We start from the raw sequence: 72,089 nt of genomic DNA on the forward strand, positions 1-72,089 counted from the left end.
AGTTATGCAGTACAGAGCATGCGCATAAACCTGCGTCTCACAAGGTTAAGTTGAGGGAGGAGGCCCATCATAGTGCAGAAATGGAGCGATGCAGACTGCCAGATAAGTTGCAGAGAACACATCTCCAGTCATGCTCAATGTTTACAGCGCTATGCAGTGGAAACTTAGGGCACATGCACAATGTATGGGCTTAATCAATGCAAAAGTGGGTGACTCATGAAATATGTAATTTAGGCATAATCATTAGTGTAAATGTGTGTAAGTTGCAATGTATTGTGTCTTTTGGCAGCTTTGTGAATCCTGCCCTTCTTTTCGGGATCCTATTCTTAGTGTTGTGTAATCGCTGTGCTTTGATTCTATGTTGTCATGACACCTAGCACGAAAGAGAAAAGACAGACCACTGCAATGTCCAGTGTTCTGAGCACCAGTCTCACCCCTACCACGTTAGGCCGGCAGAATCCCATTAGCACTTGGATTTTTACACACAATCTGGAGAACCTACTCCTGATAGTGTCTAAATTCATTGGGCCCAATTCTCAAACATTTGCACTGGAGCATTTTTATTATTTTTATTTTTGGATTTGTAGTGCGCGCTACAACTCACGGGCATCGAGGAGCTATAAGGAGACGTAAGAAGGCTTGATTCAGGGTTACAGGAATGCGGCCCAACAGAGTAATACTTAGTACAGATTGTTTTGTTTTGTTTTTTTTTTCAGTGGTGCAGTGAGCATCTCTCATTTTCTCCTGCAAACCTATGGCTTATTCAAAAAGTCTAAAGCTGGAGCAAATCTGGACGCGCCAGCAGCATCTTTGGGAAGCTCATGTGCAAATGCGATCCACAAAGACCTGCTGCAGGCATCTCAGAGAAGCTCCAGTTATAGGCATTGTGAATAGGGTATGAGGTAACAGAAGCACGTCTGTGATGCTCAGGGCAACTCTTGAAATGTTCCAGTGCAAATCTTGGTGAATCAGGCCATTTATGCCTATCACCAACGAAAAGGGGATACGTTTGAAGGAAATTGCAGCGTGCATGTGCTCTAGCACCTTGAATCATCTCTTATGCTAGATGGAATTACCAATAAAGATCTGAGACCAAATAAGCATACAGACTCAAAGAACATGGCAAAGTACTACTTTATTCTCAATTTAATGAAGCATGGTCAACTGGTAGACATCGGACTGTTCCTCGCATTTTCACACACAAACTTGATTACACAGAGAGGTCTTGTACCCCAATATGTATCATCTATGATGTCATTCTACGTGGCAAACTGTAAATGTATTAATGGGAGGGACGGGTTAGAGGAACATATCTACTTATAGAATACATAGAGGTTAATACACCATTGGCCATCACTTATCTGTGAGGCACGCCTCAAACTACCTTTAAATACATATAATACTGATTATAGCAAAGAAAATGACAGCGGATTGGTCTATGCAACATTGTATGGCAGGTTACCCATAGACCTCATCATCAGCTCCACTAGCAGCTCATGAGCAAAACGAAATCCAGGTGCTTGAATCACGTCAGATTACTCCCCACTTTCCCAATTAGTCCATCAACTCTCATCAGTCCGGCCATGAGCCACGGTTTTTCATCTGTAGTTGACCTTGTAGCATGCTCTCAGCTGTGGTACATTCAAGGGAGTGTAAGCACGTCACTATCTTCCTCCGAGGCTTAATGAATAGCCCTTGTTTTTTACTTCTGAGTCACTTGTGAAGAGACCATGAATTTGTCCATTTCAATCGTTTCGATTATTTACTTCTATTTGATTTAATTATACTGAATGTCGTTGCTCTTCTTGCCCTCTAGAGACTTGCTCACTGTGCCTTGGATAGACTTTATACACTTTTAATTGTCCAATACTTGGATCCAGCAGATGTTTTCTTCTTCTCTAATCTAAGATAAATATGTCTCTTCTGCCTCCCTTTGTGCTTTGCAGCTATTCCTTCCAAATAGCATCCGTGATCTCAAGCCAGCATATAGTCCTCTTTATTTTGCACACAAAGCTGTTCATCCAGCGTCTCCTAACTCTTCCACCCTGATCTGTTTCTGAGGTAGCTGAACTGAATCTTGACATGAGCCGGTGTCCATTTTCCAATTATGGCCGTCCTAGCCACATTATGTATTCCTCTATAGCAAGCTTCTATATGTCTTTTGTACCGTGCGTTACTGCGTATTTACACTTATTGGTCAGAAAGTATTGCATTAATGATTACTTTATCATTTTGTACATGTTTCTCTTGTTACTCCAGTTACATCGTCTCTCTTAAGTATTTTCATATTGTTTCAGTATGGCTTTGTATATTTGCTTCATGACATAACTCTGCCCTTATCAGGTTTCACTCAGTGCTCCATGATGTCCAATGGTGCGTGCTGACATGCTTCCACACTGCATCCTTCCACACTTTCAGTGTGCGCAGGTACATTCTTTACGGCTGTCTGAGTGCATATCGTCTCACGTACACTCGATGCAGTATAGGAACAACACATGGGTTCCCATACAGAGCTCTTCTACTGTTCCAATAAGACGGCGGTGCAGGGGCGGGAGTTAGATATGATGTATCCAACTGCTCCTCTCCAGGCACTTACATTGAGATCATTATAATTTACCTTCACCAGGGCAGCATGCAGACTTGTTCCTGAGACCCTGCTTGCATACCCTCACGGCTTGTGTGATGCGTCAATGACATGTTTCCTCCTCCGCATGCCCATTGCGGCTCTGTATTTGTGTGTCATTATCCAGGACCCGATTAACACTGTTTTGCTTTTCCTCATTCCTCTCAGGCATCATGGCAATAGAGAAGGGCCTTGACTTGCGCGCCGGCCAGTAGAAGAATTACATCATTTTGATTTATTAATGAGTTATTATGGGCATCTGGCCGCTTTCTTAACATGTACATTTGTTGAAAGGTGGTATTCTGGGGGCAAATTCAGGTGTCAAATCATACATTATTAATGGGTTAAAAATAAAGCGCGACTGTTACATTATTCTTAGTTGTTAGAGTATTGCAAAAAGGTAAACCATCTACGTGGGCACACGGGGAGACAGCGTGAGGGAGGCACAGCTGCCAATTTGGCGCCTGTCATAAAGGAGTAAAAAAAAATGCGACGTCTAAAAATAATGCACATGATGTGCTTTTTTAGGAAACCTTCTCTTGAAATGTGCAGGCCACCTCATCCAAAAATGTCACCTGTGCATTTCAGGGGTGTGCACCTTAGTGCAAATAGTGTACTGGATGAGGCTAAAAGGGCCATTTTTGAAACATTCTTAACACAGAAAAAAACATTTCTATCGCTGGTTGAGGGGCAGAAAAGCAAGTCGGATAGCGGTGTTTCCTAAAATTCACAGAGGAAACATTTTGTTTTGTGCATTCTTTAAAGTGCACCCCATTTGTGAATTCAGGATGCGCCTTTAAAATGTGCAGAAATGCACCAGATTTGCACAATTCTGCAAAGGGGGTGCAAAATGGCAACCGAATGTGCACATCTATGATGCAAACATTCAGATGCCGTCTGTGAATTGCGTACACCATTTTTAGGTTCAAGTTAAGGCGTTGCGCTCACATGAAGATCCCATCACTAGCGCCAACAAACGTTTTGAGAATCTGCCAATTAGTAACACTATAAAGGGTCAGTGAGCAACATGGTACCTCACGTGACTTCACAATAGGCACCAGCTTGAGGTGAGACTGCCTGGTATAGACCAACCAGACACAAATGAATCAATGTTTGCCACAGGTGGGTTAGAGTAGTTACTACCCGGAGGTTTGGTGGTCCAATAGGCCCAGCAAAGGGTTTTGTAGGGTAGGTGTGCTCTCTGCTATGCCAAGGAGGACCTTCAGTTCTAAGTGTGTGTAGCTAAGAAGGTGTTCTGTGGTCTTAGAAAAATTAAAAGAAAGGGCACTTCTTACACATCTGCTTTCATAGGCGAAGTGCAGGAGCTTTCGAGAATTGCTCTGACATGTCCAAGATTGTGTCAACCCTAGACACTTCAAAAGGGTGCCATTATTTAGGTAAAGAACACATCTCAAAATGAAACCGATCACCAAAATAGTGAAACAGAGCAAGGCATTGTAATGCAAGGGCCAACGTTTCACAAACAGAATTGTGAAACCCCCCTCCTCTAAACACAGAAAACTTGACTTTATGTGGAAAATGAGAGAGTAAACTAACAGCAGAAAAAAGAGATAAAGTAATACTGAAGACTCTTGCTTGAATTTAGAAACCGTCAAATAATCAAACATTAACAATAGCATCAGAAGAAAAGGTGGAATTTACTTCACACTAGAACATAACCAATGCAGAGACAATAGCTCTGCCTTCTCCCCTCGTTCCTGCTGTTTATCCTCTGTTCATACCCTTCCTGACATCCCTCTTCAATCTGTCACTCTCCTCTGCCATCTTTCCCTCCCCCTTGAAGCACGCTCGAAATAATCCTATACTGAAAACGCCTTCTTTAAATCCCTCATTACTATCTATCGCCCAATCTCACTTCTCCCTTTACTCTCAAAAATTCTTCAATGAACTGTCTACTCATAAGTGTCCTCCTTTCTTAATGTCCATTCTCTTCTTCCCCAACCCAATCTGGTTCCCGCCCCGCCCACTCACCTGAAGCCGCTTTCCTTCACGTCACTAATTCTCTTCTCTTTGGACGCCACTCAAAATCCTCCTCTATTCTGATTCCTTCCCGACCTCTCAGTAGCTTTTGACATGGTCCACCACCCCACTTTGCTTTCTTCATTCTCCTCACTTGGTCCGTCTATCACTCCATAGTTTCAGTCTTGATTCTCCATCCATTTCTTCTCCTTATCCTGGGACACCCACCATCCCTGGCATCTCCAATACGGTGCCCCTCAAGGTTCGGTGCTGGGTCCTTTACTCTTCTCTGTCTATACAATTCCTCTATTTTATATCATTCAATCGTTCAATCTTTCATCTAATTTCTATGCTGACGATTCACAAATATTTTTCTCTTTCGTGACACTTTCTGACTCTCTTCATGCTACTGTCTCATCCTGTATTTCTGCTCTCCAATCCTGAATACATTCCCACTTTCTTCATCTTAATCCCTCAAAAACAGAGATCCTCTACGTTCCTCTTATTTCTCCCACTCCTCCTCAACCTCTTTCTGGTATCTGTTTCCCTCCTCTTTCCTACCTTTTTCAGATTTTGACTGCAATCTTGGGGTCACTTTTGACCCATCACTTTCTTTTTCTTTATATATATATTTGACTGCCCACACTTGCCCATTTCTTCTCTTTAATATGCAAACCATGCCCTTTCCTCTGTTTCCATGCTGCTAAACTCTTTATCACTTCCTCTATTTTTTCATGGCTTGAATACTGGTCTGATTTACTCTTTGGTCTTCAGTCCTTCCACCTTACTCCTCTTTGTTCTGTCTCACCATCTACCCCCTCATTGTTCCTTCACTCTCAACATCTTCATCTTCTCACTACCACTAAACCCCTTTGTGCATCTTCATGTTTTTGCTTTCTCTCTCCTTGCTCCCAAGTCTTAGAACACTCTACTGCCTGATATCCAAGCATCCCCCACACTTCACATATTTCGTTAGTGCTTAAAAACTGATCTTCTCTGTTCGATATCACCTCCTCAATCTTCTTCTTTGAAATTCTTCTCATCATTGCCTGATTTATTGTACCACATTTGGGGCCGGATTCATGGAAAAGTGAGCATTGATCCCACAAAGTCCCTGTGCCGAGAAGGGCTTTGCGAGTCCCTGCGCACATAAGAATTAGTGCATGCTTTGTACATTTATTGAATGTTCCCCGCAAAGTAACCCTATGGGCAAGTCATGGCTGGAAATCCCCCATCACGCCAGCATGCAAAGAAAATCCAGCCACATACACCTACCTTTGTGGGCTCCTCGGGTGCAAAAATATTGCACCGAGGAAATACTGCGAGGGGTCCCCCTCAACCAAGCCAGCATCCCAGCAACACAGCGTGGTGTTCCCCGTATCTGCTAACTGCACCCGGCACCATGTGTACAATTTTCCGTAACTTAGGTAAATCTCTGGTCAACCTGAGTGCAAACTCCACGTAAACCACGACTGCACCCTGCTACTCTGCATATGCACACTCCTAACTCCAAATGGCATCCCAACTGTGTGCACACACCCCTAAATTCCAAATCGGATCATAACTTTGCACTGTGATTCCTATGCGATTGGGGCCTTGTGTCTGCTTTCACTTGGTGGTGTGATCGGGAGCTTTGCATGCTAATTTCCCCGATGTGATTTTGTGCGGTCAGATCCATGAATACGCATTGTTTTGCGAGGTGCTGGGTGTGTGAATGGGGATCATGCATGTTCCACCCACTATTTAAATCTCTGCGCAGGCCCAACCCACACTCTGCGTGGAGTCTCATGCATGGAGCTTGACTGCTCGCAGAGGCTTGCTGGACATGCGCAAAGTCCCTGCAAGTTGTGGAAAAGTCTTGCAAAGTCGATTCCCGGAATCAACACAGGGGGTTTTGTGCACAGAATGGCACACAAAATCCCTACTTACCACGGAAAAAAATTCCATACGTAAGCCCTTTGTTCTCTATGCAGAGTGCCTTGGCAAAGGCGTTTCAGAAATAAAAATAAAATGCAAATGCAAATAGTCTATAAGAGTAAAATCAGATACTCCTCACAAAAACAGGGGATTTGAAAAATTGCTCCAGAAGGAGTAAATTATGTTTTATTGGTATTGCCAAAAGAAAGTAGAAAGGTAAATCAGTCAAGGAATGCATAATTTATGAGTCTGTCCATCCTAAAAGTGGAGGAAGACAATCTCAGCCTGCAATTTTCTGTTAAAGATGTCTGTACTTTTAATCAAACAGAGAGAAATGCAGAATGCAAGAGATAATATTTTCTGTTGTGCAGAACTGTAAAAACATACTTGGAGATAGGTTCTCATTTTTGATTAGCGTCAAACATATCTTAAGTACACAGGATAAGCTATGCAGCCTTGAGAAGGTAATGATCCTCTTTAGAGTTCTAGGAACTATTTTCTAAGCAAGACTAAAAGTAATGTGAAACATCAAAATGTACTGTGACGGGGTGCGTACCACAAATAACCACGCAGACTCTCAGATTATGTTCCAAAAGTGTTTATTGTTATTTTACAACAGACAATGTGGTGGTTAGGTCATGAAAAGGGATCTTCAGGGCCTGCTGGGGTCTTGGGATGTTTGACACTCGGGCCATCACTCACTCACTGCTTTTCCCAGTCCTTTTCCCACCTCCCTAACCCAGGCATCCCTAATGGGTGTTAGTTCAATTGAACAGTGCCACCTGTGGGTATGCTTTTGTCTGGGACTAATGGTGTGTTTCCTGAGCCAATGGCTACCTGTTTACCCAGGAGTCTTCTAGATGCCCCATAAAATACCTTGCTGAGTAGTCAATGGGTGTTCTGGGAGAGGTGCCTTCTTCCACACTGTACTGCTCATTCTCCTTCCACACCCAAAATTAACTGACCCTTCTCTGCACTGGGCCCCAAGATGTTCTCCTCCCACCATACTACTGTGTCTCAGATGTTCCACTCTGTCTTCCTGCCTTAACCCTGTGATATTACTTCTCCTCCTGCTCCTCAGTTCCTCCATATCTTACTGTCACTACTGCCTACTATCTCTGATGGTATCTTCTCACCCCTCCTCCCTTCTACACTACCTCCTTGCCTCTCATATTCCTCTGTTATAACTTCCCTCTATCCGCTCTTACCCCTACTCCTATTCCTCAACTCCCTTTCTACTACTACCGCCTCTCTACTCCCCTAGCTCTCACTACTACTACTCCCACTCTACTGCTACTGCCACTTTGCTACTACCACAACTACTCTACCACCTCTTTCTCTAGTACTCTTCATGGCCGTTGCTACTAATACTTATTACCACTCCATCTAACTGCTACTCTGCTACTCCCACTACCACTACCACTACTTTGACTCCCAACTACTACTGCCTCCTCTCTACTGCTTCTCTATCACTAGTTTACTCACTCCTTACTCTCACACACACACACTCCATAGACCCTTCTCTCCAATAACCTCTGCACTCCTTTCGCTTCTGCCTTCTCTAGTCTCTGTGACATCTTCCACCACTCCTGTCCTCACCCAACTAACCTACACCAAACCATTCATACACACTTTTTAAATACCCCGCCCCTCTCATTATTAGTCTACCTATCTTGTCCAATAGCTTATCTTACTTCAAGTGATTTCACTGGGAAAGGGCTTAGCAATTCTTTCAAACACTCATAAGGGCTTGTAAACCCCACCCCCTATTTATGGAGTCTGACTGCATTTCTAATCTGGAGCCTGTAGGGGCTCACAGGGACCAGTTGTCCTTTCAGGCTTCTCTGGAAGCCTTTGCCAATTAAAGGCCTAGTGGGCTAGTGGTGTTGCCAATGCCCTGGCCTTGCTAGATCCCTACCTTTATTATTAAAATCCCAGGTGGGTTAGTGGATTCGTCCCCAAGGAATCTATCGGGCCCTTCTTTAACGGACAAGCGTCTGGTGGTGTAGTTGGTTTATTTACTCAATGGCTTCCCTGGGGGACTAGTGGTGTTTCTTGGAGAGTCGGCTAAAACCAGATGTCCACATCGGGTCCCGCGAGGGAACCTCATAATGAGGCGGAATGGGTTTAACGGGTCCGCCACCATTAGTGGCACCCGTTAACCCATTCCGCCAGGGACGTAATGAGGCCCTTAATCTTCCTTGGACACAAAGTTAAGAGCTGGTTTGTTGTGCATCTCATATGATAACGATGCTCACAATTACAATTAAATGCGGTCTGACATGCTCACATGTTGGACAGCGTTTAATTTTCATTGTGAACAATGCTTACCATGCATGCTCACAATTACAAACTGTTGGGAGGTTTTACAAAAGTCCTATCTCTGAACTACCCAAATGTGTGTTAGGAATGGCTGAGCTGGCAGGCTTAGTCTAGTTGGCACGCAGTACTCAGAGCATACACTTAGTCCAAAGAAACACTTGCACACTAGAAGTTGTCTAAAAATAAGCACTAATTATATATACACTAAAGCTTGTAACTTTTAAGTAAGGTAAGTACTATCACACAGTAGCATTAAACACAATGGGCCTGATTCATGGAAAATTTGCCCAGTTCAAAGTGAATTTGCACTGCTGAAAAGTGACTTAAAACTGTCAACACAAACCCTGATTCATGGAACCGTGCAAAGTGTATTTTTTCAGGTCAGTGGAAAGTCCGGGCAAAGTCAGTGAATAGACATTTTTGCAGCACAAAATGATTTTGATCGGACTTTGCACAGCAAAATTCAAGGTTTGTGTTGGCAGTGCAAAGTCACTTTTCAGCATTGCAAATTCATGTTGAACTGGGCAAAAAATACATGAATCGGGCCATATATATTTAAGCAATAGCAAAAGGATAAAATATACTTTTGAACACTTTTAAAGTAACGCAAAAGTGGAAGAAACTTCTGAAACAGGTAGGTAAACTGTAGACCAACTTGTATACTTTAGTTAATCCGTGCCTAACCAAATGTTATGAAGTACAGCCCTATTGTAAGTGAGTCTCACAGAGTCAAGGGAGAGCGCACAGGGATCCAGTGACCAAGGGCCAAAGAAGAAAAGCAGGTAAGCAGTAAACAAGGCAGAGTCTATGAAAAGTTCTTCAGGTCTATAGCAGAAGATTTCTTTGGGAAAGAGCACAATGTTATGTTCACCCCAATGTAGCCCATTGTAGGCCTAGGAGGGGATGCAAGTAACTGCTTAACTGCAACCCTCCGAAGCACAGGAACAAAGAAGAAGGCCTCAGGTAACTATTTGGGACTGAACAGTACCTTATCAGTGAAGAAGCTTGTGCAGCAGGACGGTCCACAAGGACCACAAGGACTTGTGCAGCAGGACAGCAGACCCCGATTCGGGCGTCTTGGTGTTGGTGACTGAAGAAAATAACTTACAATGCATCTGATGGTTCCTCTCAAGTGGCTCGATGCCCAGCAGAAGATCTTCGCAGCACTGGCTCATTGGTGTCTTTTCAATGCTTGGGTGAAGGACTGTTGTCGTGTGGTAGACTTTGCTCCAGTTCTCGGTTCTTGTTTCGGCTTAGGAGACCTTCAGGAGTGGGATGACTGTAAGGTTTTGGACAAAATCGCACTTTGGTTGTAGTTGCACCGCAAAATGGCACAGGACCCAGGGTATTGGTGAATTTCAGGCCGTGGAGGTCGCAGCTCTTCCAGGCAGGGCACAAAATGCAGTTTGTCTTGGGACTGGTTAGAACCACCAGTCCAAGGGAGAAGGTCATCCACTTCAGAAGTTGATGTTGGGACAGCAGCGGTTACTCAGACGGCTCCGGCATTCGCTAGAGGTGGCTGTGGATGTTCTTCTTCTTCTTCTTTGGATCGTCAATTGAAGTGGTCGACTCAGCTTTTCTTTTCCAGGACCCTCATCTTTTAAGCATGAAAACTGGCTGGGCCCACCAATCACCAGACATGCATTCATTCAAACCTGGGAGGTGGCTGTACAATGGGGACAGCCAGCCTCCCAGCACAAACTGGTTCTAGGCAGGCAGACTGCAGGATAAAGACCAGTAGAGTTTTGGTCACCTCCCCCACTTCCTGTCCTATCTGCACTCAGAGTCCGGATTTCCTCTGTGGCAAGTGACTTTTTAAACTGTTTTAGTCTTTGCCCCGGACGAGGACTTGGTGATCTTTTCTGTTGTGGGGTGGCTCTAATGTTTCCGGGCAATACTCATTTTTTGCTGAGTTTACATTATATTCTGTGTTTTGGGATCATCGTGCCATTTTTTGTGCCGTTTGGGATTTCTTTCATTCTTGCTCTTTCTTACGCTTCTTTGTGATTTATTGTCATCATTACTTTGTATGTACCACTTCATTAATTATTGTAAAGCGGTTTGGTTAAAAGTGCTATAGAAAACAATAAAAACATATTAAAAAACTCAGTCACACCTCCCTCACGGTTTAGATCTTGCACAGGATTTTAATCCAGACAAGTACAAGCACTGAACTTTTGACATCCCCCAGAGACTAATTTAGTGATAATATAATTGTCTCAGCTTCAAAGAGATAATCAGAAGACCCACGCAAGGTTCTGAGCCCACACAAAGAGCATTTTGTGGTAAACTCAGGGGTTTGCACTGTCTTAAAAATGGCATGCATTGGGACGAAGGTCGTTTTTTCACAGTATAAAAATAAAGCATTTTTATTGGTAAAGAAAGGTCTCTGTTGTTTTGGCTCTTGTGATCAAGAGCTAGGACTCACTATGTTTTCTTTGGTAGCTGTAAAAACAGGCCATATTAACAATACTGCCTATTTTTGTCATCAGTGTGGCCAAGAACCAAGTATTATTTTAACACATGCAGTATATACCGCCTGATTCTGACATGTATTTTAGCCATGCCAAAGGTTGAGCGATATCTCAAGCCACGTGGTTGTTAGGCATGCTAGCATGTACATTTCAATATGGATTGAATTGTATTTAAGCAGTGAGCATATATTAACAGTTATGAACAGATTTCCCCATTCTGTCTAAATATCTAGGCTGGAAACCAGACTAATCTATTGCTTGGGAACAAATAGGTACACTACAATAACAATACTTCTGGGCTGTATTCCAATGGTCAGGGATGTGTTCTTGTTGTTGTGTTTGTTTAGGTAAATAGTTCTGAATGTTTCAGTTATTCATAACAAATTCCGAAAAGCCTACAATGGACTACAATGCTTCTGGGCTAGGCCAGATTCAAGGAGGATTGTTGACAAACTTAGCTTCAAACTACAGCCTTCAAGTGAAGATCTTAGCTTCTGGCTGCAGAGGGGAGGAGATGGTGTAGGAAAAGAACGCTCTGATGATATAAGAAGCAGTCCTCTGGTGGGGGCAGTCAGAGAGAGTGCTATTTGTGTAGCTGGATGAAGCGAGACTGGAGGCAGATGAGGCTGGGGTGCCCAGAGAACAGACTGGAAACACTCTTTCCATGCACACCTATGGAGAGGTGAGGGAGGTCATCCCTCCTTTTTCTGCTTGGATTATGAAGCACCTGAAATAGCATTTTGGGGTTTTTGAGGATCAAATGACTTTTCTTTTTGTTTTTTGCAAAGAACTTCTATTTTTGACTGAGCTGCTCAGAGAAGCGTCCCTACGTATGGCAATCAGCTCACCACCGATGGACATATGTTATTCATAATTGGCTGTTGTGCATCATGGTCCATTCAACTTGATACTAAATCTGTTACGCTCACCTGGTTCCCACGGGGGCGTCGACCGGAACTGGGCCGCTGTTGTTTCCACCAGCGTGACGTGTAGCGCCGAGAAGACAGGTGGAACTAAAGAAGCTGGGTTTGAACCTCTGCACCAGAGCTTTACTTTTGTCACTTAATTTCTCCAATGCCAAGAGACCACCTGTGAAATGAGGTCAAGACAGTGTAAATATGCAAGGTCCTTATGGAACACTCACTGTACTGATTTATTTGCTGTGGTAACAGCCTTTCCACTTGATGTATTGGTTAGTCCACACACCTTGACCCATGGCTAATAAATACAGAAATAATATAAAGAATAACAGAGTTACTGTGCAAGAGCATCATTTCTGTCACATACAGGGCAATATGCCTCTTATAGAAGTGCCTAACAGATTTGTTTATCCTATTGGTGCATAAATAAAAAGCAATACAGTCAAGAGTTTGGTTATGCAATTACACCTTATCAGGTGTGCTGGATTGGGTGTTATTGCTAGTAGCACCCTGGGTTTTAAATCGGTAAACTTGGGGTGCTAAGAGCAATGTATTTTGTTTCAATGAATGGGATGCCTTGTGGCTTCCCCTTCATAGAAACAAAATACTTACTTAAAATGGCTGGAATGGATCTGGAAGGCGGGGCTCCATATGTCCATGGCTGCCCAGAAGGATGGAGCCATGGAGGCAGCGTTTGCGCCGCCACCGCTGAAAGAAATCAGGTAAGGGGGATGGAAGGGAATCAGAGACTCACAGGGAAGGGAGGGGGGGAGATGGTGAGGGGGGCGAAGCAGCCATCAGGTTGCTTGGAACACAGGCTTGGATCATAGGATTCAGCCTGCGATCCAAACAACCTGATTGGTTAGCTCCCCCAGACCAGGTGCTAACGGGAGTTACTGTAGAGGAGCCAGTAGAAAAAACATTTTCCCATTCACAAAGAATTATCATTATTAATAATGGGAAGAGTGGCATGGATACAATTGAATTGGTAATCTAGGAGGAACTGAACTTTCAAAGTCTGAACTTGAGAGATGGCAGAATTATTGGCCCCAAGGGTGGGGTGTCACCATTATCTCAATATGCATTGGCTACCTAGGAGAGATCAAACTGGGTATGATATGATTTAGGCCAGCGGCCAATGCTGTGTCCAAGTCTGCTCCGGGAAAGCTTAAGTACCACCTATATTTACAGGGCCCCATAGTCACCACAATATTCGACTGCTGCATTTGTGAGTGTGTGTCAGACTTCCACTCCTCAAAATGTTCCCTCTGTAAAATGTTGACTGACTCAATAAATTCAAAAATGCATATATGATTAAGTAGCATTCGCCCGATACCTACAGACTCAGGGTCCTGTCACTACCACCTCATCAACACAACCACACCCTCATCCTAAAGTGACAATAACAATCAGGCAAGTACAACTGGTGATGAAAATGGTCAACACTGAATATCTCCACACACTCTACATACTTTTGATGGATCTACCATGTAAACTAATACATTATCTGTACAGAGGACATGATTTTCCTTGGCCGTTGTACACAAACGTGGAGATGTTTTGCATGGACCAAAGTCTTTGTGCACAAGTTCGATATATCAAGCAAACAAGGGTGGAGAAAGGGGGCAGCCCTGCCTAATTCCTCTTGTTATAACCCAACCTCCCTTAGACGTTGCACGTTAACTCAGTGCCTTGCTCTCATTTGTCATAGAAAGCTTTAACTTCGGCCTTAAATCTTTCCCTGATCCCTAGTCTGCACAAGTCTGCCCACAGGTACTACCAATTAACATGCTCAAAGTATGTCTCTGCATCTATTGCACAGATTGTTAAAGGTTCACTGGATAATTGGGGTTCACCAAGACACATATGGATAAGATCATTTAGATGCTTTTAAGGGATAAATCCTTTCTGGCTTCTTTGTATTAAGATACACAGGTGTTTATTCAATCTATTAGCAAGCACATTGCCATACCATTTTGAATCACTCTTTAACAGGGAGATTGGTCTATGATTCTCACAGTACTTCAGAAATTCCTCTGATTTGCGAATCTGAAATGTAAGCCTCATTCCTTGTTACATAGTCTTTGGATTTTACCAGAACCACTTTAAATAATATTTTTAAGACTGGGGTTTTGATATCTGCTACATAACATTAATCTGGCACATGATTGAGGCTTGTAGCTTTTCCACTGTTTGTTCTCTTTATGATCCATACTATTTCCTTGTTACAGGTTGATTTCTCCAATTCAAATTTCTGACAGGAGTGAAATGCAGGTAGCTCCAAATGAAATACAAATGTGTCTGTGCTTTTACCAGAGTAGATTTCATAGAAGAATATTTGAAATTATATCCCCAAGATCTGACCCTGATTTCAATATTCAACCGTTTCTTGAATAATACATATTCAAATTTGTATTAACATTTTGCCCTTCTTGTTTTTCTCTGTGTTGTCTTTACAGATCCTTTAGGGCTTAGTCCTGGCTGCTTTTTGTTTTGTTCCATGCTTGGGGACAAAGAGGAGATGTTTGCGTCTAGTAATCTCTTGTTCAGAATTTGAAATACGTTTTGCACTTTTCAGGTTTGAATTTTGCAGCAAGGCTGACTCATCCTTTCATCCTCTTGAGGTCATAAATTGAGTATCATTAAATAGGATAATAATAATGCCTGTTATTAAAGCATTTACAAGCAAGAGAAATCTGCATGAAGCGCTAGATTGTTATCTTTATATTCGCCCCTTGACCAATCCCTTGCAGGAGTTCAAACAACAGTGACATTCACTTTGCCTAATTTGTACTTAAGTTCTGTTTGCATTACCTTGCTTTTAAGAAGTTTACCTTTTTTCCGGAACAGGGTACATAGCTACATGGGGTGTAGAGTGCACATAGTCTGTTATACTCTACAATGTAAGGAAGGTCAGCCTTGACTTTGTTTGCATCAAAGTTGACTTTAAATAGTTTATGAGTGTACATAGACGCGACAACGCTGCATAACTCATACCTTCTTTAAAGACTGTGCTGCCAATGTCAACCAATGCCTGATCTAGGGTTAGACCGTGTGATTTGTGAATAGTGACTGCATATGCAAGAGACAGAGAGAATTGTTCTCTACGTACATACATGTCTTTGAAAATAAGGAATCATGCTGTTGCGCGTCCCCTTCTTTTAACTTCTGAAAGTTTGTCAAAGTCGATGTTGACAAACTGAATGTTGTCATGTGGATACATCTGGAAGCCAAAAACTGTACCAGTTGCTCCATCATAATCAGGGAAACCATTGGGGAATTGTCCTTTTGGCATCACTGCACTAATTCTGATAGTATGTGCCTGCTAATTGCCCTCTACAATATATGGCTAAATATCGAAGCCAGGTTGGGCCCAATGATTTGAGAAATTGCGACAATTTTTCCCTATGTTAAATGGACGATGGGCTTGGTTGGTGGGATTAACTAGCATTATAAATATAACCTTCATTCTCGTTTATACCCTAAGGCCTCCTGAGAAAAGATTGACTGTAACATTTTATGTCCACCCCGACTATTTTAATTACAGTGAGATTATTGATCTGTATGTTAAAGAGACATTGGGGAGAGTAGGATTGACAATGTTTAATTTGAATGTTTTGCATTGAGATTCTATGAAAAATGATGGTTAAATAGTTTTTTATGTTTATCATTATTATTTGAGTGTTAGGATGTGATGGATATTATGCCATTATTCTGTTTTATAATTTTACAAAATGTGTAAAGTTTATTTCGTAAACTAAATCACGTTAAATATTAAATTAGTTGCTCCATTGACTAAACCTTGCTCTACGTCAATGTTTGTTTCAGAATTAGTTTAAACACAATGATAACATTTTCTCCAAACCAGCTGCATTTGAGATACATTTTTATCAGCTATTTAGTCGTGCTGTTGCTTAGGAGTGTCATGCCGTGCACTTCCAGTTTGTCTGTGGAGCTAATGTGCACTATTGGTTGCATTTCTTTTTTTTAACATCATCTCATTGAATTGTGTCCAACTTGCCGGGGTTGGCATTAAGGACATACATTTTACATTTTTTGTGCTAATTGTGCCATGCCATCAGGAGCAGATGTGTCATGCCCTTATAGCTCATGGATGAGTCTACTATTTAAGATAAATTGTGCATCTTTAGAGAGAAGACCAGTCCTGATGCTTTCTAAAATGTCTGCAGACTGACACATGTTTTGAGTTAGTTCTCTGTATTAAAATGTTGCCAGAGATTTATATTTCCTATGCTGCCAAGCGTGAGAATTTTTGGTCCACTTGAATTTCATTAAGACAACTCCACGAGGAGGACCATGGAATCTTAGACCTCTAATTGGGCATTATCCATGTGGCTCGTGTGTGGCTTGCAAATATACAAAAAAGATGCAAAGTTTCACCTTTGGGAATAAAACCTGGGTTATTTCGACATTTCAGCAATTGCAAGTCCGCACAAGTAGTGTACTGTATCGAGTGCCACTGTGGCCTACGATATGTGGGACAGACCATGTGCAGCGCCAATACCTGCATCTCTGAGCATAGGTCGAGAATCCGTTGTAAGAATGAAACTTCACCTTTGGTCCAACATTATATGCAAATGAAACACGTGCCTGACAAACTCCTTTAGTGGATTCTTGAGAAAGTGCAAACCGGTCTAGGAGCACAACAACACCTATTGAGATTGGAAAGTCCATGGATCCACAGATTGGATAGCTGGGACAACGGGCTGAATGAACAGTACATACCACTCTAGACACTAGGAACAGTATGGCTCCCAAACCCCTATTTTTTAGACATCTTTCAATTGTGCTATTTCATAACTGCATCTATAGCGTAATTTCCATATAAAGGCAGTTTTTTGACCAACTTAACCGAATGTGCATGCATAATTCCAAAAGTCCTCTGCTTCCCCCGTGGCACCTTTATTGCGAGTAAGGCACTCACCTGCTGAACATACCACACACTTCACATTGCAGCCTGAGAAGCACAATCAGGGTGACGGGGTGAATAGTCCACTCATTTCAAAAGGTTTTTGTGTCACACCGCTAGGCTGGAGAAAGCACACTGAGCCCGGTTGTAACGCATTTACATATGCAACCTGACAGCGCGCATTCACATGAGTTGGTTTTTTTGGTTTTTGTATTTTTGTAGTTTGCGATTTCATGCAACCTTCCCCGATCTTGCAGGGGGGCGGACTCAGTACGGACCCACACACATACCCTCTGGGGTCTGACCTATTGGCAGCACGCAACGGAGCTACCACCCTATTCCCTCACTCTTTCTTCCGGGTCACGTGGACTCCACAGACCAAGCCCCCAGTTGCCTAGTAATAAGCAACAGACACTGGGCGTCATTAACAATGCCATTTTGGAATGTGGAAAGAGTGATTTAGAGCCGCCACCGGTTTGGAAACACTAACCTATTATGGATGATCGCCGCTACTGATGCATTTTCAGGTAAGCGTGACCGCTGACCCACACAGATGAGGCTACAGCTCTTAGAAGAGCTGCCACACGAGCAGAAACTCCATGCCCTTTTATGTCTGTCTGTAGGCATGCTGTTCTTTATCACATGAAGACACTGGCGCGTACCAAACGCACCTATTTAGGCACTCAGCAGGACTTCACAGGACACTACAGAGGATCGCTGCTACTGATGCATTTTCAGGTAAGCACGACAGCCGACCCACACAGATGTGGCTGCAGCTCTTAGAAGAGCTGTCATACGAACAGAGAATCCATCCCCGTTTATGTCTCTCTGCAGGCATACTGTTCTAAATCACATGAAGACGCTGGCACGTACCCAAACGCACCTATTTAGGTATTCAGCAGGACTTTTTAAGTCGCCCATTTTCCGAACGGGAAGACCACCTTACGGACAGAACAAGGCAGCAACTTCAAGGCATTTATAATTAGGAAATCATGGTAGGTTTACTATTTTACTTATTCCTACCAGGTTCTGCTCTGACAACAGGAGATTTTGGGAGCTGGGAGACCAATAAGAGAGGTTGTATAACTAGTCAACACATTTTATTTACCTCAATACAGGACAAGAAATGCCATTGTTTTACTACATAGGCACCATATTAGAACCTGTGATCCATTTACGCCGAGTGTCCCGGCCATTCCGCTGTGAGCTTAAGTCAGAGCCGCGGAGATTGGAATGCAGCCTCAATCTCACGTTTCCAGAGATTGCCTAAACCCCTCTAGGTAAGAAATTTCTCTGCCAATGTTAGGTGCTTTTCTAGCAAAACGTATCCGTACAACTTGTAGCAAGCATGTTTTCAAACATGTTTTTAAGCATGCTTCTCGGCACTATACCCCACTTTGAAACTTAAGCTCAATCCTTTTCCCTTTTCCCCATAGGGTACTTTGACTCCATCCTGATAAAGGTGGCAGCATAAGACCACCGAAACGCAGACAGCAGTAAGGGGGTTTGCTTCCGGATCTGAGGCTGGACAGATGAACAACAGTCCACTTGGATCTATGGACTATCTGGAAGCACAATGATATGTGTTTACATAGATTTTTACCCCTACATGTGTAGGCAGACCCAATGAGGGCTTTTCATGCAATCCATTGAATTGGACCACAAAGAACCAAGATCTAGCTCACTAGCAGTCTAGCAGATGGGATAAAGATCTCTGTCATAAATTATACTGTCCAGCTTCCCTTAACATGAGAACTATGGATTCCTTAATAAAACACCTTAGCAGAAGCTACAAAAACTAATGTCTGACTAATTGAAAGAAAGCCTTGATCCCATATCACACTGGCACAAGGAGGTCTAGCCCTGAATTAAGATTAAAGGCTGTATGTATATATGTTGAATTCTGAGTATACATAACAACTCTCCAGTGTATGGGATCGAGATCCAAACTGCTTTTTTTGAAATTGTCAAATCATTTTCATGCTGTTTAGAATTTCTCTTTAGTTCTATCTAAAAAGATTATTAATGAATTATTTTCTTATTCTCTGTACCTAGAGACACTCATTATTTTCCCCTTAGCACTGGGTCTCTGTCCACTCTTTACTATCACTTATTTTGTTTTTTTCCCTCCCGTTTTTTCAAAATGAGATTGGAGGGTCATTTATTTATTCATTGTCTATTATTGTTTTTTATGTAATTTGATGTGTACAACAATTACAACAACTGTATATTCAAAATATAACGGCATATGTGTTGTTTCTCCATATAAATCATGCACTGAATGAGATTTCTGGGATTACATTCAATGTAACCACGGTGTGAGGTACTCTACTCATTTAGCACATTTCTAACATTTACAGTACCACATTTTTTGCAGCGATTTGTCTTTCGTTAGCCAAGTGTGCGGTGGCATTGCTTGAGTCCTAAAGTTTTAAAAATAGGTTCACCTTTCACTGGTGTTAATTGTAGGAGATCTCCAAAAACAATAGCATGTTTTCCTCCAAAGAGTTCTTTCTTAGTCTGTTTTAAGGACTTCTTGTAATCTGAGGTGAATTAAAGCCAACATTAGGTTGAAGACCATACTCACCTCATATATTAGGAACATTTTTATTTCTTTCAGAATACAGCATAGTTCAGTAGCAGTTTCTGTTGATAGTTTTTAGTACTCTAATTTGTTTTGGTGTTCTACTCGAAGGAGCAATATTCAGTGTAAACTTTCAACTCCTATGTTGTAGGCAGCTAAGTTTGTGGAGGCTGTTAAAACAGCTGAAAGTTGTTTGTTAACTTTTGTAGCAATTTGCTGATGATTTTTATTAAGAAGGTTTTGCCTGAACCAGCTTCACCACTTACATAGAGGCATACAGGGTTATAATTTTAACAGCTACAAGTTTTACTTTCATGCTGCAAACCATGTTCAATTTGTTTAGTCACTTCTAGGAATATGCTAAGTTGCTCATCATTTAGTTGCAATTTCAGCAGTGCCAAGTTTTCTTATGATTGCCCATGTTGATACATGGTGTTTTCTACTTCAGTCATAGCTATTCCTGTTTTATTTACTGTGAGTGACTCTCCAAGTGGTTCTTGGCTTCCTGTAACAGAAGGTTGAGTGCCCAAAGGAGTGTCTTCATTTAGTTGTGTTTGAACTTCTTCCTCTTGGATTGGATCAGGACCTCATCTCCGCCTTGCATCTGAGTGATTGCATCAAAGCCGGATGATGTCACATTTATAGTTTAGCTTACAGTCCTTAGGAACCTCCCCTCAGCCACTAGTGTCAAAATCGGATTTTATCCTAAATACATATTTCTACATTGGTCACCTCTACACAAACCACACACAAAGATTCCATATTTTATGTAGCATCTGTTCATCAAAATCCCGCAGTTGTGGGTTCTTGGTTCACCTTTCTACAGAATTTTGTCCTTTTCGCTATTAACACATTTTCCAAATTGTCTGCAAATTTCCACAAATGTGTGCGTTTAACATAGGGAGGTGTGTGTAAATGTTCACAATTCTAGCATTAACACAGTTCATATAAAACCACATATATTGCCATTCCTGTCCAGAATATGTCACACAGTTCTACCGCCTCTTAAAATGTGCAGCCAAAAAGTTAGACTAACAACTCTGTCCTTTTTATATTTTTCACCGCTTTGAATAACAAGTTATGAGTCTCTAAAAATTGTTCATTGTTCATTCTTAACAGCAAATGGTCTGCTGCTTTGTCTCTCCCTGGAGTTCCGGAGTAGCCCCCTCCTTTGGGGAATTCCTTCCAGGAGCAGTTTACAACCCTTTCACACATCCGTTTCCTGGGCTGGAGGATCTGCCATTGTTCATTCTCTTTTTGTAGACAAAAGTCTGGCCTAACCCACAATTATCATCCATCAGTGAGTTTCTGCTGAGAGGATTTCCCTCCCCTTGGGAGAAACCTGTTTTTCCACTTCTTGCAGCTCAGCCAGGCTAATTTATTCTTAATTTCTTAAAATCCAGCAAAAACCAAACTTGTTGCATCAAACATAAATACATTACTTTCTTAGCTTTAACTCTGTGGGATCAAAAACACAACTGAGATCTGTATTCTTTTTAGCAACAATCCTTTTATGTTTGCTAATCCGGCAGACTTTTAGTTTAGATTCTTGAAAGTTTCATCAGGAGCTCATCTGACAGCTGTCATTCACATGTAGCCCAGTGTACTGCACACAGATTTTGACAGGAGCTGTCAGTTTACAGACAATCCAGTTTGTCTGAGGAATTGTTTTGCTCTTTACACTTTAGGGCTTTCAATATTCGCCATGCTTCATTAGATTACATTAATTTTTACGCCAAGCAAGATTTTGAATGTTGGGAACTGTTGTGTATAGGCATTTTGGAGTTTTTAGCAACAAAGCAAATGTCATTTATAGGCACATTTTGGAGTTTAATTTGCCAAGTGCTGCTTCTCTCTCTGCACTCTGTTTGCTGGTCATGGAGCCCACTGGCACACTTTCTGCAGTGTGTGCTCTATCCCACCACATATGCACCATGGGTGGCAGGTTCTGCATCCATATTTTTGTGCATTTGAACACACAGTTTTGGAGGTGTTTTCGGCACACACAAGAGTTTTGCTGCCATTGTTGCTGTTCCTTGCCCCATAACTATCAGAGTGATGCCGCATAAGATAGCGGAGTGGGTCAATACATCCCACATCTATGTTTGCATTCCACAAGAGGGCAATGATTGCATTGTAGTGATTGCATTGTCATCATTGATGTATTTTGAAGCTTCATTTCTTTTAATGCAGTATGTGTTTTAAGGCAATTTGCCTTTCACACTGTCTCTAACAGAAGACATGAAGCTGTTTACTGGTCCTTTTGCTGAAACTGGTCTAGGGAAAACAAATCAGCATTTGGTACAGTATTTACCTTTGTTTTTATATCTCAGTCGGCAGTATTTGCCACACTTATGTTTTTGGAAGCCTAAGATTTGTGTATATGGTATGTGTGGTTTCTGAATGGATGTCACAGGTTATATATTTGTGAATAAACATAAAAACAGTGACCAAATTTAGGAGCATCTTTTATCCACAAACGCATGAGGATGTGTGGTGCTCCTCTGGATTGATATTTTTTTCTCCAAAAGAAGTATTCCACTTCTCTAAGGGGAGGAATATTTCTATTACAGATGAAGTGCAGCATGGCAATAAAGACGTGGTGAAAGTATGTTGATACATTTACAGGGTCAAGAGAGCAGAGTTCTCCTGGTGTTTTTATGCCTATCCCTTCTTTGCTTTGGTTTGCTATGCATAGGAAGTCATGCAAGTCCTCCCATGCATATTCTGCACAACTTAAAGTGACAAACCATATGGTTGGGTGGGCCAAGGTTCCTTAGCATACACCGTACATAAGCGTGACATCAGAACCTGTATTCTTTTATATCATGCATGTTTGCGAATAGATTTGTGATACTTGACTCCAAAACTTCATCTTTGTCTGTTATCTTTTGAAATAGTTGGGTAGCAGACATGTTTAAAAAATTGGAACCTGTTTTCAATGTGTGTGCAAATCCGTAACATAGAGTTGCTAGTTCACTTTTCGAACAACAGGTGGAATATGGCTTATTATGAAATGCATGATGTCTAATATTTGTAACTGTAAAGACTGGAGGGGGTTCTGTACTTCCGCTCTCTATATGGTATCGGAGAGGCACAGAGGACCCCAGCCAAGATTCTCTATTGTGGTAGCAATGGACGAGCAATGAAGGCCTAGCTTCTCAGGAGATGATGCAGGATGGTTCTTAAGTACAGTGTAGTCCCCAAGCACCCACAAAGGAATGTCCGCACACTGTATCGGTTAAAACACAGTCTTTATATAATTAATATTCAAGGTAATATACAATATCACAATAACACACTTTGTGCTCAGAAAATCAACAATGGTAACTATATACAGTTTTACAGTGGTACCACAAATATTATCAGATCTCATTAAAGCGCATCAACTATACTGTCAAAATGTCACACAGATCAATAAAGAGGAAACCAGCAGTAGAGAGAGGAAGGAAAGCAAGATGGTTGAACAATTGGCAGACTATTGGTCACTACCATAAAACACAGCTCTGTGTGGAGATCCCCCCACCTGGGCAACCTGTAGAATAAAGATACAAGCCCAGTCCATATATTGTTCACACTAGACTTCCCAATAGTTCTGAAACCCCAAAGTACCTGGCGTTGTAGCAGTCCTTGGTGGGGAATCAACGGCCCTTCTTGAGTGCCCTCCCTTTAAGGCAGGAGTCACGGGTCATCGAACGTCCGACAGAGAACAGGATGAGCTACAATGGTGAAGTGGCAGCTTCGTTCCTAGCGTTGCTCGTTGACGGGGAAGCATAAACGTCCTGCAAGGAAGAGGCGTGCGGGGCACTTCAGTGTCGATAGTTCGGGACCACAAAGAGTTTCAAGAACGGGGGCCCAGCAAGGGCGTGGAGTTGTCAGTGTCTCTGTGGTCTTTGGGTGGCGAGAAACCCACCGGTGGATGATCCTCGGTGCATCGATGGTCAGGCGTTCTGCAGCCGGGTACAGCAGCGACGATGCGGACGAGAGCGTCCTTGGATTCGAAAGTTCTTAGGCAAACAGGAGCATGGCGGCTCCGGTTGGCGACGGCAGTCGGCGACAGTGGCGGACAACAGTCCGGGCGCTTCTCTTTGTGATTCCGCGGTGGTCCCCGTCTTGGGTCGGCAGCTTGTCAAATGTCTGTCTACCAGGGAGCTCTGGCAAAGGTCTGCTGGTGCACAATGGTCCCTCGTAGCTGGGAAAGAGGGCACCTTACCAGGTCCTCTCTGGGTCAGTCCTTGGAGGCACAGCAGCTTTCAGATTGTGAAGCAGAGCAGCAGCAATTCTTCTGGTCCAGCAGGGCTTCAAGGTCAAGCTTCAGTTACTCCAGTTACTCGTCGTAGTGGACTTCAGCTTCTGAACATGATTCCTAGCAGCGAGAGATCCTCAGATATACTGTTGATCTCCCATTCATTCCGCTGGGTCATACTCAAGCATTCAATCACGGTGAAGGGCATTCATGCAGGCAGGCAGCCAATCAGGCACGCAGTGCATTCAGGTCATTCACTTCTCTCCAGACACTCACAACACGTTATGTGTATTGGGACAAGTACCCAGCCATTCAACACTCCACACTGCATTCATACCGGTTTCGGGCAGGGCTGTCTCAGTTATTGTGTCAACCACCAGATACTAGACACCCACAACACAGAATGCGTATTTGTCACACACTCCATTCACCCAGGTCCCACCCACAGGCGTACAGTCATTGGGAAGGCTCCAGCCAGTCTGGTCAGCACTTCCCCACACTACCATATATTGAACTTCCACCCAACAGCCAGTCTGGGGGAAGGGACAGAGTCAGGGCTTCCTCGGACTTCGGGAAGATCAAGGTAACAGGCAATGGAAGGCAAGAGGCTACGGGGGCCATCTTGTTTCCATCAGGAATCTACCGATTCCTATGACCGGGCCTGGGCATCCCAAAATGGAGGACGCTCAGGGCACCAGTCAATTCAGCACGGAGCTGCCACCAGCTCGTACCCAGCTCTTTTGCCCAAAAACATACACTAGGGGCACAGGGTTGCACCCCTACCCATGGGTGCCATAAGGGTATCCCATGGGTCTGTTCACCAAAACCAAAAGAGAGAGCTGCACCGCCAGGAGTCCCACATGGACTCCTGTGTGGAAAACACAACAGAACACACAATAAAAAGCTGTAAAGGACAAGGATACGGTGGTCCTGTCCCTCTGATGCATTTCCAGCATCACAGTAACCAACTTAACTTACTGTATCTATCTTTTATTCTCTTGTTTGTGTGTTATATGTGATGGTCTGTTTCGTTCCACGTTGGTTGTGGGCACCCTGTCCATTTATTTCTGTACCTGAAATGAATACTAATCATTTGTTTGTTAATTGATCAATGATATGATGCATGAAATGATGGCTCTCTAATATGTTGATGACATTCACCGATTGTTTTGTATACCACAAGACTTGTTTTGTTCACAAGCATGGGCATGAGGCCCAGATGAAGGACAGATGGTCTGAAATGCATAGGCCTACTCTTGCCCTTTGCTATGAAATAATAGATTAAACCTTCTTGCGCATTAGGTTGTGCGGCCGACAACAAGCCTTGGTCTCTTTCTTTCCGCATTTACTTTTAAGTACCCTGCATGGTGGTACTTGACAGTGGGCTGCTGCCCACAGAAGCAACAAAACGGATATATGTTTAAAAAACTAATATAAATTAGCAATGCCCACTCACCCACACTGACTATATCTTTGTAGTACTCATTGTTCTTTTTAAGATATTGTAGCGCTTTTCTAACTTTGTTTAAGTCTACTAGTTGTTGCCAAATATTTTTGCCTTTCGATGGTAGACCATTCACTAGGATAATCAAAGATTGATCTATTGTCCGTTGCACTCCTAGAGTGTCGACATTTTCTTTGCGATCTAATGGCAAATACACGTCTTTGCCATGAATGCCTTTTAGTCATTCAGAAGGAGGCAATTTGGCTGTTTTGGGTTGAAGGCGTATTATATCTTGAAATGGGTTTACTGTTTTGATTATAATGCTCTCATACACATTAAGATATTGGAGAGGTTTTGGAAGTGGGAATATTACCAAGTTGTTTGTGATAGCCTGTGAAGGAATTTGTTTATTATCAAGCTTTGTATTGCAGTATGTGCAAAGTGCTGAGGGGTTCGTTATTTTATATTTGTTTTCTGTTAGAAGATATTGAGCTAATTGATACCACTGGGATTCCTCATTGTCTTCCATTTTGTAAGTTATATCTACGGTTTTGGTTCTCTTTTTATGAAAAGTTCTGTGACATGACACACACATACTTGGTTTGGTACTTCCGAAGATATGCTTTTAAACTTTGCTATTTCTTTTTTGTATGTGTTTATTAGAAGATTGGCATTTGTAAGGTTTTCACTACCCTTCTCTAAAGTTACTGGATTTTCTAAGTGATCTACACTTACAAAATATTTACTTTGGATGTGGTCAATTTGTTGAAGGAATTCTTTGGTTTTGCCATGTAGGAGAATGTTATTAAAAGCAGGACTTTTTGCATAGTACAGTCTCTGGAGAAGATTACGCATAGTGGAATGGTGTGTTGCTAACATTTTGATGTGGTGGAAGGTGCTTTTGCAAGCAGGTCCTGAAATGCAGGCTAATGAATGTCCTCGCAGTCCTTTGTGTTTGCATAGTGGACAGGAGTCCATGGTTTGCAACGTTTTTATTTAATTTTCTCTTCTACTTTCAGATAATGATTGAGGAATTGGCGTAAAGATTTGAAGGATTGTTTTCGTATGTTACATATTGACGTGCAGGTCCAGTTGTAGACTGGACGGATTGGTTTGGGGCAAAGAAGAGTTAATTGTACGTTTGTTGGGGACGTTTTTTCAATTAGTGTTTCTTGTGCCATAATGACGGTTTCTACCATTTCATACCATCTATGTATGGCAATTAGGGTTTTCTGCTCTTGTTTATATGCCTCGTCATTGAAATATGGTTCTGTGCTGCTTGTGTGAATCCATTCACCGGCGTCTGCAAAGTTATCTATGTTGACATTGCTCATGTTTAAAAGTACTTTTTGTAGTTTTCTGATTAATTATGTTAGTGGTATCATTCTGGTTTAAAATAATATAACATATTTTCTTTTGAGGAGCACTGTGCTATCAATGAGAGGTTCCAGGATTAGTCTTCTGAAGTAATTTTGAAGGGTTCAGACTTTTCTGCTGTTTTTATAAGATGAGTACTCTACAGGGGAACATTTTATGTAAAATGTATTTTTTGCAATGCTTAACTGTGGCTACTTTAACATTGGTAGATGTAGTGCTAGCACTATTAGTAGTTTTATTCTTCTTTATACTTTTGTTTTTATTTTTACTTTTTGGAAGAGGAGCCCTAGTTCTTTTCGCTACTAGCTGGTTCAGTTTTGTTGACTTACTGTATTAGCAGTTTTGTTTGAACATTTGCTATAAATTCTGCTAGAGGTGGATGAGTATTTAGCATGCTTTTAGTTTTACCTTCTATTTTTTTTTCATTGTTTTCTACAGAGTTGCTTTTTAGTACACATTGGGCCTCATTCCGGGTTTGGAGCTAACCATGGAGTAATTAGCTCCATGGTTGCCTCCGAAACCGTCCCAAATCCGGCATGGTGAATGGAGTAATTACCGGTCCATTCCAGGGTTGGAGGGACCGGTAATTCCCCATTCACCTTTTGCCCTTCCCCATTCCCATTTCTGCCCCATAGGGTTCAATGGGATTGGGGAAGGAGGTAATTACGGCACCGTAAATTACGGTACCGTAATTACCTCCTAGGTACCTTTGCGGGTCCCGTACTTAACTCCTGCTAAAAGTAGGAGGTAAGGAAGGACCCGCAAAGGGAACTCGGAATACGGAGGTAAGGGATTACCGGCATCAGCACCCTTACCGCTGCCGGTAATCCCTTACCCCCAACCTCGTAATGACCCCCATTCTGTTCTGTTTGTTGGAGATAAAAAAGAAAATGTGGGTTTGAAAGTTTTGGAATATATTTTCGTGCATTGTGAATGAGTGTGTGAATATGAGGGCAGACATAAGTAAAGGGCTGTGTGATTTTGCAATGGTTTGTTAGTTCTGGTTGGGAAGGTTATAAGAGTAGCTGTGTGTGTAGATGTGTGAAGGGCTTGCGTTAGTGCGTAAGACAGTGTACTTTGCATCAAAAAGTAAGGGCATTGCAATGTTTTCATGATAATAGTGGGTGTTATGATACTGGTGTTCAGATGAGAATACAAAGAGTGTACCTGCTGAGGTGCAACGAGTAAGAGTGAAGTAAATGCTGTTGGCTTGGACAGAATTTTGTAGCTAGTATATGGATACACTTTACTGTATGAATAACAGAAAGAATACTACTACATTAGTGCACTTACTTTGTAAAATGTGAAGATTAGATTTCTTAAAGGTTGTTGTCTTCTAGGAAAGAGGTTGTTGTCTTTCAGGAGGTTGTTTTTCACTGCAATTGGGAAAGAAGAAAATGACTGGGTATGTATGGTAATTGTACTACAAGAAGACATTGGGCCTCATTACGAGTCAGGCGTTAAGGGGTTAACGGCGCCGTAAACGGCGCCGACCCTTAACGCCTGATTACACGGTCCCTTAGCGCCATGGTGATTTTATCGCCTGCTTTTTGCAGGCGTTAAAATCCATGGCGCTAAGGGACCATGGTGCTAATTACGCCACCGTAATTTACGGTGGCGTAATTAGCGCCTTCCCCACTCCCATTATGCCCTATGGGGCAAAAATGGGAATGGGGAAGGGTAAAATGGGAAATGGGGATTTACCGCCCCACTCACCTTGGAATGGGGCGGTAAATCCGCCATCCACCATGGTGTAAATGTAGTTTACACCATGGTGGTAAGGGTACGACCCAGGCGGTAACTTACCGCCTGGGTCGTAATGAGGCCCATTATTTTGCAATGTAGGAAGAGTTGTTGGGAAGAAGAGTTAGTAACATTGGACATGATTATGAGTATGGTTGTAACACTACTGTTGTTGCAGACGGGCTGCCACCAGATTCCTAATAATTGTTTGGCAGCCAGCTTCCCAGTGTCACTAGGACATTACAGATCATGTTGGCCTGAAATGTCAGGTGGTGGAAAATGTTAGTCTCTATTCCTGTGGAGTTGCATAACACTGTATGGGAATGGGGACATGGGAGCACCTGCAACGTTGGTAATGGGGCCGGTGGACCCGTGATAAGAATGCCATACAGGGCTGGAGTTTTGAAAGTGGGGGAGGTGTTGCACTATTTGTATTAGAAATTTTGCAATGCAAGTCCCAGTATGCAGAGAAAAATCTAGAAGCAAGAAGCATGTTCAGATTAGAAAGGAGAATGTTAGGTAGCAAGTATGCATGTGTGGGAAAGTTAATGAAATTGCACACACTGGCCCTCATTACGACCCTGGCGGAGTGGGTTTACGCCAGCGTTATTCGCGGCGGACCCGTCCGCCCTACTACGAGTTCCCGTAGCGCCATGGAACGTTTTCCGCCTGGTTTTTCCGGGCGGAGAAATCCATGGCGCTACGGGACCTTGATGTTAATTACGCCACCGTATTTTGCGGTGGCGCAATTAACGCCTTCCCCACTCCCATTATACCCTATGGGGCGAAAATGGGAATGGGGAAGGGTAAAATGGGGAATGGGGATTTACCGCCCCGCCAAGGTCGGCATGGGGCGGAAAATCCGCCATCCTCCATGGCGCTATCGGCAGCTTTCTGCCGTGCTCCGCGGTGCATTTAGCACCGCGATTTCCGCCAGGGTCGTAATGAGGGCCACTGAGTGTTATTGCAATATGTTGGAGAAATCATTTCCATTTTGTTTAATTTATTTGTTAAAAATTACACACAGCACATTTGTAAATGTGCACATGCATTTATTTGTTTTAGTTGAAATGGTGCTGAAATGAATAGTTTAAAATGCATTGGATTCTGCCATTTTTCATTCCATGTACATTCCATGCTTTAGTAAAATACATGCAGTTTTCGTTTTGAGTGTCCATTGTGGGAGTTTTAGTGCAGCTTTGTTAGTGGGAGAAGAGGTTAAAAGTGAGAGAATGAAAGAAGAAAATAACAGTTTGTACATTAGAATGGGTGCTAGCATGCATGTCTTGGCAATATAATGAAGTTTCACGCAGGATCTAGCACTTAAACATGCCGTGGAAATGGTTCAAATGTGGTTTTCTTTTGTTTCACAAAAAAGACAGGGAGTGCTGCTGAAATTACAAATATATGTTTTGAAGGTGTTATGAAAATCTTAATTAAAATGAAAAGTTTGAAACTACACAGCATTGTAACTGAGTACCCTTTGGTTTTTGGAGGTCGGACAAACGAGAGTATGATTATTGAGTAGGTTAATGCACGGTAAGTGGTAGAAACCCTGTTGAAATGCATTTGTTGGAAATGTGATTTTTAAAATATATGCATACCTGTACTTTGTGTTGATAGATGCAGATGTGGGTGAATCTGCAAGTAGAAATCTTGGAGAGTTTTACCGTAGTTTTTGATGCAGGTGCTTGGGAATAACAGGAGACCTGTACTCTGATTGTTGGACAGTACATCTGAAGTGCTGAATTGAGATGACAGAGTTAGATGTAGAGTTCTTGGATATGATTGGTAGATGAGTGTGTGAATGCTTAACAGTAGTCAATGAGAAAGTACTGCAAAGATTGAAGTGGAAAGAGAAGAAGGGTTGTCCTGTGTTACTGGGTCTGCGGACAGGACGTGCCACATCCAGGTCTTTTCAGGATGCCGAGCATAGAAAGGGGACTGTGGGGATTAGCCAATCAGGTGTTCTGGTTGTGCTTTATAAGAAGAGAGGGTAATAGTTTTTTTCATTGCTGTGTGTAGGTAAGAGGGCTCTGGTTGCAGAGATGGATAGATTCAGTGTGTGGATGGTGGGAGATTGTTTTATGATTAATTTGCAGAGGTACACAGATATATGTGGCATTTTTGCCAACTTTGGATTGGAGGGAGTGGAGGCTTTTTGGTGTGGTGTGACTAGATGAAACTTGAAAGGTGTATTTGCACTTTGTCAAAATATAGCTGGTTTCAACACTCCAGATCTGATTGTGGTGCATTGTGGAAGACTGCATTTGGGGTACATTACTGAAATAGGTTTGCAGACTGCAGTGAAGGAATTGTTGAATGCAATAATGGAGCTCTTTCCATGTGCAAAGGTGATATTTTCCCATGTACCACATAGGGCACCCTGGACTTGCCCCTGAAAGCTGGAAGGTGTCTTGTCAACAAAGAAATATCTTCTTTTTTGTGCAGTGTTGGGATGTCATCATTCCCAAATGACAACTTTCTGCAGGATGGTGCAAGTCCTTTTTTTTGTGATGGCATCACTTTAACGGATTGTGGCAATTCAATCTTTCTTGCTAATATTCAGAATGCACTTAGAAGGTTCTTGTAAAATGGTGTACAGTGCATGTGAGTAGAACAAAATATCTGAAAATCCCCCACAAAAACAACAAAAAATAAAAGGTTCTTTTCAGATCCACCACTAAAGGGTAAATACCTTACCTTGTGTTTCATTTCTCTCCCCCACCCTCTTGATTTGGATGATCTGTCTGTGGATGGCACATGCCACATCCGGGGCTTTTCAGGATGTGGTAGGCAAGGAGAGAGTGTGGCAGAAGGTCTGTTTGCTTACAAGAGTACAGATGGCTATGGCTATGGCTGTGTCTTTCAGGAGGCAGAGTGTGTGGATTTTGGAAGACTCGTCGATCCATTGGTTGCAGGTGTATGCAGAGCAGTGTGCAGTTGCTGAACATCTTGGATTTCATCATGTTGATGTGAAGTGGTATGGAGTGCACAGCATGAAGTGGGTGGACTTGCTCCCATTTTGTGTCAATTTGGTCACGCTCCAACATCCAGACATTATCATTGTTCATTGTGGAGGGAAGAGTATAGGCCATGCAACTGGAATTTCACTGCAGTTTACAATGAAGGAGACATTTGGAAAAATGATGGCAATGTTCCAGAAATCCAGAGTAATCTTTTCTCGCATTGCACAGAGACAGATGTGGCTGTGCTCCAGTTCCTTTGGTCCACAAATCGAGAAAGCGAGGTGCAATGTCAACAAGGCTGTCTGTGCATTTTCGGGAGATGTTGGCATGACATCTATCGAAAATCAAAAAGATAATGAAAAAATTAAATTTGATATTACCAATATTTTTCATAGAGATGATTACATCTTACGGATGCTGGCAATCATTTTTTTCTGCAAAATATTCAAAATGCTTTAAAGCACTTTTTGTAAATATAGAAAGCATTTTGCAGTAGGTGGAACGATAAATGCATGGGAGATGGCAAAACCAAAATGCCTATTGTTGTGCAAGTTGCACGGACAATATTAATACCGTAGAATATGTTGTTTAGTTTACTTGAAAACTTGAAAAAAACATTCCAAAAACAAAAATACAAAAAGGTTATTTTCAGAGCCACAACTTTCCCATGCAAAAGAGTGAAATGTTTTCGATGCCACCTCCAGCCACAGTTTTGGGATGTCTGCGGTAACCGTGCTGTCCCGGACCTCGAAGGCTGCGTAGAGGCCTGCACCTTTTTTTGGTATTTCTATTTTTGTACTGTCAAAGGTGTTTCTGAAAAGAACCTTTTTTATTTTTTGTGTTTTATTTTTTTGTGGTTTTTTTCACAGGAGACACAAGGGAGGGCAGGGGAGGCAATGGAGTGTAGGTAAGGGGCACCAACAACAGGGATGAAGGGGCAGGTGGAGAGAGGAAGATTTTTAATGGGTATTAATTAGGTAGGGGACAGTGTTTCTCGTGCTCCCAGATTGCAGTTGCAAAAGCACTTCGGAACTACACCCCACCACAGATCGGTGTGTCACAGTACATACAGAGCACTGTGACCCTTGAAGGGTAAGGGTGGACTGTGTTATGTATGGCCTGCAAGGCTTCCGCAGGGATCCTCTGCCCCACAGAAGTGTCTCTTGTGGTGGCAGGAGTGCTTGATGAGGATGTGATCGTGGATGTCAACCTACTCGTCCCTTCAAAAGGTACGACCTTTCGCACTGCTCCCTTTTGATTCGACCTAAGGTCTTGCTGCCTATAGGTGGTCCCGTAGCTATACAGACCCGGTTTTCCATGAGTAATGAACACCTTTGCACTCAGTGCATCTGACCTTGTCTGCACGCGCTTTAGGTACCCTCCCAACGGACGTAAAAATCCTCCACACTCAAGATTCACGCTGGGAGCTAGTGAGAGGGATTCCCGCTATCTCATCCTCTTCCTCTTCTTTATCCATCTGTGTATCTCCACGCATGTTCCCCTCTCCAGGCCCTCCAGATGGTGGTGGTGGTGGTGGTGGAACAGCTGCAGCAGCCATGGAAGCCATTCTCAAGAAGGACAAACCATAGATAGGCAATATCCCTATCAGCAGCAGGTGCTCACTCCTGGACAGCCAGAAACACAATGAGGAGCCGTAGTGGGTGGGACCCTTTAGAGGGGCTGGACACGGACAGTTTGATCCACAGGTGGGGCTCATAAAGTTACAAAATGTCGCTAGATAAACCAGGACATGGTCTAGGACCTCTGTAAGAGGGATGATGTCCCTGGATGACTGTGGATAGGACGGCTGTCCTGCAGACACCAATTGCACGGGAGACGGTGTGCGCATGCTTGCCAGTGTCTGTGGGACAGGGGTGGGTCCCCCAAACTAATTTCAAGTTCCGGAGTAGCCCCCTCCTTTGGGGAATTCCTTCCAGGAGCAGTTTACAACCCTTTCACACATCCGTTTCCTGGGCTGGAGGATCTGCCATTGTTCATTCTCTTTTTGTAGACAAAAGTCTGGCCTAACCCACAATTATCATCCATCAGTGAGTTTCTGCTGAGAGGATTTCCCTCCCCTTGGGAGAAACCTGTTTTTCCACTTCTTGCAGCTCAGCCAGGCTAATTTATTCTTAATTTCTTAAAATCCAGCAAAAACCAAACTTGTTGCATCAAACATAAATACATTACTTTCTTAGCTTTAACTCTGTGGGATCAAAAACACAACTGAGATCTGTATTCTTTTTAGCAACAATCCTTTTATGTTTGCTAATCCGGCAGACTTTTAGTTTAGATTCTTGAAAGTTTCATCAGGAGCTCATCTGACAGCTGTCATTCACATGTAGCCCAGTGTACTGCACACAGATTTTGACAGGAGCTGTCAGTTTACAGACAATCCAGTTTGTCTGAGGAATTGTTTTGCTCTTTACACTTTAGGGCTTTCAATATTCGCCATGCTTCATTAGATTACATTAATTTTTACGCCAAGCAAGATTTTGAATGTTGGGAACTGTTGTGTATAGGCATTTTGGAGTTTTTAGCAACAAAGCAAATGTCATTTATAGGCACATTTTGGAGTTTAATTTGCCAAGTGCTGCTTCTCTCTCTGCACTCTGTTTGCTGGTCATGGAGCCCACTGGCACACTTTCTGCAGTGTGTGCTCTATCCCACCACATATGCACCATGGGTGGCAGGTTCTGCATCCATATTTTTGTGCATTTGAACACACAGTTTTGGAGGTGTTTTCGGCGCACACAAGAGTTTTGCTGCCATTGTTGCTGTTCCTTGCCCCATAACTATCAGAGTGATGCCGCATAAGATAGCGGAGTGGGTCAATACATCCCACATCTATGTTTGCATTCCACAAGAGGGCAATGATTGCATTGTAGTGATTGCATTGTCATCATTGATGTATTTTGAAGCTTCATTTCTTTTAATGCAGTATGTGTTTTAAGGCAATTTGCCTTTCACACTGTCTCTAACAGAAGACATGAAGCTGTTTACTGGTCCTTTTGCTGAAACTGGTCTAGGGAAAACAAATCAGCATTTGGTACAGTATTTACCTTTGTTTTTATATCTCAGTCGGCAGTATTTGCCACACTTATGTTTTTGGAAGCCTAAGATTTGTGTATATGGTATGTGTGGTTTCTGAATGGATGTCACAGGTTATATATTTGTGAATAAACATAAAAACAGTGACCAAATTTAGGAGCATCTTTTATCCACAAACGCATGAGGATGTGTGGTGCTCCTCTGGATTGATATTTTTTTCTCCAAAAGAAGTATTCCACTTCTCTAAGGGGAGGAATATTTCTATTACAGATGAAGTGCAGCATGGCAATAAAGACGTGGTGAAAGTATGTTGATACATTTACAGGGTCAAGAGAGCAGAGTTCTCCTGGTGTTTTTATGCCTATCCCTTCTTTGCTTTGGTTTGCTATGCATAGGAAGTCATGCAAGTCCTCCCATGCATATTCTGCACAACTTAAAGTGACAAACCCTATGGTTGGGTGGGCCAAGGTTCCTTAGCATACACCGTACATAAGCGTGACATCAGAACCTGTATTCTTTTATATCATGCATGTTTGCGAATAGATTTGTGATACTTGACTCCAAAACTTCATCTTTGTCTGTTATCTTTTGAAATAGTTGGGTAGCAGACATGTTTAAAAAATTGGAACCTGTTTTCAATGTGTGTGCAAATCCGTAACATAGAGTTGCTAGTTCACTTTTCGAACAACAGGTGGAATATGGCTTATTATGAAATGCATGATGTCTAATATTTGTAACTGTAAAGACTGGAGGGGGTTCTGTACTTCCGCTCTCTATATGGTATCGGAGAGGCACAGAGGACCCCAGCCAAGATTCTCTATTGTGGTAGCAATGGACGAGCAATGAAGGCCTAGCTTCTCAGGAGATGATGCAGGATGGTTCTTAAGTACAGTGTAGTCCCCAAGCACCCACAAAGGAATGTCCGCACACTGTATCGGTTAAAACACAGTCTTTATATAATTAATATTCAAGGTAATATACAATATCACAATAACACACTTTGTGCTCAGAAAATCAACAATGGTAACTATATACAGTTTTACAGTGGTACCACAAATATTATCAGATCTCATTAAAGCGCATCAACTATACTGTCAAAATGTCACACAGATCAATAAAGAGGAAACCAGCAGTAGAGAGAGGAAGGAAAGCAAGATGGTTGAACAATTGGCAGACTATTGGTCACTACCATAAAACACAGCTCTGTGTGGAGATCCCCCCACCTGGGCAACCTGTAGAATAAAGATACAAGCCCAGTCCATATATTGTTCACACTAGACTTCCCAATAGTTCTGAAACCCCAAAGTACCTGGCGTTGTAGCAGTCCTTGGTGGGGAATCAACGGCCCTTCTTGAGTGCCCTCCCTTTAAGGCAGGAGTCACGGGTCATCGAACGTCCGACAGAGAACAGGATGAGCTACAATGGTGAAGTGGCAGCTTCGTTCCTAGCGTTGCTCGTTGACGGGGAAGCATAAACGTCCTGCAAGGAAGAGGCGTGCGGGGCACTTCAGTGTCGATAGTTCGGGACCACAAAGAGTTTCAAGAACGGGGGCCCAGCAAGGGCGTGGAGTTGTCAGTGTCTCTGTGGTCTTTGGGTGGCGAGAAACCCACCGGTGGATGATCCTCGGTGCATCGATGGTCAGGCGTTCTGCAGCCGGGTACAGCAGCGACGATGCGGACGAGAGCGTCCTTGGATTCGAAAGTTCTTAGGCAAACAGGAGCATGGCGGCTCCGGTTGGCGACGGCAGTCGGCGACAGTGGCGGACAACAGTCCGGGCGCTTCTCTTTGTGATTCCGCGGTGGTCCCCGTCTTGGGTCGGCAGCTTGTCAAATGTCTGTCTACCAGGGAGCTCTGGCAAAGGTCTGCTGGTGCACAATGGTCCCTCGTAGCTGGGAAAGAGGGCACCTTACCAGGTCCTCTCTGGGTCAGTCCTTGGAGGCACAGCAGCTTTCAGATTGTGAAGCAGAGCAGCAGCAATTCTTCTGGTCCAGCAGGGCTTCAAGGTCAAGCTTCAGTTACTCCAGTTACTCGTCGTAGTGGACTTCAGCTTCTGAACATGATTCCTAGCAGCGAGAGATCCTCAGATATACTGTTGATCTCCCATTCATTCCGCTGGGTCATACTCAAGCATTCAATCACGGTGAAGGGCATTCATGCAGGCAGGCAGCCAATCAGGCACGCAGTGCATTCAGGTCATTCACTTCTCTCCAGACACTCACAACACGTTATGTGTATTGGGACAAGTACCCAGCCATTCAACACTCCACACTGCATTCATACCGGTTTCGGGCAGGGCTGTCTCAGTTATTGTGTCAACCACCAGATACTAGACACCCACAACACAGAATGCGTATTTGTCACACACTCCATTCACCCAGGTCCCACCCACAGGCGTACAGTCATTGGGAAGGCTCCAGCCAGTCTGGTCAGCACTTCCCCACACTACCATATATTGAACTTCCACCCAACAGCCAGTCTGGGGGAAGGGACAGAGTCAGGGCTTCCTCGGACTTCGGGAAGATCAAGGTAACAGGCAATGGAAGGCAAGAGGCTACGGGGGCCATCTTGTTTCCATCAGGAATCTACCGATTCCTATGACCGGGCCTGGGCATCCCAAAATGGAGGACGCTCAGGGCACCAGTCAATTCAGCACGGAGCTGCCACCAGCTCGTACCCAGCTCTTTTGCCCAAAAACATACACTAGGGGCACAGGGTTGCACCCCTACCCATGGGTGCCATAAGGGTATCCCATGGGTCTGTTCACCAAAACCAAAAGAGAGAGCTGCACCGCCAGGAGTCCCACATGGACTCCTGTGTGGAAAACACAACAGAACACACAATAAAAAGCTGTAAAGGACAAGGATACGGTGGTCCTGTCCCTCTGATGCATTTCCAGCATCACAGTAACCAACTTAACTTACTGTATCTATCTTTTATTCTCTTGTTTGTGTGTTATATGTGATGGTCTGTTTCGTTCCACGTTGGTTGTGGGCACCCTGTCCATTTATTTCTGTACCTGAAATGAATACTAATCATTTGTTTGTTAATTGATCAATGATATGATGCATGAAATGATGGCTCTCTAATATGTTGATGACATTCACCGATTGTTTTGTATACCACAAGACTTGTTTTGTTCACAAGCATGGGCATGAGGCCCAGATGAAGGACAGATGGTCTGAAATGCATAGGCCTACTCTTGCCCTTTGCTATGAAATAATAGATTAAACCTTCTTGCGCATTAGGTTGTGCGGCCGACAACAAGCCTTGGTCTCTTTCTTTCCGCATTTACTTTTAAGTACCCTGCATGGTGGTACTTGACAGTGGGCTGCTGCCCACAGAAGCAACAAAACGGATATATGTTTAAAAAACTAATATAAATTAGCAATGCCCACTCACCCACACTGACTATATCTTTGTAGTACTCATTGTTCTTTTTAAGATATTGTAGCGCTTTTCTAACTTTGTTTAAGTCTACTAGTTGTTGCCAAATATTTTTGCCTTTCGATGGTAGACCATTCACTAGGATAATCAAAGATTGATCTATTGTCCGTTGCACTCCTAGAGTGTCGACATTTTCTTTGCGATCTAATGGCAAATACACGTCTTTGCCATGAATGCCTTTTAGTCATTCAGAAGGAGGCAATTTGGCTGTTTTGGGTTGAAGGCGTATTATATCTTGAAATGGGTTTACTGTTTTGATTATAATGCTCTCATACACATTAAGATATTGGAGAGGTTTTGGAAGTGGGAATATTACCAAGTTGTTTGTGATAGCCTGTGAAGGAATTTGTTTATTATCAAGCTTTGTATTGCAGTATGTGCAAAGTGCTGAGGGGTTCGTTATTTTATATTTGTTTTCTGTTAGAAGATATTGAGCTAATTGATACCACTGGGATTCCTCATTGTCTTCCATTTTGTAAGTTATATCTACGGTTTTGGTTCTCTTTTTATGAAAAGTTCTGTGACATGACACACACATACTTGGTTTGGTACTTCCGAAGATATGCTTTTAAACTTTGCTATTTCTTTTTTGTATGTGTTTATTAGAAGATTGGCATTTGTAAGGTTTTCACTACCCTTCTCTAAAGTTACTGGATTTTCTAAGTGATCTACACTTACAAAATATTTACTTTGGATGTGGTCAATTTGTTGAAGGAATTCTTTGGTTTTGCCATGTAGGAGAATGTTATTAAAAGCAGGACTTTTTGCATAGTACAGTCTCTGGAGAAGATTACGCATAGTGGAATGGTGTGTTGCTAACATTTTGATGTGGTGGAAGGTGCTTTTGCAAGCAGGTCCTGAAATGCAGGCTAATGAATGTCCTCGCAGTCCTTTGTGTTTGCATAGTGGACAGGAGTCCATGGTTTGCAACGTTTTTATTTAATTTTCTCTTCTACTTTCAGATAATGATTGAGGAATTGGCGTAAAGATTTGAAGGATTGTTTTCGTATGTTACATATTGACGTGCAGGTCCAGTTGTAGACTGGACGGATTGGTTTGGGGCAAAGAAGAGTTAATTGTACGTTTGTTGGGGACGTTTTTTCAATTAGTGTTTCTTGTGCCATAATGACGGTTTCTACCATTTCATACCATCTATGTATGGCAATTAGGGTTTTCTGCTCTTGTTTATATGCCTCGTCATTGAAATATGGTTCTGTGCTGCTTGTGTGAATCCATTCACCGGCGTCTGCAAAGTTATCTATGTTGACATTGCTCATGTTTAAAAGTACTTTTTGTAGTTTTCTGATTAATTATGTTAGTGGTATCATTCTGGTTTAAAATAATATAACATATTTTCTTTTGAGGAGCACTGTGCTATCAATGAGAGGTTCCAGGATTAGTCTTCTGAAGTAATTTTGAAGGGTTCAGACTTTTCTGCTGTTTTTATAAGATGAGTACTCTACAGGGGAACATTTTATGTAAAATGTATTTTTTGCAATGCTTAACTGTGGCTACTTTAACATTGGTAGATGTAGTGCTAGCACTATTAGTAGTTTTATTCTTCTTTATACTTTTGTTTTTATTTTTACTTTTTGGAAGAGGAGCCCTAGTTCTTTTCGCTACTAGCTGGTTCAGTTTTGTTGACTTACTGTATTAGCAGTTTTGTTTGAACATTTGCTATAAATTCTGCTAGAGGTGGATGAGTATTTAGCATGCTTTTAGTTTTACCTTCTATTTTTTTTTCATTGTTTTCTACAGAGTTGCTTTTTAGTACACATTGGGCCTCATTCCGGGTTTGGAGCTAACCATGGAGTAATTAGCTCCATGGTTGCCTCCGAAACCGTCCCAAATCCGGCATGGTGAATGGAGTAATTACCGGTCCATTCCAGGGTTGGAGGGACCGGTAATTCCCCATTCACCTTTCGCCCTTCCCCATTCCCATTTCTGCCCCATAGGGTTCAATGGGATTGGGGAAGGAGGTAATTACGGCACCGTAAATTACGGTACCGTAATTACCTCCTAGGTACCTTTGCGGGTCCCGTACTTAACTCCTGCTAAAAGTAGGAGGTAAGGAAGGACCCGCAAAGGGAACTCGGAATACGGAGGTAAGGGATTACCGGCATCAGCACCCTTACCGCTGCCGGTAATCCCTTACCCCCAACCTCGTAATGACCCCCATTCTGTTCTGTTTGTTGGAGATAAAAAAGAAAATGTGGGTTTGAAAGTTTTGGAATATATTTTCGTGCATTGTGAATGAGTGTGTGAATATGAGGGCAGACATAAGTAAAGGGCTGTGTGATTTTGCAATGGTTTGTTAGTTCTGGTTGGGAAGGTTATAAGAGTAGCTGTGTGTGTAGATGTGTGAAGGGCTTGCGTTAGTGCGTAAGACAGTGTACTTTGCATCAAAAAGTAAGGGCATTGCAATGTTTTCATGATAATAGTGGGTGTTATGATACTGGTGTTCAGATGAGAATACAAAGAGTGTACCTGCTGAGGTGCAACGAGTAAGAGTGAAGTAAATGCTGTTGGCTTGGACAGAATTTTGTAGCTAGTATATGGATACACTTTACTGTATGGATAACAGAAAGAATACTACTACATTAGTGCACTTACTTTGTAAAATGTGAAGATTAGATTTCTTAAAGGTTGTTGTCTTCTAGGAAAGAGGTTGTTGTCTTTCAGGAGGTTGTTTTTCACTGCAATTGGGAAAGAAGAAAATGACTGGGTATGTATGGTAATTGTACTACAAGAAGACATTGGGCCTCATTACGAGTCAGGCGTTAAGGGGTTAACGGCGCCGTAAACGGCGCCGACCCTTAACGCCTGATTACACGGTCCCTTAGCGCCATGGTGATTTTATCGCCTGCTTTTTGCAGGCGTTAAAATCCATGGCGCTAAGGGACCATGGTGCTAATTACGCCACCGTAATTTACGGTGGCGTAATTAGCGCCTTCCCCACTCCCATTATGCCCTATGGGGCAAAAATGGGAATGGGGAAGGGTAAAATGGGAAATGGGGATTTACCGCCCCACTCACCTTGGAATGGGGCGGTAAATCCGCCATCCACCATGGTGTAAATGTAGTTTACACCATGGTGGTAAGGGTACGACCCAGGCGGTAACTTACCGCCTGGGTCGTAATGAGGCCCATTATTTTGCAATGTAGGAAGAGTTGTTGGGAAGAAGAGTTAGTAACATTGGACATGATTATGAGTATGGTTGTAACACTACTGTTGTTGCAGACGGGCTGCCACCAGATTCCTAATAATTGTTTGGCAGCCAGCTTCCCAGTGTCACTAGGACATTACAGATCATGTTGGCCTGAAATGTCAGGTGGTGGAAAATGTTAGTCTCTATTCCTGTGGAGTTGCATAACACTGTATGGGAATGGGGACATGGGAGCACCTGCAACGTTGGTAATGGGGCCGGTGGACCCGTGATAAGAATGCCATACAGGGCTGGAGTTTTGAAAGTGGGGGAGGTGTTGCACTATTTGTATTAGAAATTTTGCAATGCAAGTCCCAGTATGCAGAGAAAAATCTAGAAGCAAGAAGCATGTTCAGATTAGAAAGGAGAATGTTAGGTAGCAAGTATGCATGTGTGGGAAAGTTAATGAAATTGCACACACTGGCCCTCATTACGACCCTGGCGGAGTGGGTTTACGCCAGCGTTATTCGCGGCGGACCCGTCCGCCCTACTACGAGTTCCCGTAGCGCCATGGAACGTTTTCCGCCTGGTTTTTCCGGGCGGAGAAATCCATGGCGCTACGGGACCTTGATGTTAATTACGCCACCGTATTTTGCGGTGGCGCAATTAACGCCTTCCCCACTCCCATTATACCCTATGGGGCGAAAATGGGAATGGGGAAGGGTAAAATGGGGAATGGGGATTTACCGCCCCGCCAAGGTCGGCATGGGGCGGAAAATCCGCCATCCTCCATGGCGCTATCGGCAGCTTTCTGCCGTGCTCCGCGGTGCATTTAGCACCGCGATTTCCGCCAGGGTCGTAATGAGGGCCACTGAGTGTTATTGCAATATGTTGGAGAAATCATTTCCATTTTGTTTAATTTATTTGTTAAAAATTACACACAGCACATTTGTAAATGTGCACATGCATTTATTTGTTTTAGTTGAAATGGTGCTGAAATGAATAGTTTAAAATGCATTGGATTCTGCCATTTTTCATTCCATGTACATTCCATGCTTTAGTAAAATACATGCAGTTTTCGTTTTGAGTGTCCATTGTGGGAGTTTTAGTGCAGCTTTGTTAGTGGGAGAAGAGGTTAAAAGTGAGAGAATGAAAGAAGAAAATAACAGTTTGTACATTAGAATGGGTGCTAGCATGCATGTCTTGGCAATATAATGAAGTTTCACGCAGGATCTAGCACTTAAACATGCCGTGGAAATGGTTCAAATGTGGTTTTCTTTTGTTTCACAAAAAAGACAGGGAGTGCTGCTGAAATTACAAATATATGTTTTGAAGGTGTTATGAAAATCTTAATTAAAATGAAAAGTTTGAAACTACACAGCATTGTAACTGAGTACCCTTTGGTTTTTGGAGGTCGGACAAACGAGAGTATGATTATTGAGTAGGTTAATGCACGGTAAGTGGTAGAAACCCTGTTGAAATGCATTTGTTGGAAATGTGATTTTTAAAATATATGCATACCTGTACTTTGTGTTGATAGATGCAGATGTGGGTGAATCTGCAAGTAGAAATCTTGGAGAGTTTTACCGTAGTTTTTGATGCAGGTGCTTGGGAATAACAGGAGACCTGTACTCTGATTGTTGGACAGTACATCTGAAGTGCTGAATTGAGATGACAGAGTTAGATGTAGAGTTCTTGGATATGATTGGTAGATGAGTGTGTGAATGCTTAACAGTAGTCAATGTGAAAGTACTGCAAAGATTGAAGTGGAAAGAGAAGAAGGGTTGTCCTGTGTTACTGGGTCTGCGGACAGGACGTGCCACATCCAGGTCTTTTCAGGATGCCGAGCATAGAAAGGGGACTGTGGGGATTAGCCAATCAGGTGTTCTGGTTGTGCTTTATAAGAAGAGAGGGTAATAGTTTTTTTCATTGCTGTGTGTAGGTAAGAGGGCTCTGGTTGCAGAGATGGATAGATTCAGTGTGTGGATGGTGGGAGATTGTTTTATGATTAATTTGCAGAGGTACACAGATATATGTGGCATTTTTGCCAACTTTGGATTGGAGGGAGTGGAGGCTTTTTGGTGTGGTGTGACTAGATGAAACTTGAAAGGTGTATTTGCACTTTGTCAAAATATAGCTGGTTTCAACACTCCAGATCTGATTGTGGTGCATTGTGGAAGACTGCATTTGGGGTACATTACTGAAATAGGTTTGCAGACTGCAGTGAAGGAATTGTTGAATGCAATAATGGAGCTCTTTCCATGTGCAAAGGTGATATTTTCCCATATACCACATAGGGCACCCTGGACTTGCCCCTGAAAGCTGGAAGGTGTCTTGTCAACAAAGAAATATCTTCTTTTTTGTGCAGTGTTGGGATGTCATCATTCCCAAATGACAACTTTCTGCAGGATGGTGCAAGTCCTTTTTTTTGTGATGGCATCACTTTAACGGATTGTGGCAATTCAATCTTTCTTGCTAATATTCAGAATGCACTTAGAAGGTTCTTGTAAAATGGTGTACAGTGCATGTGAGTAGAACAAAATATCTGAAAATCCCCCACAAAAACAACAAAAAATAAAAGGTTCTTTTCAGATCCACCACTAAAGGGTAAATACCTTACCTTGTGTTTCATTTCTCTCCCCCACCCTCTTGATTTGGATGATCTGTCTGTGGATGGTACATGCCACATCCGGGGCTTTTCAGGATGTGGTAGGCAAGGAGAGAGTGTGGCAGAAGGTCTGTTTGCTTACAAGAGTACAGATGGCTATGGCTATGGCTGTGTCTTTCAGGAGGCAGAGTGTGTGGATTTTGGAAGACTCGTCGATCCATTGGTTGCAGGTGTATGCAGAGCAGTGTGCAGTTGCTGAACATCTTGGATTTCATCATGTTGATGTGAAGTGGTATGGAGTGCACAGCATGAAGTGGGTGGACTTGCTCCCATTTTGTGTCAATTTGGTCACGCTCCAACATCCAGACATTATCATTGTTCATTGTGGAGGGAAGAGTATAGGCCATGCAACTGGAATTTCACTGCAGTTTACAATGAAGGAGACATTTGGAAAAATGATGGCAATGTTCCAGAAATCCAGAGTAATCTTTTCTCGCATTGCACAGAGACAGATGTGGCTGTGCTCCAGTTCCTTTGGTCCACAAATCGAGAAAGCGAGGTGCAATGTCAACAAGGCTGTCTGTGCATTTTCGGGAGATGTTGGCATGACATCTATCGAAAATCAAAAAGATAATGAAAAAATTAAATTTGATATTACCAATATTTTTCATAGAGATGATTACATCTTACGGATGCTGGCAATCATTTTTTTCTGCAAAATATTCAAAATGCTTTAAAGCACTTTTTGTAAATATAGAAAGCATTTTGCAGTAGGTGGAACGATAAATGCATGGGAGATGGCAAAACCAAAATGCCTATTGTTGTGCAAGTTGCACGGACAATATTAATACCGTAGAATATGTTGTTTAGTTTACTTGAAAACTTGAAAAAAACATTCCAAAAACAAAAATACAAAAAGGTTATTTTCAGAGCCACAACTTTCCCATGCAAAAGAGTGAAATGTTTTCGATGCCACCTCCAGCCACAGTTTTGGGATGTCTGCGGTAACCGTGCTGTCCCGGACCTCGAAGGCTGCGTAGAGGCCTGCACCTTTTTTTGGTATTTCTATTTTTGTACTGTCAAAGGTGTTTCTGAAAAGAACCTTTTTTATTTTTTGTGTTTTATTTTTTTGTGGTTTTTTTCACAGGAGACACAAGGGAGGGCAGGGGAGGCAATGGAGTGTAGGTAAGGGGCACCAACAACAGGGATGAAGGGGCAGGTGGAGAGAGGAAGATTTTTAATGGGTATTAATTAGGTAGGGGACAGTGTTTCTCGTGCTCCCAGATTGCAGTTGCAAAAGCACTTCGGAACTACACCCCACCACAGATCGGTGTGTCACAGTACATACAGAGCACTGTGACCCTTGAAGGGTAAGGGTGGACTGTGTTATGTATGGCCTGCAAGGCTTCCGCAGGGATCCTCTGCCCCACAGAAGTGTCTCTTGTGGTGGCAGGAGTGCTTGATGAGGATGTGATCGTGGATGTCAACCTACTCGTCCCTTCAAAAGGTACGACCTTTCGCACTGCTCCCTTTTGATTCGACCTAAGGTCTTGCTGCCTATAGGTGGTCCCGTAGCTATACAGACCCGGTTTTCCATGAGTAATGAACACCTTTGCACTCAGTGCATCTGACCTTGTCTGCACGCGCTTTAGGTACCCTCCCAACGGACGTAAAAATCCTCCACACTCAAGATTCACGCTGGGAGCTAGTGAGAGGGATTCCCGCTATCTCATCCTCTTCCTCTTCTTTATCCATCTGTGTATCTCCACGCATGTTCCCCTCTCCAGGCCCTCCAGATGGTGGTGGTGGTGGTGGTGGAACAGCTGCAGCAGCCATGGAAGCCATTCTCAAGAAGGACAAACCATAGATAGGCAATATCCCTATCAGCAGCAGGTGCTCACTCCTGGACAGCCAGAAACACAATGAGGAGCCGTAGTGGGTGGGACCCTTTAGAGGGGCTGGACACGGACAGTTTGATCCACAGGTGGGGCTCATAAAGTTACAAAATGTCGCTAGATAAACCAGGACATGGTCTAGGACCTCTGTAAGAGGGATGATGTCCCTGGATGACTGTGGATAGGACGGCTGTCCTGCAGACACCAATTGCACGGGAGACGGTGTGCGCATGCTTGCCAGTGTCTGTGGGACAGGGGTGGGTCCCCCAAACTAATTTCAAGTGGAACACGTGCCAGCAGACAGTTCCGGACAGGTGCAGTGTTCGGGGGCACAGCAAGATCATATGTGCATGCATCCAAGTGTCCGCAGGAGTGGGGTGGGGTCCCTGAATTAATTAAAAGTGTGACACGTACAAGTGGACAGTTTTGGACAGGCACAGTGTTCGGGGGCATAGCAAGATCAGGTGCTCATGCGTCCCGGTGTCCGCAGTATAGGGGCGGGGTCCCCAAACTAATTAAAAGTGTGACGCAACCTTGCGGACATCTCCAGACAGGCACCATTTTTGGGAGCACCACCATTGTGGTTATGGACAGCCCGGAAAGTCGCGCTATCTGCAGATTCCAAATGGGGCTTTTAAAAAAAAAAAACAGACACCAACAGCGCACACATACATATTTATGAAGACAAAGAAATACAATCAATTAGGAAAGGGATGGGGTAGCAGAATGGGACTACTCCTCACTGATGACGCCCAACAAGGTTGAAACATGTCTGGGGATGCTTGTGGTCTCGTGCAGAAGGGATGTGACCTAGCAGTTCGGGCTGGACTACCCCTTTGGGGGTGGGACCAAGCCTGATTTGCATGTGGTCTTTCCCCTTTTGTAATGGCTTAGCAGGCGAAGAACGATGGTCTGGAGGGTTGCCCAGAGCAATGCCAGAGGTTGAGATTTATTCTAAACCTTCCAACCATCACCTCTTTTGTTTTGCTTTTGTCACCCCGAGTGGGACGGGTATGCCCAGACGTGGGTCCCGTGCCTGCTGGGCCTAGAGACCCAAGCTACTCCTCACTGATGACGCCCAACAAGGTTGAAACATGTCTGGGGATGCTTGTGGTCTCGTGCAGAAGGGATGTGACCTAGCAGTTCGGGCTGGACTACCCCTTTGGGGGTGGGACCAAGCCTGATTTGCATGTGGTCTTTCCCCTTTTGTAATGGCTTAGCAGGCGAAGAACGATGGTCTGGAGGGTTGCCCAGAGCAATGCCAGAGGTTGAGATTTATTCTAAACCTTCCAACCATCACCTCTTTTGTTTTGCTTTTGTCACCCCGAGTGGGACGGGTATGCCCAGACGTGGGTCCCGTGCCTGCTGGGCCTAGAGACCCAAGCTACTCCTCACTGATGACGCCCAACAAGGTTGAAACATGTCTGGGGATGCTTGTGGTCTCGTGCAGAAGGGATGTGACCTAGCAGTTCGGGCTGGACTACCCCTTTGGCGGTGGGACCAAGCCTGATTTGCATGTGGTCTTTCCCCTTTTGTAATGGCTTAGCAGGCGAAGAACGATGGTCTGGAGGGTTGCCCAGAGCAATGCCAGAGGTTGAGATTTATTCTAAACCTTCCAACCATCACCTCTTTTGTTTTGCTTTTGTCACCCCGAGTGGGACGGGTATGCCCAGACGTGGGTCCCGTGCCTGCTGGGCCTAGAGACCCAAGCTACTCCTCACTGATGACGCCCAACAAGGTTGAAACATGTCTGGGGATGCTTGTGGTCTCGTGCAGAAGGGATGTGACCTAGCAGTTCGGGCTGGACTACCCCTTTGGGGGTGGGACCAAGCCTGATTTGCATGTGGTCTTTCCCCTTTTGTAATGGCTTAGCAGGCGAAGAACGATGGTCTGGAGGGTTGCCCAGAGCAATGCCAGAGGTTGAGATTTATTCTAAACCTTCCAACCATCACCTCTTTTGTTTTGCTTTTGTCACCCCGAGTGGGACGGGTATGCCCAGACGTGGGTCCCGTGCCTGCTGGACCTAGAGACCCAAGCTACTCCTCACTGATGACGCCCAACAAGGTTGAAACATGTCTGGGGATGCTTGTGGTCTCGTGCAGAAGGGATGTGACCTAGCAGTTCGGGCTGGACTACCCCTTTGTGGGTGGGACCAAGCCTGATTTGCATGTGGTCTTTCCCCTTTTGTAATGGCTTAGCAGGCGAAGAACGATGGTCTGGAGGGTTGCCCAGAGCAATGCCAGAGGTTGAGATTTATTCTAAACCTTCCAACCATCACCTCTTTTGTTTTGCTTTTGTCACCCCGAGTGGGACGGGTATGCCCAGACGTGGGTCCCGTGCCTGCTGGGCCTAGAGACCCAAGCTACTCCTCACTGATGACGCCCAACAAGGTTGAAACATGTCTGGGGATGCTTGTGGTCTCGTGCAGAAGGGATGTGACCTAGCAGTTCGGGCTGGACTACCCCTTTGGGGGTGGGACCAAGCCTGATTTGCATGTGGTCTTTCCCCTTTTGTAATGGCTTAGCAGGCGAAGAACGATGGTCTGGAGGGTTGCCCAGAGCAATGCCAGAGGTTGAGATTTATTCTAAACCTTCCAACCATCACCTCTTTTGTTTTGCTTTTGTCACCCCGAGTGGGACGGGTATGCCCAGACGTGGGTCCCGTGCCTGCTGGGCCTAGAGACCCAAGCTACTCCTCACTGATGACGCCCAACAAGGTTGAAACATGTCTGGGGATGCTTGTGGTCTCGTGCAGAAGGGATGTGACCTAGCAGTTCGGGCTGGACTACCCCTTTGCGGGTGGGACCAAGCCTGATTTGCATGTGGTCTTTCCCCTTTTGTAATGGCTTAGCAGGCGAAGAACGATGGTCTGGAGGGTTGCCCAGAGCAATCCCAGAGGTTGAGATTTATTCTAAACCTTCCAACCATCACCTCTTTTGTTTTGCTTTTGTCACCCCGAGTGGGACGGGTATGCCCAGACGTGGGTCCCGTGCCTGCTGGGCCTAGAGACCCAAGCTACTCCTCACTGATGACGCCCAACAAGGTTGAAACATGTCTGGGGATGCTTGTGGTCTCGTGCAGAAGGGATGTGACCTAGCAGTTCGGGCTGGACTACCCCTTTGGGGGTGGGACCAAGCCTGATTTGCATGTGGTCTTTCCCCTTTTGTAATGGCTTAGCAGGCGAAGAACGATGGTCTGGAGGGTTGCCCAGAGCAATGCCAGAGGTTGAGATTTATTCTAAACCTTCCAACCATCACCTCTTTTGTTTTGCTTTTGTCACCCCGAGTGGGACGGGTATGCCCAGACGTGGGTCCCGTGCCTGCTGGGCCTAGAGACCCAAGCTACTCCTCACTGATGACGCCCAACAAGGTTGAAACATGTCTGGGGATGCTTGTGGTCTCGTGCAGAAGGGATGTGACCTAGCAGTTCGGGCTGGACTACCCCTTTGGGGGTGGGACCAAGCCTGATTTGCATGTGGTCTTTCCCCTTTTGTAATGGCTTAGCAGGCGAAGAACGATGGTCTGGAGGGTTGCCCAGAGCAATGCCAGAGGTTGAGATTTATTCTAAACCTTCCAACCATCACCTCTTTTGTTTTGCTTTTGTCACCCCGAGTGGGACGGGTATGCCCAGACGTGGGTCCCGTGCCTGCTGGGCCTAGAGACCCAAGCTACTCCTCACTGATGACGCCCAACAAGGTTGAAACATGTCTGGGGATGCTTGTGGTCTCGTGCAGAAGGGATGTGACCTAGCAGTTCGGGCTGGACTACCCCTTTGTGGGTGGGACCAAGCCTGATTTGCATGTGGTCTTTCCCCTTTTGTAATGGCTTAGCAGGCGAAGAACGATGGTCTGGAGGGTTGCCCAGAGCAATGCCAGAGGTTGAGATTTATTCTAAACCTTCCAACCATCACCTCTTTTGTTTTGCTTTTGTCACCCCGAGTGGGACGGGTATGCCCAGACGTGGGTCCCGTGCCTGCTGGGCCTAGAGACCCAAGCTACTCCTCACTGATGACGCCCAACAAGGTTGAAACATGTCTGGGGATGCTTGTGGTCTCGTGCAGAAGGGATGTGACCTAGCAGTTCGGGCTGGACTACCCCTTTGGGGGTGGGACCAAGCCTGATTTGCATGTGGTCTTTCCCCTTTTGTAATGGCTTAGCAGGCGAAGAACGATGGTCTGGAGGGTTGCCCAGAGCAATGCCAGAGGTTGAGATTTATTCTAAACCTTCCAACCATCACCTCTTTTGTTTTGCTTTTGTCACCCCGAGTGGGACGGGTATGCCCAGACGTGGGTCCCGTGCCTGCTGGGCCTAGAGACCCAAGCTACTCCTCACTGATGACGCCCAACAAGGTTGAAACATGTCTGGGGATGCTTGTGGTCTCGTGCAGAAGGGATGTGACCTAGCAGTTCGGGCTGGACTACCCCTTTGCGGGTGGGACCAAGCCTGATTTGCATGTGGTCTTTCCCCTTTTGTAATGGCTTAGCAGGCGAAGAACGATGGTCTGGAGGGTTGCCCAGAGCAATCCCAGAGGTTGAGATTTATTCTAAACCTTCCAACCATCACCTCTTTTGTTTTGCTTTTGTCACCCCGAGTGGGACGGGTATGCCCAGACGTGGGTCCCGTGCCTGCTGGGCCTAGAGACCCAAGCTACTCCTCACTGATGACGCCCAACAAGGTTGAAACATGTCTGGGGATGCTTGTGGTCTCGTGCAGAAGGGATGTGACCTAGCAGTTCGGGCTGGACTACCCCTTTGGGGGTGGGACCAAGCCTGATTTGCATGTGGTCTTTCCCCTTTTGTAATGGCTTAGCAGGCGAAGAACGATGGTCTGGAGGGTTGCCCAGAGCAATGCCAGAGGTTGAGATTTATTCTAAACCTTCCAACCATCACCTCTTTTATTTTGCTTTTGTCACCCCGAGTGGGACGGGTATGCCCAGACGTGGGTCCCGTGCCTGCTGGGCCTAGAGACCCAAGCTACTCCTCACTGATGACGCCCAACAAGGTTGAAACATGTCTGGGGATGCTTGTGGTCTCGTGCAGAAGGGATGTGACCTAGCAGTTCGGGCTGGACTACCCCTTTGGGGGTGGGACCAAGCCTGATTTGCATGTGGTCTTTCCCCTTTTGTAATGGCTTAGCAGGCGAAGAACGATGGTCTGGAGGGTTGCCCAGAGCAATGCCAGAGGTTGAGATTTATTCTAAACCTTCCAACCATCACCTCTTTTGTTTTGCTTTTGTCACCCCGAGTGGGACGGGTTTGCCCAGACGTGGGTCCCGTGCCTGCTGGGCCTAGAGACCCAAGCTACTCCTCACTGATGACGCCCAACAAGGTTGAAACATGTCTGGGGATGCTTGTGGTCTCGTGCAGAAGGGATGTGACCTAGCAGTTCGGGCTGGACTACCCCTTTGGGGGTGGGACCAAGCCTGATTTGCATGTGGTCTTTCCCCTTTTGTAATGGCTTAGCAGGCGAAGAACGATGGTCTGGAGGGTTGCCCAGAGCAATGCCAGAGGTTGAGATTTATTCTAAACCTTCCAACCATCACCTCTTTTGTTTTGCTTTTGTCACCCCGAGTGGGACGGGTATGCCCAGACGTGGGTCCCGTGCCTGCTGGGCCTAGAGACCCAAGCTACTCCTCACTGATGACGCCCAACAAGGTTGAAACATGTCTGGGGATGCTTGTGGTCTCGTGCAGAAGGGATGTGACCTAGCAGTTCGGGCTGGACTACCCCTTTGGGGGTGGGACCAAGCCTGATTTGCATGTGGTCTTTCCCCTTTTGTAATGGCTTAGCAGGCGAAGAACGATGGTCTGGAGGGTTGCCCGGAGCAATGCCAGAGGTTGAGATTTATTCTAAACCTTCCAACCATCACCTCTTTTGTTTTGCTTTTGTCACCCCGAGTGGGACGGGTATGCCCAGACGTGGGTCCCGTGCCTGCTGGGCCTAGAGACCCAAGCTACTCCTCACTGATGACGCCCAACAAGGTTGAAACATGTCTGGGGATGCTTGTGGTCTCGTGCAGAAGGGATGTGACCTAGCAGTTCGGGCTGGACTACCCCTTTGGGGGTGGGACCAAGCCTGATTTGCATGTGGTCTTTCCCCTTTTGTAATGGCTTAGCAGGCGAAGAACGATGGTCTGGAGGGTTGCCCGGAGCAATGCCAGAGGTTGAGATTTATTCTAAACCTTCCAACCATCACCTCTTTTGTTTTGCTTTTGTCACCCCGAGTGGGACGGGTATGCCCAGACGTGGGTCCCGTGCCTGCTGGGCCTAGAGACCCAAGCTACTCCTCACTGATGACGCCCAACAAGGTTGAAACATGTCTGGGGATGCTTGTGGTCTCGTGCAGAAGGGATGTGACCTAGCAGTTCGGGCTGGACTACCCCTTTGGGGGTGGGACCAAGCCTGATTTGCATGTGGTCTTTCCCCTTTTGTAATGGCTTAGCAGGCGAAGAACGATGGTCTGGAGGGTTGCCCAGAGCAATGCCAGAGGTTGAGATTTATTCTAAACCTTCCAACCATCACCTCTTTTGTTTTGCTTTTGTAGCAGAATGGGAAACATATATGGATGAATTGGGGTTTTCTACAGATTGTTCATGAGGAGAGGAAGGGATTGAGGTTTCATCGTATCGACTTTGATTTAAGGAATTTGACATGGATGAGTGATTGGGACAGGGGGAATGGGCACAGGTACAAGTGGGGCAGTGGTATTGAATATTGTCTTTAACATGATTTTTAACAAATGTCATTAACTTTACAAAATTATTGTTTAATTCATCCATTTTTGCAGATAGGTTTAGTAGTTCATTTTCTGCATTTGGAGTTAAGCGCTGTCTGTGACCATATTCCTGGTCATTTAATAGTAATTCGGGGCCACTTTTTTGTGTAATTCTATATTCTCTATTCCCTATAGGTTAGTCACACTTGATTCTGTCAGGTCCCATAGGTGCTCCTGCAGTTCCATAAGGTTATTTGCATGTAACTATCTGCAAGCTTTGCTCAGGATCTCTTGTTTCTGCCAGGTTCTGCGTTACTGCATCTAGCTAATGACAAAATAATAAAGCAATGACAGTATGTATATGTGTCTGTCCTCTATAGAACTGTATTGCATGTGTGCTTCATGTCTAACGCTGCTAAATCGTGGTGTCTATTGACATCAGCAACAGGGCTTCTTGGTGCTTTAATTGATACTGTCAATTGAGATGTCTTTAGTTGCAGCCCGGGGCTCGTCGTCCACTCTGGGGCAGATTTCTACCGCACCTGGCCAAAGGGCTGGCTGAGGGGGTACCTCTCAACATACTTGTCAATCATTGGACCACTGGGAATCAATAGGAAATAGAATGGGCGATTGCAGTGTCTCCTGGCCTTCTTCCATGCCATGTATTTTATAGGAGGGGAAGGAGGGGGTAACTTCCTCAACCCTCTTCAACAGTGGGCAACATTGAAAGCTGTACTCAGTGGCCATGGCTAAAGGCCATAGCTAATGCATATTAACATGTTAGAATATACAGCCGGCACAGCCAAAGACCATGGCCACTGTCTAGTATTGTTTTGATGACCACGGCAAGTGGCTGGTTAGTGTATATAATATACAGTAGGCACGGCCGAAGGCCATATCTAGTGGCTGGTTAGTGCTGTATAATAGACAGTGGGCACGGCAAAAGGCCATCCCTTATTGCATTATTTTTTTATTTTAAAATATACAGTGGAAATGGCCAAAAGATGTACAAACTGCTCAAGGTCAAAGGCCATGACTAGTGGCCCATTTATATGTTAGAATATATAATGGACATAGTCAAAGATTGTGGCCACTGGCCAGTATTGTGCCAAAGTCCATCTCAAGTGGCAGATCAGTGTATATGATATACAGTGAACATGGTTGAAAGCTGTTTCCACTGGTAAAGGACAAAATCTATGTTTGGTAGCCTAATAGTGCTTTAAAATATACAGTGCACATGGGTGAAGACTGTAGCCAGTGTCCATGACTGAAGGCCATGATTAGTATGATTAGTACCCATTAATGTGTTACAATATAGTTGGCCATGCACACTGAGCATGGCTGAAGGCCATCATCAATGTCGGTTACAGTCTATAATTATTGATGTCATCAGTGATGTGATCTGTGATGTCATCATTGTGGTAATAGGCTGCGCAACAGGGGGTGAAAAGTTAAGGTGGCATTAGCTGAATTTCAGGGGTTTTGTTGCGTTAAGTTCTCTTTTTAACGTCCCTGCATCTAAAGTTTTTCCCTTGAATTTCAAAGGTTTTGTTACAATGTATTGCTCACCTTAACATCCCTGCAATTAAAGTTTTTTCCTTGAATATATTCCTGATTCTTTGGTGATTTTTTCTTTCGTTTCATATTTACACGTGTGATAGTTGATATTTTTAATATGTGGTGCAGAGATTTTGGGAACTGGTGGATTTTAAGGACCCCAAAGGAATGCAGCGGACAAAACTGGTAAAGGAGCAACTTGGTAAAGAATTGTATGATTTGGTTTCTGTCGTGTAAGACACACTGGATGCAGTAGTTTAATGCACTTTGCAATGGGTAAATTCAGAAATGATTTTATGGAACAAGTATGCAACTGATAAGAATTGTTGCTATTGCGCTATGCACTTTATGGATATGTATGCACTTTATGAGTCTAATGCAACTTTGCACAAAACAAACTATGCTGCTAACTAAAAGTTTCAGTCGTGATACATTGTAATGCTGACAAATACTGCTGCTATTGCACTATGCACTTTACATATTTTAGAGCATCAGGGACAGGAACACAATCACAATTATTGCCACTGCATGATGTGGTTTCCCGATATATTTGCACTTAAGGATTTTAAGGCAATTTTATGAACAATACCATGCTGCTAAATTAAAAAAGGTTTGGCGCTTGTCGCTATTTGCACTATGCACCTTATGGAATCATCACAAGTATTGCCACTGCATGTTGTGGTCTATCAATATGTTGGCACGTAAGGATTCCAATGGATTAGTTACGAATAACATCATACTGCCAAATCAGAAAAGGTTTGGGGCCTGTCGCCATTTGCACTATGCACCTTATGAATTTCAGATTCCTGCAGACAGCTACACTATTAGAGTGACTGCCGTTGCAGTATGCATCATCCTGCCACCCACATACTATAGGATTCCAATGCACTGCGTACAATATGAATCGTGCTGTCGATTGTAAGTCAAAGATGGGATAATTGTATCACTAACCTACATTGCCATTGGTGCACAATGCATTTTACGAAATAGAAAGGTCTCTGAGAAAGTCAATGTTATGTTGATGAATGAAGCCATTAGGCGTCAATCGCACATTGGGGTTGTGTGGCCTACAATCTTCTTAGTGCACTGTGCACCTGTTTGGCAGAACTCTGTGTCAAAGTCCTTAAATATCCATGTGGCAGTTTATCATTTTGTTGCAAGTCGGGCATCCATATGACATTAGATTTGAAATGTCAGACACTGTGTTTTGGAAATGCATGGAGCCCCCAAAACAGAGGATACTCAAGTACAATACAAAATATTCGATGCACGAGGGGTACTGTTCATGTGTCTTGTGTATAAAAGTTGCATGTAAGATTTAAAAGTACTACCTTTGTCATGTTATAAGATGGCCACCCTGCTTTTGCTAGACAAGATGTACATTGGCAAAGGGAGTCCTTTTTCTATTTTGGCTAAAATAATCTCTGGTGTTTCCCGTACGCTCTGCACTAATGTTTTAAAACTCACTGGTTGTTGGGGGCTTGCAGTTGTGAACAAGCGGCGAGATTTGCTGCGAAACGCGTTAACGCCCAAAAACACGCACTTTTTTGCACTATGGGAGTGCCATACTTTGATGGCCGGTAATTTGAACCTTTTTAAAAAAAAAAAAAAAATTTTTTTGCTGAGTTGTAAGGTTCCAAATAAAGAAAACTTTTTTCTACCAATTGACATTTTGGCATCCGGATGTTTTATTGACCAAAACGACTGTGAAGAGTGCCACTCACTTTGCCTGATCGAAATCAGTGCCCCAAAGAGAGATATATATATATATAATGGTGACAAACTTTGTTCAAGGAACACCATAGTTAAGTTGCCCTAATAAAAACCAATGATATTCAGTGAAACAACTTTGTTATAAGGGATCAAATGGTAAAGTTGCTCTAAAGAAAAGGGTGAAATTCAGTGAGAAATCTTTGATAAAGAGATACTATCTTATCAGATAGAAAGAGAACATTGTTCCCTCCAGAATTGTGGAAAATATTCAATTGAGTGGTGACTGACGTGCGAATGACTTCAGGCAGACAAGTAAGCTTAATGGCTTTTCTTCTTATATTCTTTTTTAGAAAATTGTTTAATGAACCCACTAAGAAGGTACTACTAATGTTGAAGTTGGCAATCACATTTTTTGACTTGACATGACATTTATGCCACTTAAATTAATATAATTATAGAATGGGCGTCAATAAAGTGCCTGTAATTCCGTTTACCGGCACGTTACCACATACCACACTCGTAATGAGGCCCAAAGTATTTTAGTTAAAACCTAAAGTCAGTGTCTGTTGTTTTTCAGCTTCCGAAAGAACGTCAACGTACAATGTGGACAAGGGTGAAACATGTCTGTCAATTTATTCATACAACCAAAGATTCAGAGTTTGTAGAAAGTCAATGGCCCTCATTACGACCCTGGCGGAGATCGTGGTGCAATATGCACCATGGAGCACGGCGGAAAGCTGCCGATACCGCCATGGGGGTTGGCGGATTTACCGCCCCATTCCGACCTTGGCGGGGCGGTAAATCCCCATTCCCCATTTTACCCTTCCCCATTCCCATTTATGCCCCATAGGGTATAATGGGAGTGGGGAAGGCGTTAATTACGCCACCGTAAATTACGGTGGCGTAATTAACAACAAGGTCCCGTAGCGCCATGGATTTCTCCGCCCGGAAAAACCAGGCGGAAACCGCTCCATGGCGCTACGGGAACTCGTAGTAGGGCGGAAGGGTCCGCCGCGAATACCGCTGGCGTAAACCCACTCCGCCAGGGTCGTAATGAGGGCCAATGTGTCTGGATCATTGACGAGAGAAAGTTTATGTGTTCAAAAACTAAAAAAGATCACATTTTCCCCCTGATGAAAGTCTGGGGCAATAAAGACCCATTTAATGACAGAACGTGCACCTGTCGGGGTCACCTTCTCTATAGCTTTTAGGCAAGTTTCATAACAATATTGTGTGGTGTATTAATCGATTGTTAATTTTTACTTACTACATTTTTTGTTCCTTATTTTTATTGTTTCTCCAAAAAACGATTTGGGGTGCCGTTTTTTAATCATGGTAAAAAGGTTCCATATATTCTGTATAATAACAAAATAACTCTTTTGATATATTTGGCATAAAATAAAAGTATTTTTTATACATCATTTTTCGATTGTATTGTTTAGAGACTGAAGACAATAGGGACTGACTTTGTTCTAAATACGCAGTTTCTGTTGTTTTCTGTTCAGTACTTGGGCTTATATGCATTTGCGCATGCCTCATCGCCACAGCAGTGGTAGCGTATAGGATCAGGCACTCACCTTTATAAAAGATGAGCTGCTTTTTGTGCTAGCCTCAAATGGAGACCGTTATGGCCTTCAGACGGCCTACTTTTTAAAGAAAATGATAATATTATGAAAGGTTGTACAAAATATAATTTGACTTCTTAACCAAGGATAGAGGACAGCTCTGAGGGCTGCTCTGATGTCAGCTAGGTGTTCTCCACTCTGGCCCACCAACTCCCTGCAAAAGACATATCCAGAATTATTGCTGCTGCAACCCCCAACTGAAATGCAAAGTGATCTTCAGGGCTGCTGAGCAGTGACATTTACTGGGGCCAATTTAGGTTTCTGTTCAGAAATTACCTCCACTGCAGGCAACGGAGTGTGGGCGGGGCAGGTAAACAGAGGCTTGCCACATGTTTAGGGTCAACATTTATACTATACTTGAGAAAATGTAAGGAAATTAAGGAACTATCATACTTTTGCTGGAGAACAAGTGCTAATCAGGGAGAGGTGAATGAACCATTAAAAGACCTCCAGTTGACGTAGTGTTTACACTAGGAATAAAATGCAAAGGACCTTCATGGCTGGAGAGCTGGGACTCTTATAGAGGACACTGAGGCTGCTGGTCAAAAATGTCCCTCAAATTATGCAAATCCAGGTGATGCAGTGTTGGGAAGGAGACAGATGAGGAGCTGCTAGTCACACACCTATAGAGTGTTTATTGTTGAAGCTAACAGTTGCCTTGGAGAGGACCATAATTTTAAGTCACCATTCACTGGAGACGTCCGTGTGAAAAAAAAAGTATTTTGAGTTTATTTATGGACTGAAATGACTGCTGTGAAGTCATGTTTTCAGCTGATCAGCCACCAGATTATGCAGTGAGTAAAAGAGCATTGGCTGACCTAATGGATATATTTTGTAATTCAGGCTAATTATGACATTCTCCTGATTCAAACCCTTATGACAACTGTGCCCTGTTTGAATATGAACCAGGGCTGCCTGACTGCAGTGCACACAGATTCTGCAATCTCTCCCTCCACCAAAACAAACATTAAGAAAGCAAATCAAGAGAGTTGTAGGGTTGCTGTAGACAGGTATTAGTCCGACGCCAATGTCAGCCAGCTGTCCCACACTTGTAACTACCACCTACGCTTACTTAGGACTCTGCGCCCTTTTATATCAGAAAAGAACTGCACCACTGTTGCTCGAGCTACAAAACTGTCCAGACTATTGTAACTCCTGTTGAGCAGAGCATCTTCGAGCAACCTGAGAAATTGTCAAACATTACAGAATGTCGCGGTTCACACCACAAAAAAGATCTCAAGAGGCTGCAGCATCACGGAGCACAGAAGGGCCCTGCCATGCTTCCAGTGAATGAGCATATCATCTTTAAGAGCCTCACCATTGCTCACCGATGTAGCTTTGGAACAGCCCCTAAGTATTTAAAAGCCTGGGTGTCTTTGTACACCCCATGCAGAACCCTGAGCACTACAGCCAGTCTCTGCTTGGCTGTCCAAGTTTCAAGCGCTCAAGGGGTGGAGGTAGATCGTTCCCGGTTATAGTGGCAAGATCCTGGAACTCTTTGTCTCCTGCCCTTCGACTTGAAGAAAATCTGGGTCTGTTCAGGACATTCCTAAAAACCTTCCTGTTAAAGTAGCTCCCACCAACGCCTTTTTCTTTGAATCAGCTACATTGCTTGTCCGGTCTTTAATGGTCATTCCCTGCATATACTTTTGCACCACGATGCCCACGAACTATCGATGCAGTATAAATAAATAAAATTAAAAATAAAAAGTATTGTGCATAGTATTGTACTATGTTTTGCTTAAACTTATATATGCTTGAGCATGCCTCATAACCACAGCATTTGTAGTGTAGTGGATTAGGACACTCAACTTTGAAAAAATGAAGCATCCCATTGATCTCAGTTTGAACCTCTCAGCCAGTGCTGTTTTTTTAATGTAAACCATTAATGCTTCATAATGGCCTACAAGTAAAACAAAGTATAATAATTTGAATACTGAAAAAATATAAGTCTGTGGGTTCAATATATTTGTTATGTGCGCTAGTGACCACTCTAGATTTAAATCCTTAGTCTATTCAGGCAGCGAACACACTTTTCCCTCCAGTCCACCCATTGGGGTTGGAAATATATTGTACAACAAATTTGGGGTAAGGGAATGTGACTCACTCTCAGGAAATAAATGATTAGAGTTTAGATATTAGTGTGAATTAAGAATATGAAATATGTGTGATATTAGCATGCAAGTCAATGTGGCATTGTAGGTGGGAGAGATCAGAAATTATAAAAACACATTCATTTCATGATCTGTGTTAAAGCCACTAGTGGTACATTGTATTTTTATTATTATTATTATTTTTATTATTTTTATTATTATTATTATTATTATTATTATTATTATTATTATTATTATTATTATTATTATTATTATTATTATTATCGTAGAACTGTCTAGTCCCACCTCTCTTCCGCCTCTTAGCTTTCATAAAACCAATGAATCGAAGATCTTCTTTATTGTCCAACTGATGTTCTTCTTGCCAGTGCAAAGCAAATGGAGATTTGGGTTCATTACTCCTCAGGCTCGCTAAATGTTCTCTGGTCCTCACTCTCAATTGCCAGATGGTGCTCCCGATTTACAACTTGTCACAAACACATATTATAGCATAGACAACATAACAGGTTTTGCAATTTAAACGTCTTTGATCCTGATCATCGTGCCAGAATTATCAGTAAAAGATTGACAGTTATCATGAGCATATTGACATAGATTGCAATTGCCACATTTGAAAAAACCATTAGTTGTCTTAAGCCAATTTATGTTAGGGCAAATATTAAGGAAAGATGGGCTCACTTTCTGTTTAATTGTATGTGCTTTGGTGAATATAAATTTAGGTTTGTCGGACAGAAAAGGTGACAGATGTTTGTCCAGTCTGAGGATATGCCATTATTTCAAGGCTAATTTGTGCAAGGATGCAGAGTCTTTAGAAAACCGTGTGATGATAGAAATGTGTTGGGGTTGATCCCTTCGCTTATTCTTTTCCACTAAAAGATCAGATTGTTTTGTATTAGAAAATGTGTCAGATGCTTTTTTAATGATGTCAGGCAGATAACATCTGTTCAGAAACCGTTGGGTGAGAATATCACATTCTTTAACATAATCAGTATCACGGCTAGAATTCCTTCAGGCCCTGTAGAATTCTCCACTCAATATGTTATTAACAGTGGCTTGCTGGTGACTACTTTGGGCAAAGAGTGCAGAGTTAACTTCTGTGGGTTTGCAGTAAGTTCTAGTCTGGACTGTACCATCCAAAATAGAAATGTGTAAATCCCAGAAATCAATCTGAGTGGTACTCGAATTGCCAGTAAGCTTAATGTCAAAGGTGGTGTTGTTAGCATGTGCCAACATTTTTTTTTAAAGACTCTTGTGAACCCTTTGAAATGATTAGAATATCATCAATAAATCACCGCCAAGCCATTAAATTGTGATGAAAGACTTCATGATTATAGATGCGTGTCTCTTCATATTGTGACATAAACAAGATAGCCAAGGATGGCACAAATTTCCCACCCATATCTACCCCTTTCGTTTGCACATACATTTATAACATAAAGTGAATTTCAAAAAACTTTTGAGCATGTCAACATGTATAAGATATGATGCTGAGGAGTAACGAAAGGTGTAATCTATGGTTTTGACTGCCAAATCATGATCAATGCTGGTATACAACGATGTTACATCTAAAGTGTCCAATAAATAATCTGATTCCCATTGTATAGTTTGCAGAAACTGCAAGACATGAGTACTGTCTCTTATGAAGAACTTCATTTTCAGAACAAATGGTTTCAGGGCCTCATCTAGATATTTTGATAGTCCTTCCGTGGCCCAATTAATGCCACTCATAATTGGTCTTACTTTTGGAAGTTTGTGAAATGGCTTGTGTATTTTTCAGGTAGAAAATACAAGGTGGACATGGTGGGTTCAGTTATGATTAAGAATCTCTTATCATCTGACAAATAACCCTTAACATACCACTCTTGTATTAGGTCTTGTAAATCCGACACAACTCTTTTAGTTGGATTGGATTTGAGTACAGTGTAGCAGTTGGGTGTGGCAAGATGTTTCATCCCCATTGCAATATAATCTGATGTATTGAGAATAACTATGTTTCCTCCCTTATCTGCCTCTTTAATAGTGATATTCTTGTCATTAGCAAGATCTTCCAAAGCCCTAGATTTTTCTCTACTGAGATAAGATGTGTTTCTATTCTTCTTCTTGTTAGATATATCTAAATAAGCATGAAAGTCTTTAGTAATTGCTCTATGGAAGGTTTCAATCATATTCTCTGATGACAATAGCGGACTAAATTTAGAATTGGGTTTGAGTTCCCATATATCCAAATGTCTAGCCTTGACCTCTAGGTCTTTACAAATGGTGTCCAAATCATCAAGTGTCTCTTGGTTGAGAGAAACTAAGATTTCAGTATTCGTAATATCAGATATAGTGTATGAGCTAAGGGGGTCCAATGTGGGTTTAGACACAAATGATCGTACCTCTGTTGCAAAAAACGTTTTCAGCTTTCATTTTCTCAAGACTTTAAACAAATCGATTTGAAAGTTGACAAAATCAGTACCAGCACTTGGAGCAAAAGATATCCCTTTGTTCAAAACAGAAATCTCAAACTTGGACAGCTCTCTTTTGGAGAGGTTGACCACTAAATCCAAATTGATCACTTCCCCAGGCGTTTTTTGGTATTGGACCGGGTCAAGATCCCCGGGCGACAGCTGTCCTCGTTGGAACTGCCAATTCTGCCTGCCCCTTGTGTGGTGTTTGGTGTTGGAGTAAGCACAGTAGGTGGAGTTTTGAATCTGACCTGCTTGTTGTTGGTGAATCTTTGATTTCCTTTTTTGTATCTGCGAATCTGCTCTAAAAAACGAATGCTGCCTATATTTGCTTGTTCTGTAGCAATAGCGCCTGTTGTGTCTTTATCACTAGTGTCTCCTTCTGAATCTGGATCCAAACTAGCAGGAGTGGTGTTAGAAGCGCTAGGGTTTGATCTAGAACCCATGTTATCATATTTGGGTTGAAATGTGTAGACCCTGTCCTGTCTATAGTCCCTGTGCTCCTGGAAATTATTTCTAAATTTACGCATCTTGATCTCATCTTGATATTCTCTGAGAATATCATGCATTTTGTCATAGTTTTTTTGGTTTTGTTTCTTCAGAATTGGACATGTTTTTAATTTCTTCTTTTACAGTATTAATCTGAGTGATGACCCTCTTGTGTTCTCGGGTCACGTGTAAAATCAATAATTCAAGCATATTTCTTTAACTCTGATTGAGATTACTTTCCCACTTCTCTGCCAAATCAGCATCCTCCTCATTGTCAAAATTTAGAAAAATAAGGATACGTAATCCTCTAGGAATGATATCATTCTATAAATAGTTGGTTAAAGAAGCTTGCTCCCAATATTTATTTATTTCTCTTTTGGATAGTCTTTCCAGTTTGATAAGTTCCTTTTTCAAAGTTTTGACTTCAGTATAACTACTCTTAAATTGATTAGAAGTACTGCCTCTTCGGGCAAATAAGGCGGCCCTATCACCTGTAATTCGCCATTGAATAGCAGTGGATCTCAGCAGGCACAGATAATATTGATTAATATACTGAAAAAATATAAATCTGTGGGTTCGATATGTTTGTTCTGTGCGCTAGTGACCACTCTAGATTTAAGTCCTTACAATAGGCTACTCCGGCAGCGAACACACTCTTCCCTCCAGCCCACCCACTGGGGTCTTAAACATGTTGACATGCTCAAAGGTTTTTTGAAATTCACTTTATGTAATAATGTATGTTTATTCAATGACCAGTACAATGTGCAAGTGAAATGGGTAGCTATGGGTGCGAAATTTGTGCCATCCTTGGCTAACTTGTTTATGTAACAATATGAAGAGACACACATCTACAATCATGAAGTCTTTTGACACAATTTAATGGCTTGGCAATTATTTATTGATGATATTCTAATCATTTGGAAGGGTTTACAAGAATCTTTGAAAACTATTTTTGGCACATACTAACAACAACAACTTTGGCATTATGCTTACTGGCAATTTGAGTACCACTCAGATTGATTTCCTGGATTTACACACTTTTATTTTGGATGGTACAGTCCAGAATAGAACTTATCGCAAACCAACAGAAGTTATCTAAGTACTCTTTGCCTAAAGTAGTCACCAACGAGCCACTGTTAATAACATACCAGGTGGAGAATTCTACAGGGCCAGAAGGAATTGTAGCCGTGATACTGATAATGTCCAAAATGTGATATTCTCCCCAAACAGTGTCTGACATCATCAAAAAAGCATCTGACAAATTTTCTAATACAAAAAAATCTAATCTTTAAGTGGAAAAGAATAAGTGAAGGGATCAACCCCAACACATTTGTATCATCACACGGTTTTCTAAAGACTCCGCAACCTTGTAAAAATTAGCCTTGAAACATTGGCATATCCTCAGACTGGACAAAGATCTGTCACCTTTTCTGGCCCACAAACTTTAATTCACATTCACCAAAGCACATACAATTAAACAAAAAGTGAGCCCATCATTCCTTAATATTTGCCTTAACAGAAATTGGCTTAAAACGTCCAATGGTGTTTTCAAATGTGGCAATTGCAATCTATGTCAATATGCTCATAATAACTGTCAATCTTTTACTGATAATTCTGGCACGATGATCAGGATCAAAGAATTTATGAATTTGCAAAACATGTAATGTTGGCTATGCTATAATATGTGTTTGTAACAGGTTGCATGTCGAGAGCACCATATGGCAATTGAGAGTGAGGATCAGAGAACATTTATTGAGCCTGATGAGTCATGAACTCAAATCTTGTAAGAGGATTCAATTCAGCACTACAGCCAAGTTAGCGCCTAGTCTAGAATACTGAATGAAAACCCTTATTGATATATCTTTAGGTCCAGTTCATGCGTTCTGGATGACTACCCTTGTATAACACCCCTCTCTTGGAATCCCCCTGACCCCACTGAGCCAAGAAGTAGTTCTGTTTTGCAAGTTTAAAAGGTTTATTTGATAAATTAAAATATAGATATCGCACTTTATAATAAATTAATAATTGAATATCACACTTAATCTGATATGGTAAATATTAACAACGGAGAATCTGGCACTAGCACACTTCTTTATAATGACTAATGAATTGACATGAAATGGATAAGGTAGCACACTGGTAAATAGGAACAAAAGTATAATGTGGTAGAGGATGCTTTATGTAAGCTCAGGTGGATGCAATATTCAATGAATGCAGTACAGAAAATACGCAATATGATTTCAACCAAACAATGTAATCACTTTTCTCTGGCTATTCACTCCCCCCCTCTTTATGCAATGCAAGGTAATGGGAGGAACGCACACAGTTCTCAAAGATGCAATCGATGTAATCAGTCCACCCCAGCAAGCTTAGACAACAGAAAACGGATAGGAGTTTTGAAATCACAGGCCCAAATTGCTTTGATATGTGCTGGCAATGAATGAGAAATATGCTGGAAACGCTTTTAATTCCCTTTTAGAGGTTCAGGGTGAGTGGTATCTAGTTAATATTAGTCCAGGCTCACACTAGCAATGATGCAGGGATAGTTAACAGGTTAAACGAATTTCTGGCAAATGGAAATCAGGCAGCAGCAGTTTTTTTACATGTGAAGAAATTGCAAATCGCAGTAAAATTCGCGGATGCGTCGAGCGCTATTACAGAGGAACCGCAAGGACTATCTCTACCGTTTTGGGGTCCTAGGAAAGCCTGGGATCTCAGCTTCCAAATAAAAGTTATTGCAAGTCTCTAGCCCAAACGGTTGCGGAGATATGAGCAATTTAGTAAAGGTCGTTTTTGGTTTTGTAAATTTTAAACGCACACTTTTTCAAAATGACAAGTGACAAATTTTTGCAGCTAGAATGACAGGTGACAGCTAGGAGGCAGTTCTACTTAGATTAAATAGATTGGATTATATGAATTTAAACTAAGAGATGTGTTCTGAGTTTTGCTAAGTACTCACAAGAGATTTTGAACAGGAAGCGACTTGGTCACGGACTTCAGTCTGGTCAGGTCTTTCCGGGTTCTGCTCACAGCGCCTGGCCTCTGGAACTCTCTGGGTACAGCACTGCTTTCTCTCTGGTCTGGTCTCTGCTAGGCACAGCACTGCTTTCTCTCTGGTCTAGTCTCTTAGTACAGCACTGCTTTCTCTCTGGTCTGGTCTCTTAGTACTGGATAGATTGATGAATTTGAAGTCTGGATCTCTGGATGTTGTATGGTCCGGCAGAGTGCGTTGCTGCAAATGGAATTTAAGGTCTCTATCTGTCCTGACTCTCTGCTTTTATCTGTTTCTTGAGAGTGGGTGGGTGTGTTGCATCACTAGACTTGCCCCTCTCACTCGTCATTGGTCAGCTTTCATTCGTCCCCTTGATTGGCGAACTGAACTGTGAGTCAGATTGATGTCATTTTATGATCTCTTGAAACAACCTCCCTTATCATCTGTGCACCCAAATCTATATATGATCAAAATACATACTTCAGAGTTACACAGTTGTTTGAAATTACATATACATGGTGTGGCTGAATTTAGCCATGTCTCTGTACAAATCTGCTTTTTCTAGGAGCTTGCATTCAAAGAGTGTACATAATTGACTTTTTAACTGCTTTTTCAATTTCTGACATGGACCCAACTTTACATACATGTGTGCAGGGGGTAGGGACATTAACTGATGAAGTTTCAGATTTTTAACAAGCACACATTTATAGTAATATCCACTTTTCCGCTAAAACCCCCCCGAACATACCACCGGTTCCTACCACGTCTTAAACTGTGGGCAGAAAAATCACAAGAATTATGGTATCATTTATAAAATTTTCACATGTCCGCACCATGAGTTATTAATCTTTTTCTAAACAACATCCTGGCTACAAAGGGGTGTGGTTTTCTCTCAGCACAAGGTAGAATACTGGTTTTTCCAGTTCTGCCAAGCCAGCTTGCTCTCACAGGCAGTGCCCCTCCCAGCTTCTTCAGGAGGAAGCCACTTTTTACGACGTCTGTAATAAAAACCTTTGCCTGAGTGGAGAGGGCTTTGTTCACTCTCTGGCAGAGCACAGGAAATTCAATTACCAGGTAGATGGCATATCCTTAGTGTGGGCAGCAAAAGGAACATTGGCCTGGGAACATAGTTGTGACTCAAGTTCCACTCCTGATGGGGGTTAGTTGCTAGGCAAAATCAAGTTCCTTAAGCCAGACCTTCAGCTAACTGTCATGTTATTTTTGTTGCTTTTTAACTTAACTTGCAATTTTACACATGCAGCTAGAATGCTGATTCTAAATGCAAAACTATGACATTTCAACAGTTACAAAGGCATGTGACACCAAACATAGGTCACTCATTTAATCTAAACATTTTCGATTTTAGTGTCTTTAAATCCAGTGCAACTTAAACTGCTGCAATCATTTAGAGCGGCACAGCTCAGCCAGTCTTGTTATAAACCTTGCCTTATGATCTTCATTTCCCAGATTTTGTTAGGCACACAAAACTCCATTCTGCCAAATGTCTGCTGGTGTTCAGTAAATATTTTGCACATGTTGCAAGGTTTGAAATAGGCATTTTGGCTTGCCTTCAGAAAAACACACAGTGGGTTTTAAAACGCCGGCTTTTGGATAGTGGTGAGTACTGGTACTGCACCCATTTTTGGGATTTTCTTGGATTAATGCATTCTAAACAGGAATGGTTCTTACATGGTAGTAAATCCTTGCTTAACATTGTTTTGATGGGGCTCCTTACAGTAAGATGGTTATGTGGAACCCCACAAAAAAGGTTGAATCTTTAAAGTGGTCCAATGAGTCACGATTTCAGCAATTTTTTTGACATCAGTAACAGTGGATTTTGTTAACAAAGACCTTTCTTTACACTGGTGGGTGGCAAGTTAGGTAACCATTTTGGTGTGCGCACAACTGCGCAGCTCTCCTGGATTCTGGGATGAAATGATGGGCGGCGACAGCGCATCCCCATCTTTACCCACTCCAATGATTTATTTTTGTTCTGGGGCAAAATGATGGGCAGCGACAGCTTAATCCCCACATTCACCCCGTCTAATGATTCCACATGGGTCAAAACCCTCCACAAACCCCCCCGCCCGACTGCGCTTTGACTTGAGTCGAGGGGGAGTCGGTTGCAAGGGAGGTTTTGAACCCTGGCGCTGGTATGTCCACATTATCTTCTTCCAATTCTGTAGATGGCACAGTTCAGCATCTTCCTCTCTATCCGGTCAGATCGATCAGTTCTCCTCGCCGGTCCTGATGGGAAGATTGGGCGGTACCCCGGGCCCGTTGCGTCTCTGCTCCCGGTCTCCGGATCGTCCTTCTTGGTCATCCTTCATGGTTTCATCTCTCCTAGGATGATAAAGCAAAAGCGGCAATATCTACTCATAGACGATTTTTTTCCACCACTGTTGAGATAGTGGGGCAGCATATGCATTTCATCATAATGAAATATTACATTCTTATTTTGAAACAAAACAGTATCACTAGAGACAGTTTCATGTAAATCACAATATTTTAGAGACTAGATGTGGTATGTTTTATGATTGGAACTGAATTAGTCTGATACAGTACACGCTAGGATTCCAGAGGATTCCTCCAGTTGTTGCAGAGTGTGCCTGGGATGGCAACATTTCAACTGGTTTATGTGGACCCACTTGTCTTCCCCCTCTGCCGAACCGCCTTTGGGGATGCGGATCTTGTAGGCCACAGGGGAGATCTTATCGACGATCTCAAAGGGTCCCTTCCATGTAGGCAAAAATTTGCGCTGCTTGGCCTGGTTCCTTTGGAAGTTGTATAGATAGACCCGGTCTTCCACCTGATATTCCTTCCTGGAAGTTTTCAGGTCATAATGGGTCTTCATGCTATCAGCCGATCTTTCTAGATTCCGCTGAGCATAAGCAAAAGCATGTTGGAGGTGTTTCCTTAAATTCTCTACATACTCATGAGTAGTGGAGGCATTTATCAGCGTCTGCTCTTGGGTCCTGTAGAGCAAATGCTGCGGAAGCACCATCTTGCGCCCAGTCATCAACTCAAATGGTGACATTTTGGTTGCAGATGAAGGGGTAGATCTGATGGCCATTAGGACCAGAGGTAATCGGATATCCCAACTTGGCCCAGAATCTGCCACAAACTTCTTTAATATGCTCACAATTGTCCGGTTATATCTCTCTACTGCCCCAGAAGAAGCTGGTCTGTAAGCAATATGCAGCTTTCTCTTGACCCCTAGTATCTCCCACATCTTTGTCATTACTTCACTGGTGAAGTGGCTACCTCTGTCTGACTCAATCCTTTGAGGTAGACCAAAACGGGAAAAGATGTGGTTAATCATCAAGGCAGCTGCAGTTTCTGCCTTGCAATTTGGGGCTGGGAGACATTCCACCCACTTGGTAAACAAGCATGTCACAGTCAACATGTACTTATTCCCCCTAGCCGAGCGAATCACAGGGCCTACAAAGTCGATTTGTAAATCTGACCATGGCAGTGTCATTCCCCTCTTTTGTAGAGGCGCACGGTGTGTGAGGGATGTCGGCTGTAATTGTGCACACACAAGACACCCCTTCAAATATTGGTTGAGGTCCTGGCCCATGTGTGGCCAGTACGCAACCTCTCTTAAGATTTCCAATGTTGTGTGAAACCCCCTATGACCGGCGGTGGCCGCATCATGGGCGTGACTTAACATCAGGCTTCGGAATGAGGTAGGAACCACCCACTGATCATGGCCAGCTTTGGATTTCCTTACCAACAAACCGTCTTGGATCCGGAACATTTTTGGACATTTCATCAACACTCTTAGGTCCTCTTTCCCAATGTAATCGGTATCCGTCAGGGGAAAGTTCTCAGGGTCCTCAAGGTGCTGGTAAAATTTACCAATTATTGGATCCCCCTTCTGAGCAGTAATCAAATCAGCATCAGGGGTCTCCTTACTCCATTGTGCAATTGAAAGGTCGTTGTGAGCATTTGTCTGTGACCTAGTGATGGCAGTGACCTGGATTTCCCCCAACAGGGACTCAATCTCAATTAGATCCCCTTGGATGGCCCCGGTTTTGGCCAGCTGATCAGCTAAGTCATTTCCAGTTTTGTCTGGTCCCTCTACTTTGGAATGACCCTTGATCTTTTTCCAATAGATGGTCATCTCATTCGAGGTGACCAGATCATCAATGTTTTGGATCAACTTCCCATGTTTCAAGGGTTTGTTGTTAGCACATAACATGCCTCTGGTTTTCCAATTAACCAGGTGCTCCACGAACCCGTTCCGTACATAATCCGAATCTGTGATTATGACCAGTTTGTGGAGTTGATGCTGGACAGAAGTGAGGATGGCCTGATGCACAGCCATCAATTCTGCCACCTGACTACTTCGGGGACCAATTTTGTATCCAGCGGAGGGTTCTGGGGACTCATTCACCCATGCATTCCCTACGCCGGCCACCAGTTCTTTCTCCCCGTTGTTGTCAACATGGTAAGAGCATCCATCCACATACACAGTGGGCATTCCCTCACACTTGTCTTCTTCAAAGACTTTGTGGGGGGAATTAAGGTATGCCTCCATGTTGTCCTTTATTTTTAGACTTTCGTCCTCGAGACAGTTTTCTCTGGCACAATCATGCAAGTCAGCCAGACCTTGCGCGAGGGGACTCTTCTTGTTTTGGCCATATCGGACCTCCACAGGAAAGCCTTGCATTGACAGAATCCAGGAGGTAATTCGGGAATTACTCACATTTCCGGCCCGGATTCTGTCACTTTGGAGATATTGCAGAGGCTGGTGTGGAGTCTCCACTATGATGTGTTCCCCCTGGATAAACGGGCGGTAATTCTTCAATGCCCACACCGTTGCCAGGAGTGCCTTCTCACAATCGTTGAATTTTTCCTCCACAGAGGATAAAGTTTTGCTTGCATAGGAGATTACTTTATTGACCTTGTCATGCTTTTGATATAATACTGCCATCAAGCACGTATTAGAGAACCCTGTCTCCAGGAAGAACTCCTTGTTTCTGACAGGGTAAGCTACGCAAGGCGCTTGTGAGAGGCTTCTCTTGAGTTGTTTTACTGCCTCGGCTTGTTCTGGACCCCATTCCCACTTGACCGCCCCCTTCAGGAGATGAATCAGGGGTCTGGTGATCTCTGCGTAGCCCTCAATGAACTTTCTGCTGTAATTAGTCAGTCCAAGGAGGCTCCTTAGTTCCCGCAGAGTTGTGGGGTCTTTCAGTTTCTGAAGTGCTTCCACTTTCTTTTCCTGGGGACAGAGACCCGAGGAGTAATCTCATGCCCCAAGAAATTAACACGGGTTCTACACCACTGTGCTTTCTGAAAGGAAAGTTTTGCTCCGGCGGCCCTCAACTGTGTCAGAACATAACGGATCTCCGCTATGTGTTCCTCCACAGATGAACTTTTGATGAGGACATCATCTACATAAGCCAGGTTACCCCTCGCACCCAGGTCGGGCATGGCCTTATGTAGGAAAATGTTGAATTCATTGCCGGAGTTGAGGTATCCGAAGGGAGTCCGGGTCCATGTGTACTGCTGGCCCCCAAAGGTAAAAGCCAGCTTGTATTGGTCCTCCCTACTGACAGGCACAGTCCAGTATCCATTGGTCAGGTCTATTGCAGTGAATACCTGTGACCCCTGGATCTGGGCCAGCCCTTGGTCGATGTAGGGCAGAGGCCATCGGGAAGTATGGACCCGTTTGTTGAGCTCCCTGAGGTCAGCGCAGAGTCTCCACTGGCCGTTTGGCTTCAATATTCCCAGCACCGGATTATTGAAGGTGCTGTGGACTGGACGGATTATTCCCCGGGACTCAAGGTTCTTAATTATTTCAGTAAGGGACTCCATTGATGCGAGAGGCAAGCGATATTGCTTCACAAACACTGGAGTCATGCCAGGGTCCGTGGGGATTGTTGTTGTGTGGATGTCAGTGCGACCACAGTCATATGAGTCTACCGCAAAGAGATCTTGGAAATCCAAGAAAACTTGTTTCAACTTTTGCTTTTGTTCCAGAGTCACACAGGCATCAGCTAGGTTGACTCTCTCTTCCACCATCTGCCTGAAGCCTGGAAAGACTTCTGGTTTGGCTATTTCAGCGGCCTCCTCCAGCTGGGTGGAGAAGTCCCTGGTCAGAGTGCTGATTTGGACTGGAGGCTTCAGGTGGGCAAGGCAGCCTTCATGAACCTGGAAAATCACCTCATCCCTCCTGAAGTCACAAGTCACATCTTCCTTACCATAAGGGCAAGAAGTGTACACCAGGAAGTTCCCCCCATGCCGGGTAAAAATCCTGTCTGGTGTTGTATTGTCATCACTGTCACTGTCAAAACAGTCCTTGGGGATTGGTCCTAACAGTTCATTTCTAAGATCAATGGAGAAATGTCGGTCATCAACCGCCATTCCTATAATGGTGCCTGCGGCTAGAGTAATACTCTTTAAGTCACTGTTATCCACCTCTATTGGAATGGTGTCATGTTCTATGTTGACTAATGGTGTTGGGTTTACCCCCAACCCTTGCTGTTGGAGAGAAGCATTTAGATGTATGTAAGCATCAGGGTTTTTCAACTCTTGTCCCCTTTTAACTTTCACTTCCAGGGAGAATTGTCGGGTCCTTTCTGGGATGGTGACTTCCTCTTTAACCTGAATTTCAACTGCATAAGGTAGCAATTGAGCTGACCTAAATGCTTTTTCTGGATCATCAAAGCCCATGGGATTATCCGCTAATCGGGACCAAGCTTTGAAGTTTATTAGGTCCAAACTAATGGCAAAGCGATTGAGAATGTCACTGCCTAAGTAAAAGG

General features: G+C 43.4%; 1 long non-coding RNA gene across 1 annotated transcript; it reads left to right on the plus strand.

Annotated features, from left to right (window-relative positions):
* The first annotated feature begins 17,608 nt into the window (after positions 1-17,608).
* On the plus strand, positions 17,609-19,369 carry LOC138580496 (uncharacterized). The gene is made up of 5 exons (XR_011304274.1): positions 17,609-17,693; positions 17,790-17,904; positions 18,001-18,161; positions 18,285-18,446; positions 18,603-19,369. It is a non-coding gene; the product is annotated as an uncharacterized lncRNA (long non-coding RNA).
* The last annotated feature ends 52,720 nt before the right edge of the window (positions 19,370-72,089 follow it).

Source organism: Ambystoma mexicanum, chromosome 3p, assembly GCF_040938575.1.
Source record: "Ambystoma mexicanum isolate Mex_15411 chromosome 3p, UKY_AmexF1_1, whole genome shotgun sequence".
Lineage (NCBI taxonomy): Eukaryota > Metazoa > Chordata > Amphibia > Caudata > Ambystomatidae > Ambystoma > Ambystoma mexicanum.